The 69500-nt window shown below is 43.5% G+C and overlaps 4 protein-coding genes, 1 long non-coding RNA gene and 1 pseudogene across 5 annotated transcripts in view; 5 read left to right on the forward strand and 1 right to left on the reverse strand.

The window, feature by feature from the left end:
* The window catches only part of LOC118936283 (keratin, type I cytoskeletal 13-like), a 5891-nt gene extending 5848 nt beyond the window's left edge, over positions 1-43 (forward strand). The window contains exon 7 of the mRNA XM_021568006.2: positions 1-43. This exon is cut by the window's left edge and continues 621 nt beyond it. The gene's annotated coding sequence lies outside the window, so the exon portion shown is untranslated.
* Positions 44-4886: 4843 nt separating this feature from the next.
* LOC118936557 (keratin, type I cytoskeletal 13-like) lies at positions 4887-8663 on the forward strand. Its single transcript, XM_036949616.1, has 7 exons — positions 4887-5509; positions 6033-6115; positions 6437-6593; positions 6829-6990; positions 7130-7255; positions 7573-7793; positions 7976-8663. Exons 1-7 carry the CDS (start codon positions 4946-4948, stop codon positions 8187-8189), a joined length of 1527 nt encoding a protein of 508 aa, XP_036805511.1. The 5' UTR covers positions 4887-4945; the 3' UTR covers positions 8190-8663.
* A 9885-nt stretch (positions 8664-18548) lies between these two features.
* LOC118940390 lies at positions 18549-20250 on the forward strand. The gene is made up of 3 exons (XR_005036938.1): positions 18549-19186; positions 19325-19628; positions 19740-20250. It is a non-coding gene; the product is annotated as an uncharacterized LOC118940390 (long non-coding RNA).
* A 6223-nt stretch (positions 20251-26473) lies between these two features.
* LOC110495128 (keratin, type I cytoskeletal 13-like) lies at positions 26474-30134 on the forward strand. The gene is made up of 7 exons (XM_036949617.1): positions 26474-27101; positions 27499-27581; positions 27905-28061; positions 28297-28458; positions 28598-28723; positions 29027-29247; positions 29434-30134. The coding sequence occupies exons 1-7, from the start codon at positions 26538-26540 to the stop codon at positions 29681-29683; spliced, it is 1563 nt and encodes a 520-aa protein (XP_036805512.1). The 5' UTR covers positions 26474-26537; the 3' UTR covers positions 29684-30134.
* A 324-nt stretch (positions 30135-30458) lies between these two features.
* On the reverse strand, positions 30459-54959 carry LOC110495129 (annotated as a pseudogene).
* A 1780-nt stretch (positions 54960-56739) lies between these two features.
* On the forward strand, positions 56740-60621 carry s8 (type I keratin S8). Its single transcript, NM_001124354.1, is given in 8 exon segments — positions 56740-57294; positions 57777-57859; positions 58014-58170; positions 58336-58497; positions 58696-58821; positions 59787-60007; positions 60166-60179; positions 60279-60621. Coding segments are annotated over 8 exon segments (1326 nt in total). The 5' UTR covers positions 56740-56781; the 3' UTR covers positions 60329-60621.
* Positions 60622-69500: the final 8879 nt, after the last annotated feature.

A 69500-nucleotide genomic window follows, 5' to 3' on the forward strand; every position in this document is an offset into this window, starting at 1 on the left:
CCCATTGTGAATACAATAAAGAGGCTCTGACTTGCTGACTTCATCATCCTGTTTTCTGTGTCTTTCAACTTGATGTATCTGATCTGGCATTCTTCTGTACATCTGACTATCATATAGGTTGTCATCTTTTGCACATGAGGCCAATTCTATGGTCTTGAGAAAGCATATGTTTCAGTATGATCTCAAATATTTTTATGACATTCACTTGTACATTGATCTGATGGTGATCTTAGAAATGTTGAAAGTTGTCAGCAACATTATATAATTCTATCTCTTTAAGATAAATGAAGAGTTCTTAGATTCAGAGATATACAATGTGTAGAGAGTGTTTGTGGAGTCAACTCTAGTGCTGGACACCATGTTTTGGCGGAAAGATTTAGATTTGAAAACAATTCATTTGATATTAGATGACAGAATGTATCATCTAATACATCCATTCTCAAAGATTCATATTGTCAGTCTATGATAAAGAATGAATATCTCTATAACAAGTGAAACCACACAGCCCATTCTCATTCAACCACATAATCTTTATTGATGGTTCTGTTGACAAATTATTACTTGATCTCATCCACATTCACATCGAGGTTCTGGGTGGTCTCCATCAGAACTACCACGTAGGTTTATGGAAGTAGGTCTGGTGCACAAGCCTCCTATTTTTTATATTGAAGTCAATGTAGCCAGAGGAGGATGGAAAATAGCTGTCCTCCGGCTACACCAGGGTGCTACCATAGAGGGTCCTGTTTAGACTTCGGTAGACCTTCATTGCAAAAGTGTGTTTAGGTAATCAGGTATTTGGTGATGTGAGTATATGTAGCATAGTTATTTTTTTAAGTATCTCTTTTGAATGTTTTTATTTTTTTGTATTTTTCTGAAAATCACTGAGTAGGGTGGTCCCCCTATTCCTCTGAGGAGCCTCCACAGTTACACAACATCAGTAGTCATTGGAGTTAGATGATGGTACACAGTTCGCATTGACAGATATGACTGTGGGAGAATTGGGAAACTCTTGAAAAGTTGAGTGCTCTACTCAAAGTGGTGCACAGCCGTAAGTCAAGATGCGGACCACATAAACACTACATGGCCAAAAGTACGTGGACACCTGCTCGTCGAACACATCATTTCAAAATCATGGGTATTAATATGGAGCTGGTCCCCCTATGCTACTATAATAGCCTACACTATTCTGGGAAGGCTTTTCACTAGATGTTGGAACATTGCTGCAGGTCCTTTGTTCCATTCAGCCACAAGAGCATTAGTGAGGTTGGGCACTGATATTGGGTGATTAGGCCCGCAGCTGGCGTTCCAATTCGTCCCAAAGATGTTCAATAGAATGTCATTGTATGCTGTGGCATTAAGATATCCCTTCACTGGAACTAAGGGGCATATCCCAAACCATGAAAACCAGCCTCAGACCACCAACATGCCGGTAGCGTTTTCCTGGCATCTTCCAAACCCAGATTCGTCCCTCGGACTGCCTGTTGGTGAAACGTGATTCATCACTCCAGAGAACACTTTTCCACTTCTCCGTAGTCCAATGGCGATGAGCTTTACACCACTCTATCAGATGCTTGGCATTGCGCATGGTGGTTAGGCTATTGCGCTGCTGCTCGGCCGTGGAAACCTATTTCATAATGCTTCCGACAAACTGTTTTTGTGCTGACCTTGCCTCCAGAGACAGTTTGGAACTTAGTAGTGAGTGTTGCAACAGAGGACAGACTATTTTTACGTGCTTCAGCACTCGGCGGTCCGGTTCTGTGAACTTGTGTGGCCTACCACTTCGCGGCTGAGCCGTTGTTGCTCCTAGAGGTTTCGACTTCACAATAACAACACTTACAGTCGACTGGGGCAGCAATAGCAGGGAAAGGAGGCATCCTATGACGGTGCCACGTTGAAAGTCACTGAGCTCTTCATTAAGGCCGTTCTACTTCCAATGTTTGTTTATGGAGATTGCATAGCTGTGTGCTCAATTTTATGCACCTGTCAGCAATGGGTGTGGCTGAAATAGCCACATACTTTTTTTCCATGTAGTGTATGATAGATTATATAGTGATTTATTTATTCAGATCAATTTATCTAATCAAAAATTGAATGCATTCGCCTGGCACCTTGTTTGTGTGAACACGCCAATGTAAACTGACTGACAGCACCCTTCTGATTTACCATTGCTCAGAAAATACCATAATTTCACAAATTCTTTGTAATAAGACACAAATGATACACTTTGGATTTGAACCCATTTCAACTAGATTGTGGTCTAGAAATTACTGCTTCAGGATGTCTTCTTCTAGAAATACAGTTGAAGTCGGACGTTTACATATACCTTAGCCAAATACATTTAAACTCAGTTTTTCACAAATCCTGACATTTAATCCTAGTAAAAAATCCCTGTCTTAGGTCAGTTAGGATCACCACTTTATTTTAAGAATGTGAAATGTCAGAATAATAGTAGAGAGAATGATTTATTTCAGCCTTTATTTCTTTCATCACGTTCCCAGTGGGTCAGAAGTTTACATACACTCAATTAGTATTTGGTAGCATTGCCTTTAAATTGTTTTACTTGGGTCAAACATTTCGGGTAGCCTTCCACAAGCTTCCCACAATATGTTGGGTGAATTTTGGCCCATTCCTCCTGACAGAACTGAGTCAGGTTTGTAGGCCTCCTTGCTCGCACACGCTTTTTCAGTTCTGCCCACACATTTTCTATAGGATTTGGGTTCAGGGCATTGTGATGGCCACTCCAATACCTTGACTTTGTTGTCCTTGCCACAACTTTGGAAGTATGCTTGGGGTCATTGTCTGTTTGGAAGACCCATTTGCGACCAAGCTTTAACTTCCTGACTGATGTCTTGAAATGTTGCTTCAATATATTCACATCATATTCATGCCTCATGATGCCATCTATTTTGTGAAGTGCAGCAGTCCCTCCTGCAGCAAAGCACCCCCACAACATGATGCTGCCACCCCCGTGCGTCATGGTTGGGATGGTGTTCTGTGGCTTGCAAGCCTCTCCCTTTTTCCTCCAAACATAAAGATGGTCATCATGGCCAAACAGTTACATTTTTGTTTCATCAAACCAGAAGACATTTCTCCAAAATGTATGATCTTTGTCCCCATGTGCAGTTGCAAACCGTAGTCTGGCTTTTTTATGGTGGTTTTGGAGCAGTGGCTTCTTCCTTGCTGAGCGGCCTTTCAGGTTATGTCGATATAGGATTCGTTTCACTGTGGAAATAGATACTTTGTACATGTTTCCTCCAGCATCTTCACAAGGTCCTTTGATTTTGTTCTGGGATTGATTTGCACTTTTCGCACCAAGGTACGTTCATCTCTAGGAGACAGAATGCATCTCGTTCCTGAGCGGTATGACGGCTGCCTAGTCCCATGGTGTTTATACTTGCGTACTATTGTTTGTACAGATGAAAGTGGTACCTTCTGGCATTTGGAAATTGCTCCGAAGGATGAACCAGACTTGTGGAGGTCTATTTTCTGAAGTCTTGGCTGATTTCTTTAGATTTTCCCATGATGTCAAGCAAAGAGGCACTGATTTTCAAGGTAGGCCTTGATATACATCCACAGGTATGGCTCCAGTTGACTCAAATTATGTCAATTAGCCTGTCAGAAGCTTCTAAAACCAAACTCATTTTCTGGACTTTTTCAAGCTGTTTAAAGGCACAGTCAATTTAGTGTATGTAATCTTCTGACCCACTGGAATTGTGATACAGTGAATTATAGGTGAAATAATCTGTCTGTAAACAATTGTTGTAAAAATTACTTGTGTCATGCAAAAAGTAGAGTTTCTTAACAAAAAACTATAGTTTTTATAGAAACTATAGTTTCTTAACAAGAAATTTGTGCAGTGGTTGAAAAACAAGTTTTAATGACTCCAACCTAAGTGTATGTAAACTTCCGACTTCAACTGTATTTGTTCATGCGAAGGAGGTCTGTTTGTTCCTACGTTGGGGACATTGTGTGTCCGGAAGAACCAGTTACAGAATTCCAATGGACAGCGGTTGAGTTCTGGGTGAATCTAGTGACTGTCAGGGGCTCTATGTGCTCGGCTCAGCTCTCTGTGCCTGGGTTGTAAATACAGCCACATACAACCAGGAAATGAGTTATGAATAATTAAAAGGCAAAGTAAGGTGAGGAGGTATATTTTTGTTTTTACAATCTTTAGACAAGTCTTAGGGCAACATTTATCCATTGTTTTTGAACTGAGGCTGGACCACTCAGGATAACTCAACACCTCTTGGAAAGCCATCCTGGCGTGTCCTTGGCATTAAAATATGTGTAATTCTCCCGTTGTGAAATAAAAAGTTCAACCTGGGCTTTGCTCCTTTCATGTCTATTTTGGTCCTGACAAATTCCCCAGTCCCTGTCTTGTTACATAACAGGTAGAGGTAAATAGCCATTCAGTGTTTTAAAAAATATGCTCAGAAAACGTGGCAAAGTTCACCTGTCACAACATGTCAAAGTTATACTGTGTGTGTTGACTGATTGATTGACCTGGGGCTAATCGAAGCAGGTTTGTTTATGCTTTCAACCAAACGCTATAAACGGGAGAGGAACTCCAGCTATTTATACGTGTGCACTTTTATTTGTTTGTGCAGGCAGACGCCATATATAGAGTGAGATGGGGAGAGTGGAGTTGTACAACAATAGTATATTTTCAATATTTGCATATCCACACAGTACATAACTATCCTCTTCCATCTCCTTCTGCATCCTAGCATGTCAAAGTGTGGGGGAGGATCCCCTGCCCTATATGTGGTAAATCCTCCCTGTACTCCTCCTTTCTCTATTCCTCCCTTCTGCCTCTCCCGCCCATGTCCTCCTCCCACCCTCCCTCCTTCTGCCCTGTGCAGCATAAAAAGGGAACCGTGGCTGGGCCGTGCACCACATTCTCTCTCCTCTTCATCCCAGGCAGGCAGACTCGCTCTCAGCAGCCATGTCCTTCTCCAGATCTAGCATGTCCTACAGCAGCAGCGGTGGTGGAGGCGGTGGTGGCACCATGTCCATGAGGTCTGGAGGTGGAGGTGGAATGGGTATGGGCTCCTCCCGCTTCTCCTCGATGGGTGGTGGTGGAGGTGGAGGAGGCCGCGTCACTGCCATGAGGGCCGGCAGTGTGTATGGAGGAGCAGGAGGCTCTGGGGTGCGCATCTCTAGCTCCTCGTTCGGTTCCGGCGGTGGAGGTGGTGGTGGTGGCGGTGGCGGTTATGGTTTCAGAATGGGAGGGGGTGGTGGCGGCGGCGGCGGCGGCGGCTTTGCTTTCGGCATGGGAGGGGGTGGTGGTAGTGGCGGTGGAGCCGACATTAATGTGTCGGCCAACGAGAAGGCCACAATGCAGAACCTGAACGACCGCCTGTCCACCTACTTGGAGAAGGTGCGCATGCTAGAGGCGGCCAACGCCGAGCTGGAGCTGAAGATCCGTCAGTTCATGGAGAGCAAGACATCCCCCAGTGCTCGCGACTACTCTGGCTTCTACGCTACTATCGCCGACCTGCAGGACAAGGTACGTGACGTGTTTCCTAGATGGCAAGAGCACTCAATAATGACATCACGGCATGTCAGAACATGATAATGTCTGCATAGTGACAATGTTATACTTTGCTAGAGAGTACAGGCGACATCGGCTTGTTTTTCCAACAAGTTACTGAGAGTGATATATGAACATTGGAAAATGCAAAATTATATAATAATTGATTAAACCAAAATATTGCACCGAAGATAAATGACAAGACAGTATGCATATTTGCAGCTGAAGCATTGAAGATAAAGCGGATAATTGAAGCCAATCCTTCCTCTGAGCCCCTAGGCGATTGCAAAAGGTGCAATTAGTTTCTTTGTGTCATGCTTTACAATGTTCACAAAGATAACAGGTTCCCTGTAATGCTTCTGTGAGCTATAATTGACAGTGCAGCTGAAACTCAGAACTGAGTGATTACAGTGTGATTTAACAGTTTGTGTGTACTGTATTAGTGTGAAATTCCATGCATGCCCCATCCTGAAATGTTTTGCCGTCCTCCACCTCTCAGATCCAGGATGCCACCTGCTTGAACGGAAGCATCTATCTGAACATCGACAACGCAAAGCTCGCTGCAGACGACTTCAGAACGAAGTAAGTACATCCAACACCATCCACAGATACAGTACACTGCTGGTGCATTACATTAACCACATGGAATAAACCCACATCTGTAAAAACACTCACTGTTTTTTATTACATTTTGTATTGAATCTACAAAAATAGAAACCAAATGACATTACCCTTCACCTCCACCATAACCACACCCTCCCAACAGACATATCAGAAGCCTGGTGTTACTTTCTGTTATTTTCCCCAAACTTAATGGAATACTAGAATCTATAACTCCCCTGCTATTCTCACAGAGCAACACATTCAGGCAGTTCTTTGACCTAAGCTCTCTCCATCTCTCAGGTATGAGAACGAGCTGGCCATGCGTCAGTCAGTGGAGGCGGACATCGCCGGGCTGAAGAGGATGCTGGACGAGATGACCATGGCCAGATCTGACCTGGAGATGCAGATCGAGGGACTGAAGGAGGAGCTCATCTATCTCAAGAAGAACCATGAGGAGGTGGGTGTGGGCTACTGGGACATATCCATACAGTCCCTTAATGTATTACATCTATTGACCATGTCAACCTGCTATGGGTCTTCACTAGAACACCATTGCTGGCTTTCAAGCACATCTGTATCAAGCAATGGTGTTCAAATATATAATGAAGACAGGGCAGGTCAAGTTGTTACCATCAGGCAGAGGTTAGGCACTTCTTAATCCTTTACACTCACCACTATGTGTTTCTCCACAGGAGCTGCTGGCCATGAGGACGCAGATGACTGGACAGATCAACGTGGAGGTGGACGCAGCACCACAGGAGGACCTGTCCAGAGTCATGGCTGAGATTCGTGAGCAGTACGAGGCCGGTAGTGCCAAGAACCAGCGCGACCTGGAGGCCTGGTTCCAGACCAAGGTAGGACCTCTAGAACCCCTAAACTATGTTCATGGTGTAGATGTTCCTTTACTTCTAGTTGGTAACATTGTGACATTCTATCATGAGCTGAAATGTTGGTTTGTTTCTGTGATGATTGACCACTTATTGTGTTTTACAGACAGAGACGTTGAACAAGGAGGTGGCGTCCAGCACAGAGGTTCTCCAGACCTCCAAGTCAGAGATTTCGGAGATCCGTCGCACACTGCAGGGCCTGGAGATTGAACTGCAGTCACAGCTCAGCATGGTGAGCTGTAATTATTTACACAGACCACGGTTTATGGGACATTACTTACACAACTTTCTGCAACTTTTATGAATAATCAACATTTAACTCTTTCATCATTCTCTACCATCCCTCAAGTATCTCACTTTCACCTGGACTCTAACACTATCCCTCAAGTTGTTGTTGCCAGGCACCACTCCATTACTATAGCTAACATCTACCTGCCTTCACATTCAATTACTAGAGCTAACATTTTCAGTATGACAGTAAACATTCCAAATTCCAAACCTACTCCCACAGTTTTTGACCCATCATCTCAAATCTCTCCCGGCCAATAGAAAGGCTCCCTGGAGAACACGCTGGCGGAGACGGAGGGCCGTTACTCCATGCAGCTGGGACGCCTCCAGAGCCAAGTGACCAGCCTGGAGGAGCAGCTAATGTCTCTCCGCAGCGACATGGAACGCCAGGGCCAGGAGTACAAGATGCTGCTGGACATCAAGACACGCCTGGAGATGGAGATCGCTGAGTACAGGAGGCTGCTGGACGGAGAGGCTAGCGGGTAAGGCAGAATGGGATTGGATGTGTCCCTCAACATTTGATTTTAAAAACAATGTTCATTTGAAGTTGACCTTAGTTTGAGCCATGGTTACTTTTGACATGAATCTACAGCTGTGTGACCTTTAATATATATTATGATCATAGATGCTAACTATGCTAACCATTGGTTTCCCTTCCTAACAGCCTTGTTCACAGCTCCTCGAAATCTGGCCTCAGCTCCTCTGGCTCCCACATCAGCTCGTCTAGCTCCGGCCTCAACTCCTCCAGCTCCGGCCTCAGCTCCTCCAGCTCCGGCCCCAGCTCATCCACCTCCACCACACGCAAGGTGGTGATTGTCACAGAGGAAATGGTGGATGGCAAGGTTGTCTCCTCAAGTGAAACCAAACACACCTCTTAAGGTCCCACACACACAGCGAGCACTGCAGCAAGCAATGAGTTAACCACATAGAAATATAATTACTAGAATGGTTGTAGGAAATGTGAGGCCAGAACGTGGAATATTGCGTTTCCCCAGTCCTTTATTCATGCAACCTAAAATACAGCGTTACAACTTATAAAAAGTATTTGTCAGATAAAAAATCCCTATCCTTGTTATCAGTGTTATTTGTTTAGGCCAGCTCTGGTTTACTCTAGTTTAAGAAGTGCATAACGTCCTCCTATACTTTCTAGAATGGCTAAAGCCCCTCAGACACCCATCATGGAACAATGACTTGAATGGGGATTTAATAAAAAAAAAACATATTTTTCTGGTAATTCTATTTCTATGGTTAACACCTCCAGAACAACATATTCTACTACATCTGGATGGGACACCAACAACAGACCCCATTGTGAATACAATAAAGATGCTCTGACTTGCTGACACCATCAATCTGTTTTCTGTGTCTTTCAACTTGATGTATCAGATCTGGCATGCTCCTGTACATCTGACTATCATATAGGATGTCATCTTGTGCACGTGAGGCCAATTCTATGGTCTTGAGAAAGTATATGTGTCAGTATGATCTTGAATATATTTATGACATTTACTCGTACCGAATTTAATACTTGCCAATAGTTTTTTAGAAATGCTGATAGTAGAAATTTGAATGCAAGTTTGAATGCAAAATTATATCATTCTATCTCTATCAATCAAACTCTCAGTTATTCAAGCATTAGATTCAGAGTTATATACTGTATGAAGTGTTTGTGGAAAGATGTAAAAATTGAAATCAAGTCATATGAAGTGAGAGCACAAAATGTATCTGCTATGACATCCATACTCACAGATTCATATAGTCAGTCTATTATAAAGCATTCATATCTCTGAAACAAGTGAAACCACACAGAGGAGTGGGTTAGTGTTGACAGATATGACTGTGGGAGACTTGAGAAACTCGTACAAGGCTTGAAAAGTAGTGCTCTACTCACGGTGGTGCACAGCCATCAGTCAAGATGCAAACCACATGTAAGGGAAAGGGAAAGGGAGAAACCTAGTCAGTTGCACAACTAAATGCATTCTGCCTTCATCCAATATAGTAATTCATGCATTCAGATGAATTGCTTTTATCTAAACTGATTGCTTCGCCCTGGCTCCTTCTATGTGTGAACATGTCAATGCGGACTGACCGACTGACTGCACATTTCTGATTTAGCATTGCTTATAAAAGCCATAATATCACTTGATTGTGTTCTAGAGAATATTGCTATAGAATGTCTTCTTCATTACATATTTGTTCAGGCAAAGGGGGTCTGTTTGTTTCTACATTGTATGTCTGGAAGAACCAGTTACGTAATGCCAATGGACAGGGGTTGAGTTACAGGTGAATCTGGTGAGTGACAGCGGCTCTATGTTGCACTGCTGTGCTCTGCTCCGTGTGACATCCACAAACAACCAGATAATAAGTTATGAATTATAAAAGGTTGAGGCTAAAATGAAGCGGTAGTGTTTACACACAAACAAGCTATTGCATGCTCTATTTATATAAAGAATCAAACCAAAATCAAACTAAAACTGAACACTTCATGCCACTGGCTGAATGTCAGTGTAAAGTACATTTTAGTAGGGGGAATAATGATAAAAGTATTCCTTTACTTTGCAAAATCTTGTTCATCTGCTTTCAGTTTATATTGTTTTTAAGATTAAGATTAAGAACTTTATATTGGTCAATTGCACACAAGGTCCAATCCGAAATGACTTCCTCTTTTTACCCGACCCACACATGCATACAGATTTTCTGGAGAGGTGTGGGGTGCTGCCACACTGGATGCACGGGGAGCTTTTGTTGTGGGGGGTTAAGTGCCTTGCTCAAGGGCACAACAGCAGGCAATGACGTCTAAGACTTGATACCAGTAACCCTCCGGTTGCCAGCTCACTTCCCGACTGATTTTTCCCATCAGACCCGGGATTCAATCTTGCAACCCGGTTGCTGGCTCCCCTCTCTAACAGCTAGCCTACCTGCCACCCTTTATGGGTGATTACACAGTAGGAACAAGCTGCAATCCAAATTTAGAGGTGGGTGTACACCATTGCTTTATTTAACCCTTATTCTACCAGGTGACTGAGAAGAGAACTCATTGTTATTTATACCAACAACCTGGGAATAGCTGCAGGGGAGATGTGAGGGGGTGAAAAAGTCGATTAGAAAGCTTGGGATGATTAGATGGTCATCACGGTTGGAGGGACAGATTTGGGAATTTAGCTAGGACATAATCATGGCCCACTAGATTGTGCGGTCTGTCATCTTTTTGAAGGGGAGAGGACATGCAGAGGTCACTTTACATAGTTCATGCTTCATATATTTTCTCCTAGGGGGGTTTCTGCATGTTCATTCCTGTCAAACATGAACATTCTTTGCTTGTGTCTGATCAACAGAGTAGCAGCAGCGTATATGATGATTGTGTGTGAGTATGTGTGCATGTGTGTAGAGTCAGCATGAATGTGTGTGTGTGTGTGTGTGTGTGTGTGTGTGTGTGTGTGTGTGTGTGTGTGTGTGTGTGTGTGTGTGTGTGTGTGTGTGTGTGTGTGTGTGTGTGTGTGTCAAATCAAATCACATTTTATTTGTCACACACACATGGTTAGCAGATTGTGGGGACTGAATTGTATGTCCCCACACGGTTAGCTGTGCAAGACTGTGTGTGTGTGTGTGTGTGTGTGTGTGTTTGTTGGAGTATCAATGTAAGTGTGTAGAGTCCTGTGAGTGTGCATAAAGTAAGTGCAAAAATAAAGAAATCCATAAAAAGGGTCAGTACAGATAGACCGTGTCGTGATTTGGTTAGCTATTTAGTAATATCTCGTCGACAGATGTTCGTGGACTGATGAAACGGCGAGAATCTGTCAAGGCTCACATAGAATAATGTGATTACGAGCGGCAGTGGTTCCTGGTTTTCCGTTTTCATCATTGATTATTTGGATGAATCAGAATTGGGGCGAAGGCGGTGCGTAAACTGGTACAGTGCTTTTTAAGCCTAAGATGATAAGCGGTTTCCACTAGATTCCACAGCCACAAAGTCATGATAAATACTGGTGAAATTAGTTAAAGGGAGGACTTTAGCCGAGAGTTTCCATGTGGCGAATGAGGAAACTTTGCTTCCTTCCATTGCACAAAGGTAATCATAATTGTTAACGGCATTCCCTCCAAAAGTAAAACAGGAAATGGCAAACTTTACGATAAGTTTCTGGGTAACTGAGATGAGCTATTTAGCCATTTTATGGCTGGGGAAAGAAGATGTTCAGGAGCCCATTGGTGTCACGTACTGGTACCACTTGCCGTGAGAACAGTTTATGGCTTGGGTGGCTGGGCCTTCCTTTCACACCGCCTGATATAGAAGTCATGGATTGTAGGGAGCTTGGCCCCAGGGATGTACTGGGCTGTCCACCCCACCCTCTGTAGCAACATGCGATCGAGGCTGGTGCAGTTGCCATACCAAGCAGTGATGCAGCCAGTCATGACGCTCTCAATGGTGCAGCTGTATAACTTTTTGAGGACTTGAGGGCCCATGCCAAATCTTTTCAACCTCCTGAGGAGGAATACGCTCTGTCACGCCTTCTTCACGACTGTGTGTGTGGGCTATTTTAAGTCCTTAGTGATTTGGAAACTGAGGAACTTGAAACTCTCAACCCACTCCACTACATCCCCTTCGATGTGGATGGGGGAGTGCTCATCCCCCCTCTTTAATGTTGTCCACGATCAGCTCCTTGGTCTTACTGATGTTGAGGGATAGGTTTTTGTACTGGCACCACACTGTCAGATCACTGACCTCCTCCCTGTAAGCGGTCTCATAGTCACCGGTGATCAGCCCTACCACCGTCGTGTCGTCAGCAAACTTGATGGTGTTGGGGTCGTGCTTGGCCCAGCAGTCGTGGGTGAACAGGGAGAACAAGAAGGGACTAAGCACACACCCTTTTGGGGCCTCCATGTTGATGGTCAGTGTGGCGGCGGTTATGTTGCCTACCCTCACCACCTTGGGTCGGCCTATCGGGAAATTCAGGATCCAGTTGGAGAGGGAGGTGTCAATGAACAGCATTCTCACATGGGTATTCCTCTTCTCTGGGTGGGTGAGAGCAGTGTGGAGTGAAATTGAGTATGTGTCGATCTGTTGGGGCGGTATGCAAATTGGAGTGGGTCTAGGGTGTTTGGAATGATGGAGTTGATGTGTGCCATAACCAGCCTTTCAAAACAATTCATGAACAGATGTGAGTCCTACAGGAATGATGGGGGTCAGCTTGAGACGTGGGGATTAGAGACTGAGAGAAGGAGCGGTTGTAAATGGCTGTTCTGCGCAAGCACTGAGAACATGCCCTGGAATACTGAGTGTTTACCTGATTAGCGAGATCACCCAGGGCTCTGAAATGGCGGGTGTGCTCATGCACAGCTCGGTGTTGCTTTTGTTGAAGCGTGCATTAAATGCATTTTCTTCTAGTAGAGAGACATCATTAGGAAGATCATGGCTGGGCCTTCCTTTGTAATCCGTAATGGACTATAGCCCCTGCCACATGCAGCGGGTGTCGGAGTCCGTGTAATAGGATTCCAGCTTGTTCCTATATTGTCCTTGTGCTTGTTTGATGGCTGTCTGGAGATCGTGGCAGGACTTCTTGCACTTGTTAGTGTCCTCACCCATAGCCTTGGGGTTGAATGCGATATCCCTGTGTGAGCTAAGCCTGTCCTTTAGCTTAGCGCCAAACTCTGTGTTAAATCAGGGCTTTTGATTAATGAAGGCGTTGACGGAGGTGGTTAGCTTGTCGATGATATCGGCTGAGTAATGTAAAATATTCCAGTCAGCGCTTGCAAAGCAGTCTTGTAGCTTAGTCTCCGATTCGGGGGACCATTTCACTATGGAGCGGGTATTTCCTGTTTGACCCTGCAAATCATTAAAATGAGAACATAACTTCTGAAATGCTCATTGGCTTTAACCAAACGCAAATCAACTTTCCCACATACAGAAGATGGGACTCAAAGGGCAACATCTGGAGCATGCTCTGGTTGTATGGAAATATGCAAACAAGCAATAGCTTGTTCTTGCACGCTGCAGATGTCAAATTCCTTGCCAAGGTGTTAAGGCAAAAGAACAGTACGTTCTATCATTAATCACATCTGGGGTGATATTTCATGGGGTTCGATGCCTGGAGTAATGACTCATCCCATGGTGCTATGAAGTTGGAAAAGGAAGGAAAACTACTTTTGTTGGAGCTGCAGACAACTACAGTGGATGGAAAATGAATAAAGTTAAGTGAAACTTAATATAATGGTACCTGAGTCTTCACAAACACTATGAAGCAACAATGGGCTGTTAAGTTTAAGGGAAAGGACAGGCGGTGATGACTGGTTGCATCACCGCCTGGTATGGCAACTGCTCAGCATCTGACCGTAAGGCGCTACAGAGGGTAGTGTGTACAGCCCAATACATCACTGGGGCTAAGCTTCCTGACATCCAGGACCTACAGTATATACTAGGCTGTGTCAGAGGAAGGCCCCAAAAATGGTCAAGGACTCCAGAAACCGGTCATAGACTGTTCTCTCGGCAAGCGACACCGGAGCGCAAAGTCTTGGACCAAAAGGCTCCTTAACAGCTTCTACCCCCAAGCCATAAGACCGTCGAACAGTTAATCATATGGCAACCCGGACTATTTAAATTTACCCCCAACCCCCACTGCCTCCTACACCTTTGTTTTTATACTGCTGCTACTTTCTGTTTATTATCTATGCATAGTCACTTTACAAATGACCTCGACTAACCTGTGGTGGTGGCGGTTAAGTTTTTGGCATGGGAAAGGGTGGCAGCGGCGGTAGCGGTTATGGTTTCGGCATGGGAAAGGGTGGCAGCGGCGGTAGCGGTTATGGTTTCGGCATGGGAAGGGGTGGCAGCGGCGGTAGCGGTTATGGTTTCGGCATGGGAAAGGGTGGCAGCGGCGGTAGCGGTTATGGTTTCGGCATGGGAAAGGGTGGCAGCGGCGGTAGCGGTTATGGTTTCGGCATGGGAAGGGGTGGCAGCGGCGGTAGCGGTTATGGTTTCGGCATGGGAAGGGGTGGCAGCGGCGGTAGCGGTTATGGTTTCGGCATGGGAAGGGGTGGCAGCGGCGGTAGCGGTTATGGTTTCGGAATGGGAAGGGGTGGCAGCGGCGGTAGCGGTTATGGTTTCGGAATGGGAAGGGGTGGCAGCGGCGGTAGCGGTTATGGTTTCGGAATGGGAAGGGGTGGCAGCGGCGGTAGCGGTTATGGTTTCGGCATGGGAGGGGGTGGTGGTGGCTTTCAAGCACATCTGTGATAAGCAATGGTGTTCAAATTCATAATGAAGACAGAGGGCAGGTCAAGTTGTTACCATCAGGCAGTGGTCAGTCACGTCTTAATCCTTTAAACTCACCACTATGTGTTTCTCCACAGGAGCTGCTGGCCATGAGGACTCAGATGACTGGACAGATCAACGTGGAAGTGGACGCAGCACCACAGGAGGACCTGACAAGAGTCATGGCTGAGATCCTTGAGCAATACGAGACTGTTAGTGTCAAGAACCAGTGTGACCTGGAGTCCTGGTTCCAGACCAAGGTAGAACCTCTAGAACCCCTAAATGTTCATTTTGTAGATGTTCCTTTACTTCTAGTTGGTAACATTGTCACATTCTATCTTGAGTTGAAATGTTGGTTTGTTTCTGTGATGATTGACCACTTATTGTGTTTTACAGACAGAGACGTTGAACAAGGAGGTGGCGTCCAGCACAGAGGTTCTCCAGACCAGAATTAGTTGGTAACATAGGTAAGATGTTTTATATTCATCATATATTTGTAAGTTACTTCTCATCAGAATGTTTATACTGTGGCGGGGTTGCAGTATCTGGTCTCTGTCAAGACTAAGTTATTTGGGCCGGAGAGAGGGGAGAGGTCAAGCGTGTATCTCTTGGCTCCACAATGTCTGTGTGCCAGTCAATGTGTCTCTGTGATCTTATCAAGATAGGATGGATTTAATATATGCCTGTTGATATGGAGGATTTGTTTATGGTTCTGAGTTTGAGAAAAGAACATAGTTTAGGAGACAGAGCTGAATGATAAATTATGGCCAAGGCTGTCTGGCTATGTGTGTCTTTGCTATAAAGGATCTCAGTTGCAATGTGTAAGGGACTCTCAGAGAATTCATTTATAGACACTGAATTGATCTGAGAGTCACAGGGTTGTAATGGAGCTCATATAATTAAAGATGGACTTTGTGATAACTAACTCTGAATTGTGTGTGGTTTGCTCTCATGATTTGGTAAATACAGGAAATTTCCACGACAACCTCCAAGTCAGATATTTCGGAGATCCGTCACACATTGCAGGGCCTGGAAATTGAACTGCAGTCACAGCTCAGCATGGTGAGCCGTAATTATTTACACGGACCATCATTTAGGGGGCATTACTTACACAACTTCCTACAAATTTATTGGATGCTAACTATGCTAATCATTGGTTTCCCTTCCTCACAGCCTCTTTCTCAGCTCCTCGAAATCCGGCCACAGCTCCGGCCTCAGCTCCTGTCTCACCTTCGGCCTCAGCTCCTCCAGCTCTGGCCTCAGCTCCCGCCTCAGCTCCTGCAGCTCCGGCCCCAGCTCCTCCAGCTCCACCACACGCATGGTGGTGATCGTCACAGAGGAAATGGTGGATGGCAAGGGGCATGCAATGGGTTAACCCCATGGAATTATAATATCGGCTGAGTAATGTAAAATATTCCAGTCAGAGCTAGCAAAGCAGTCTTGTAGCTTAGTCTCCGATTCGGAGGACCATTTCTCTGTGGAGCATGTCACGGGCACTTCCTGTTTGACCTTGTATACAGGAAGTAGAAGTATAGGGTCATGATCTGATTTGCCAATGTGGGGACGAGGAAGGGCCTGGTATGCTTGCTTGTGGATAGAGTAACAGTGGTCTAGGACTTTATCGCCTCAACTGGAGAAGGAGACGTGTTGATGGAAGAAAACATCCCAGATACAGGTTTCTATGAATATATTAATTATCAATACCAATCATTAAAAACAACATACAGACAGAACATTTTATTTTTGAGGTTGCAAAGGCTAATGATGAAGACAAGGAAGTGTATAAAAGAAAAGGGTTATTATGGACCACATGAACCTCTTCCCCTCCCACCTCCCACAATCCCCGATCTCACGCCAGCACCAAGATGCCAGTTTCTGAGAGTTTGTAAAAGCCAGCAGAGTGCAGGTATGGCCATGAGAGTACATTGCACACTGCCATGTCATAGCACATGTTTTTCTATATAGTTGAGAGATGCACATATGCATGACACAAACCAGGAGAGTTTAGGAGATGTTATAGAGATAGAAATGTTTGACTAATGCAAACTTAAACTTTTGTGACCAGAGGCAAAAACACTCCTCGCATAATTTTAGTCCTCTGGGTTTGAGAGTAATGTGGGTACGAAAGACAGTGGGGAATGGAGGGATAAGAGTGGGATATGGCTGTGCAATTTACTCTAGACTACATTTGATCATAATTATTATCATGAAATAGCATACCATACAATAGATGTCATGCTAAACTAAGTAGAATTGCAGGAACTTAGCTTTAAAACAGAAATGCCAGGGCCACATTTCTGGTTCTAGTCCGCCCTTGCTTGCACCATGTACTTTTAATGCAAATTGCAATTCAGCTCATTTGGTTGTGCTATTAGACGAAGCACAGTGACAACACATTGAGTTGTACAAATACACAACATTTCTGTCATTGTTTTGCCATTTGAACCTTGTGCTAAACGGTTGAAAGTGCAGATATAACACATTTAGGTAACAACTAAACAAAAAATCTGACCATGTTTTTCCATTGTTTTTGGATGGTTTAAAGCATAGTGATAACACATTGGGAATTCAACAAACTGTTGTTTGTCTTTTTCAATGGGTGAATATAGGTTATAATCTCATTGATCAACATCTCAACCAAATATCACCCAATTGTCCATGTTGCAATTGTAACGTCTGCTTCCAACTCACACTCTCATACACGTACTGTAGATCCCCTGAATGCAGCTCACTTCCCAGGCCACTTTCCAGCTCACACTCTCAAACACATAGATCCCCTGCACACAGCTCACTCTCCAGATCCCAATCAACCTAATTCTGATCACCTATTCACACACCTGTATGTCGTTATCACACACTATTTAGTTCAGTTCTTTGCACCCAATCGTTGTGAAGTATTGTTTGTTTTTGACACACTTCTATTTGGAGCGCTGGTTTTCGCGTGACTTAATCCTCTTATGTCTGATAGTTTTTGCCTGCCTCGATAACGACGCCTTTTGCCTGTACTTTAGCCTATCAGATTTCCTGTTGTCTACCTATTTCCTGATCTCCCGGACTACGTTTACTAGCCTTTTCCCTGCCTGTACTGTTGACTTTTTGGACCACCTGTGTATGACCTGCTGCCTGCCCCTGGACCCAGCTACCTGCCTCCTGCTATGTTCCTTTACATTAAACATCTGCTGTGCCCTGCAGCTTGAAACCAGCTCTCTGTCTCCTTTGTGTTTGTCACATAAATGACTTGGTGAGCCCAGTGAGATATCACTGCAACTTGCATGTTAATAATGTCAGCTATGGTGACAATTTACCTACAAAGGTTAAATGTTACCTTTTTTGTTACATATTCTAGTTAGACCGTGTTGACTTAAAGGCAATAGCTGTACGTAGTGCAACATCTCCACCAATGTCACAATAATCCATTCTACTGCAAATCATTAACATGAGAACACAACTTCTGCAATGCTCATTGTCTTTAACCAAATGCAAATCAACTTTCCCACATACAGAACATGGGACTGAAATGGCAACATCTGGAGCATGCTCTGGTTGTATGGAAATATGCAAACAAGCAATAGCTTGTTCTTGCACGCTGCAGATGCCAAATTCCTTGCCAAGGTGTTAAGGGAAAAGAACAGCACGTTCTATCATTAATCACATCTGGGGTGATTTTTCATGGGGTACAATGCCTGGTGTAATGACTCCTCCCATGGTGCTATAAAGTTGGAAAAGGAAGGAAAACTACTTTTGTTGGAGCTGCAGACAACTACAGTGGATGGAAAATGAATAAAGTTAAGTGAAACTTAATATAATGGTACCTGAGTCTTTGCATAAAATCACAAACACTATGAAGCAACAATGGACTGTTAAGTTTAAGGAAAAGGACAGGCGGTGATGACTGGTTGCATCACCGCCTGGTATGGCAACTGCTCAGCATCTGACCGTAAGGCGCTACAGAGGGTAGTGCGTACAGCCCAGTACGTCACTGGGGCCAAGCTTCCTGACATCCAGGACCTACAGTATATACTAGGCTGTGTCAGAGGAAGGCCCCAAAAATGGTCAAAGAATCCAGAAACCGAAGTCATAGACTGTTCTCTCGGCAAGCGACACCGGAGCGCAAAGTCTTGGACCAAAAGGCTCCTTAACAGCTTCTACCCCCAAGCCATAAGACCGTCGAACAGTTAATCATATGGCAACCCGGACTATTTAAATTTACCCCCAACCCCCACTGCCTCCTACACCTTTGTTTTTATACTGCTGCTACTTTCTGTTTATTATCTATGCATAGTCACTTTACAAATGACCTCGACTAACCTGTGGTGGTGGCGGTTAAGGTTTTGGCATGGGAGGGGGTGGTGGTGGTGGCTTTCAAGCACATCTGTGATAAGCAATGGTGTTCAAATTCCTAATGAAGACAGGGCAGGTCACATTGTTACCATCAGGCAGTGGTCAGTCACGTCTTAATCCTTTAAACTCACCTCTATGTGTTTCTCCACAGGAGCTGCTGGCCATGAGGATGGAGATGACTGGACAGATCAACGTGGAGGTGGATGCAGCACCACAGGAGGACCTGTCCAGAGTCATGTCTGAGATCCAATACGAGTCCAGCGTGACCTGGAGTCCTGGTTCCAGACCACGGTAGAACTTCTAGAACCCCTAAACTGTGTTCCTGGTGTAGATATCCTTTACTTCTAGTTGGTAACGTTGTGACATTCTATCTTGAGTTGAAATGTTGGTTTGTTTCTGTGATGATTGACCACGTATTGTGTTTTACAGACAGAGACGTTGAACCAGGAGGTGGCGTCCAGCACAGAGGTTCTCCAGACCTCCAAGTCAGAGATCTCGGAGATCCGTCGCACACTGCAGGGCCTGGAGATTGAACTGCATTACAAAAATTACAAACATCTGACCAAGGACCACAGTTTAGGGCACATTACGTACACAACATTCTGCAACTTTTATCAATAATCAACATTTGACTCTTTCATCATTCTCTACCATCCCTCAAGTATCTCACTTTCACCTGGACTCTAACACTATCCCTCAAGCTGTTGTAGCCAGGCACCACTCCATCAGCATGGTGAGCCATAATCATTTACACAGACCACACATTAAGGGACATTACTTACACAACTTTCTACAACTTTCATAGATGCTAACTATGCTAATCATTGGTTTCCCTTCCTCACAGCCTCTGCCTCAGCTCCTGCAGCTCCGGCCCCAGCTTCTCCACCTCCACCACACGCAAGATGGTGATTGTCACAGAGGAAATGGGGGACGGCAAGGTGTAGGCAACGGGTTAACACCATTGAAATATAATTAGTAGAATGGGTATAGGAAATGAGAGGCCATCACATGGAATATTGCTGCTCCCCAGTGCTTTGTTCATGCAACCTAAAATACATTTCAACTTATACAAAGGGAATATTCACCTGAAACGACGATCTTCATTATCTTTGTTATTTGTTAAGGGCAGCTCTGTTTAACTCTAGTATGGGGTGTCCATACCATCCTCCTATTCTTTCTGGAATGGCTCAAGCCCCTCAGACACCAATCATGGAACATTGACTTCAATGGGTTTTCTTTTCTGGTAATTCTATTTCTATGGTTAACACCTCCAGAAAAACATATTCTACTACATCTGGATGGAACTCCAACAACAGACCCCATTGTGAATACAATAAAGAGGCTCTGACTTGCTGACACCAGCATTCTGTTTTCTGTATTTTTAATTTATTTTGGATTCCCCTTAGCTGCAGCCAAGGCAGCAGCTACTCTTCCTGTGGTCCAAACACATTTAAAGCACTTACATTACATAGGGAACGAAAGATGAAACAGTACATCATATAACATTATTACACCACTACATATTGACAGTACAAAATGTACGATACAAAATGCCATATACCACCGTACAAAACTATTACTATGTATGTGTGTGTCTCTTTACAATCCCCACTATTCCATAAGACGCATTTTTACTTGTTTTTAAAAATCTGATTCTACTGCTTGCATGTGGAATAGAGTTCCATGTAGTCATGGCTCTATGTAGTACTGTCCGCCTCCCATAGTCTGTTCTGGACTTGGGGATTGTGAAGAGACCTCTGGTGGCATGTCTTGAGGGGTGTCTGAGACGTGTGCTAGTAGTTTAAACAGACGGCTCGGTACATTCAGCTGGTCAACACTTCATACAAAAACAAGGTAGCGATGACGTCAACCCGTTTGCTGGCTCGCCTCTAACCGCTAGGCTACCTGCCACCCTTAGGCACATCATGCAATCTAAACTGAGAGGTGAGGGGTTTATTTAACTCTTGTTCTACCAGGTGAATTGACTGAGAAGAGAACACATTCTTATTTATTGCAACCACCTATGAAAAGTTGCAGTGGAGAGGTGAGGGGATGAAAGATAGTCATCCCGGTAGGAGGGACAGATTTGGGAATTTAGCTAGGACATAATCATGGCACACTAGATTGTGCGGTATGTCATCTTTTTGGAGGGGAGAGGACAGGCAGAGGTCACTTTACATAGTTCATGCTTCATATATTTTCTCCTGGGGGGGGGGTTCTGCATGTTCATTCCTGTCAAACATGAACATTCTTTGCTTGTGTCTGATCAACAGAGTAGCAGCAGCGTGTATGATGATTGTGTGTGTGTGAGTGTGTGTGTATGTGTGTAGAGTCAGCATGAATGTGTGTGTTCTGTGTGTGTGAGAAAATTAAGTTTGTGTGTGTCAAATCAAATCACATTTTATTTGTCACACATCTGGTTAGCAGATGTTCATGCGAGTGTAGTGAAATGCTTGTTCTTATAGTTCCGACAGTGCAGTAATATCTAACAAGTAATCTAACACATTTTAACTGTGTGTGTGTGTGTGTGTGTGTGTGTGTGTGTGTGTGTGTGTGTGTGTGTGTGTGTGTGTGTGTGTGTGTGTGTGTGTGTGTGTTTGTTGGAGTATCGATGTGAGTGTGTGTGAGTGAGTGTGTAGAGTTCTGTGAGTGTGCAGAGTCAGTGCAGAAAAAAAAAAGAATACATACAAAGGGTAATACAGATGATACAGATGATACAGATAATACAGTCTGTGTAGTGACTGTTAGCTTTTTAGTAAAATCTCATGGACAGATTTTCATGGACAGATGAAACGGTTGAGATTCTGTCAAGGCTCACATAGAATAATGTGATTACGAGTGGCAGTAGTTCCTGGTTTTCTGTTTTCATCATTGATTATTTGGATTAATCAGAATTGGGGCGAAGGCAGTGCGTAAACTGGTGCAGTGATTTTCAGGCCTGTGTGCAGATGATAAATGGTTTCCACTAGATTCCACAGCCACAAAGTCAAACTTGGCTATATCATTTTCTCCCCTTCTTTTTAGCCATGAGAGGGAGGGCTTTGGCCGAGAGTTTCCATTTGCAAGGGAGGAGACTTCGCTTTCTTCCTTGGCACGAAGGTAATCATAATCCCTCCAAAAGTAAAACAGGAAATGAAAACTTTCATGAGAAACCTCTGGGTAATTGAGATTAGTTATTTAGCAGTTTTATGGCTGAGGATAGAAGCTGTTCAGGAGCCTGTTGGTGTCACGTACTGGTATGGCTTGCCATGCAGAAGCAGAAAAAACTGTTTATGGCTTGGGTGGCTGGAGTCTTCAACAATTTTCCGAGCCTTCCTTTCACGCCACCTGATATAGATGTCATGGATGGTAGGGAGCACTGCCTCAGGGATGTACTGGGCTGTCCGCCCCACCCTCTGTAGCAACATGCGATCGAGGCTGGTGCAGTTGCCATACCAAGCAGTGATGCAGCCAGTCATGATGCTCTCAATGGTGCAGCTATATAACTTTTTGAGGATTTGAGGGCCCATGCCAAATCTTTTCATCCTCCTGAGGACGAAGATGCTCTGTCATGCCTTCTTCACGGCTGTGTTGGCCATTTTCAGTCCTTACTGATTTAGACACAGATCAACTTGAAGCTCTCGACCCACTCCACTACATCCCCGTAGATGTGGATGGGGGAGTGCTCACACCCCTGTTTCATGTAGTCCATGATCAGCTCCTTGGTCTTACTGATGTTGAGGGAGAGGTTGTTGTCCTGGCACCACACTGTCAGATCATTGACCTCCACCATGTAGGCGGTGTTATAGTCACCGGTGATCAGGCCTACCAAATCAAATCAAATCAAATGTATTTATATAGACCTTCTTACATCAGCTGATATCTCAAAGTGCTGTACAGAAATCCAGCCTAAAACCCCAAATAGCAAGCAATGCAGGTGTAGAAGCATGGTGGCTAGGAAAAACTCCCTAGAAAGTCCAAAACCTAGGAAGAAACCTAGAGAGGAAACAGGCTTTGAGGGGTGGCCAGTCCGCTTCTGCCACCATTGTGTCGTCAGCAAACTAGATGAGGGTGCCGGAGTCGTGCGTGGCCATGCAGTCGTGGGTGAACAGGAAGGACAAGAGGGGACTAAGCACACACCCCTGTGGGGCCCCCGTGTTGAGGATCAGTGTGGCGGAGGCCTACCCTGAACACCTTGGGTCGGCCTATCAGGAAATACAGGATCCAGTTGCAGAAGGAGGTGTTCAGTCACAGGTTCGTCTTGGGCTTGGAGGGGACTATGGTGTTGAACGCTGAGCTGTAGTCAATGAACAGCATTCTCACATAGGTATTACTCTTATCTAGGTGGGTGAAATCAATGTGGAGTGCAATTGAGATTGCGTCGTCTATGGATCTGTTGGGGCAGAATGCAAATTGGAGTGGGTCTAGGTTCTAGGGTGTCTGGAATGATAGAGTTGATGTGTGCCATAACCAGCCTTTCAAAACACTTCATGATTATAGATGTGAGTCCTACAGGGCGATAGTCATTGTGGCAGGTAGTCTTAGAGTTCTTGGGAACAGGAATGATGGTGGTCAGCTTGAGACATGTGGGGATTAGAGACTGAGACAAGGAGAGGTTGTAAATGGCTGTTCTGCGCAAGCTCTGAGAACGTGCCCTGGAATGCTGTCCAGCCTCACGGCCTTGTGAGTGTTTACCTGATTACTGAGATCCCCCAGTCCTCCGGATCTGGGGTGGCCCTGATTCACGGCTCTGTGTTGTTTTTGTAGAAGAGTGCATTAAATTAATTGAGTTCTTCTGGTAGAGAGGCATCATTGGGCTGGGCCTTCCTTTGTAATCCGTAATGGACTATTGCCCCTGCCACATGCGGTGGTCGGCGGAGTCTATGTAATAGGATTCCAGCTTGTTCCTATATTGTTCTTTTGCTTGTTTGATGGCTCGGTGGAGATCGTAGTGGGACTTTGTGTCCTCAGCCGTAGCCTCGGTGTTGGCTGCGATAGCCCTTTGTGCGGTAAACCTGTTCTTTAGTTTAGCACCAACCTCTGTGTTAATCCAGGGCTTTTGATTGGGGAAGTGAACCGTCACTGTGGGGACAACGTCGCTGATGTATTTCCTAATGAAGCCATTGATGGAGGTGGTTAGCTTGTCGATGCTATCAGCGGAGTACCGGAACATATTCCAGTCAGCTCTAGCAAAGCAGTCGTGTAGCATAGCCTCCGATTCGGAGGACCATTTCTCCATGGAGAGCATCACAGATACTTCCTGGTTAACCTTGTAGATAGGAAGCAGGAATATAGAGTCATTATCTGATTTTCCGAAGGGGGGACGTGAAAGTGCCTTGTATGCTTGCTTGCGGATAGAGTAACAGTGGTCTAGGACTTTATCGCCCCTAGTGGAGAAGGAGACGTGTTGATGGAACGAACCAACCCAGATACAGGTTTCTGGGATTATATTCGTTATTCATTCTCTCCCCTTCCCACCTCCCACAATCCCAAATCCCCAGCCAGCACCCAGATGCCGGTTTCTGAGGGTTTGTAAAAGTCTGCTTTAACGATCCTCTTCCTGTGAATGACTGGAACAAGGCGCAGCATGAGACGCGTTCATGATATTTTATTAAAATCAGAACACTAGAACAAAAAACAACAAAGAGGAAAACGAACAGTTCTGTAAGGAAACTAACAATACACAAAACAACTACCCACAAAACCCATGTGGGCAAGAGCTACCTAAGTTTGATTCCCAATCAGAGACAATGATAGACAGCTGTCCCTGATTGAGAACCATACCCGGCCAAAAACAAAGAAATACAAAAACATAGAAAAAAGAACATAGAATGCCCACCCTAGTCACACCCTGGCCTTACCAAAATAGAGAATAAAAGCCTCTCTACAGCTAGGGCGTGACATCTGCAGAGTGCAGGTATAGTCATGAGATGACATTGCACTTTGCCATGTCATATAACACATGGGGTATTCCAAATGGAAAATGACCCCAAGCATACTTCCAAAGTTGTGGCAAAATGGCTTAAGGACAACAAAGTCAAGGTATTGGAGTGGCCATCACAAAACCCTTACCTCAATCCTACCGAAAATGTGTGGGCAGAACTGAAAAAGCGTGTACGAGCAAGGAGGCCTACAAACCTGACTCAGTTACACCAGCTCTGTCAGGAGGAATGGGCCAAAATTCACCCAACTTATTGTGGGAAGCTTGTGGAAGGCTACCCGAAACATTTGACCCAAGTTAAACAATTTAAAGGCAATGCTTCCAAATACTAATTGAGTGTATGTAAACTTCTGATCCACTGGGAATGTGATGAAATAAATAAAAGCTGAAATAAATAATTCTCTCTACTATTATTCTGACATTTCACATTCTTAAAATAAAGCGGTGATCCTAACTAACTGATTAAATGTCAGGAGTTTTGAAAAACTGAGTTTAAATGTATTTGGCTATGGTGTATGTAAACTTCCGACTTCAACAGTACACTGTATATAGTGCAACATCTCCGCCAATGCCACTATAATCCATTCTACTGCAAATCATTAACAGGAGGACATAAATGCTGTAATGCTCTTTGGCATTAACCAAATGCAAATCATCTTTTCCACATACTAAATGTCAGACTCAAATGGAAACCTCTGGAGCATGATAAAAATACATCTGCAAGAAATGCTCTGGTTATATGGAAATATGCAAACAAGCGACAGCTTGTTCTTGCATGTTGCAGATGCCAAGTTCCCTTCCAAGGTGTTAAGGGAAAAGAACGGTGCTTTAATCCCATCTGAGGTTTCTTTTCCTGGGGTAAGATGCCTGGAGTAATGACTCATCCCATGGGGGCTATATAGTGGTACTTTTGTCGGTCCTGCAGACTCCTACTGTTGATGGAAAATGCATGAAGTTGAGTGAAACTTAATACAATGGTAAACTGAGTATGTGCATAAAAGGAACAATGGACTGTTGCTTTTAGGGAAAAGGACAGGAGATTTTCTTGCAAGACATCAGTGTGTGAGACAAAGACAGGTCTGTTCAGGGAGAATGTTGTCTGGGTGTCAAGCGATAGATCATATTCTACGAAGTGACGTTTCTTTGCAACTTGTTGTCTTAGTAACATAACAGGTACAGATAAATAGCCATTCTGTGTGTCAATCTATATTATCAGGAAACATGGAAAAGCTCACCTGTCAAAGTTAAACTGTGTGTGTTGACTGATTGACTGACCTACCTGGGGCTAATAGAAGCAGGTGTGTCTGTGCTTTCTACCAGACGCTATTTGTGGGAGAGGAATTCCATCTGTTTACAGGGTGTGAACTTCTATATGTTTGTGCAGGCAGACACCATATATAGAGCAAGATGGGGGAGGGTGGAGTTGCACAGCAATAGTATATTTTCAATATCCACACATAAAGCACATATCTATCTATCCTCCTCCATCTCCTGCATCCTAGCGTCTGCCCCCAGGGTGTCAAAGTGGGTGGAGGAGTCCTGCCCTGCCCTACATGAGGTAATGCTTACCTGTATTCCTCCCTTCTGCCTCTCCCACCCATGTCCACCTCCCACCCTCCCTCCCTCCCTCTGCCCTGTGCAGCATAAAAAGGGAACAGTGGCTGGGCCGTGCACCACATTCTCTCTCCTCATCCCAGGCAGGCAGACTCGCTCTCAGCAGCCATGTCCTTCTCCAGATCTAGCATGTCCTACAGCAGCAGCGGCGGTGGAGGCGGAGGTGGCACCATGTCCATGAGGTCTGGAGGTGGAGGTGGAATGGGTATGGGCTCCTCCCGCTTCTCCTCGATGGGTGGTGGTGGTGGAGGAGGAGGAGGAGGCCGCGTCACTGCCATGAGGGCCGGCAGTGTGTATGGAGGAGCAGGAGGCTCTGGGGTGCGCATCTCTAGCTCCTCGTTCGGTTCCGGTGGTGGAGGTGGTGGTGGTGGCGGTTATGGTTTCAGAATGGGAGGGGGCGGCGGCGGTGGCGGTTTTAGTTTTGGCATGGGTGGGGGTGGTGGGGGTGGTGGTGGTGGCGGTGGAGCCGACCTCCATGTGTCGGTCAATGAGAAGGCCACAATGCAGAACCTGAACGACCGCCTGTCCACCTACTTGGAGAAGGTGCGCCTGCTAGAGGCGGCCAACGCCGAGCTGGAGCTGAAGATCCGTCAGTTCCTTGAGAGCAAGACGTCCCCCAGCGCTCGCGACTACTCTGGCTTCTACGCTACTATCGCCGACCTTCAGGACAAGGTATGTGACGTGTCTCCTAGATGGCGAAAGCATTCAATGATGAATGTTATGACTATGAATGCAAAATTACATTTTTTTTTATTCAACCAAAATTGGTTCAACCAAGATATTGCACCAAAGATAGATGCAAAGACAGTATGCCTATTTTTAGCTGCAGCATTGAAAATAAAGCAGATAATTGACGCTATTCCTTCCTCTCTCTTAAGAGCCCCTAGGCGATTGCAAAGGGTGCCATGCTTTACGATCATAACGACCTGTAATGCTTCCATGAGCTCTAATTTACAGTGCAGCGGAAACTCAGAATTACAGTGTGGTATCACTGTTTGTGTGTACTGCATTTGTGTCAAATTCCATGCATGCCCCATCCTGAAATGTTTTGAAATCCTCCACCTCTCAGATCCAGGCTGCCACCTGCTTGAACGGAAGCATCTATCTCAGCATCGACAACTCAAAGCTCGCTGCAGACGACTTCAGAAACAAGTAAGTACATCCAACACCATCCACAGATATAGTACACTGCTGGTACATTACATTAACCACTTGGAATAACCCCAAATCTGTAAAAACTCGCATACTGTTTTTTATTACATTTTGTATTGAATCTACAAAAATAGAAACCAAATGACATTACCCTTCAGCTACACCATAACCACACCCTCCCAACAGACATATTAGAAGCCTGGTGTTACTTTCTGTTATTTTCCCCAAACTTAATGGAATAATAAAATCTATAACCCCCCTGCTATTCTCACAGAGGAACACATTCAGGCAGTTCTTTGACCTAAACTCTCTCCATCTCTCAGGTATGAGAACGAGCTGGCCATGCGTCAGTCAGTGGAGGCGGACATCGCCGGGCTGAAGAGGATGCTGGATGAGATGACCATGGCCAGATCTGACCTGGAGATGCAGATTGAGGGACTGAAGGAGGAGCTCATCTATCTCAAGAAGAACCATGAGGAGGTGGGTGTGGGCTAATGGGACATATCCATACAGTCCCTTAATGTATTACATCTATTGACCATGTCAACCTGCTATGGGTCTTCACTAGAACACCATTGCTGGCTTTCAAGCACATCTGTATCAAGCAATGGTGTTCAAATGTATAATGAAGACAGGGCAGGTCAAGTTGTTACCATCAGGCAGAGGTTAGGCACTTTTTAATTGTTTAAACTCACCCCTATGTTTTTCTCCAAAGGAGCTGCTGGCCATGAGGACTCAGATGACTGGACAGATCAACGTGGAGGTGGACGCAGCACCACAGGAGGACCTGTCCAGAGTCATGGCTGAGATTCGTGAGCAGTACGAGGCCGGTAGTGCCAAGAACCAGCGCGACCTGGAGGCCTGGTTCCAGACCAAGGTAGAACCTTTAGAACCCCTAAACTATGTTCGTGGTGTAGATGTTCCTTTACTTCTTGTTGGTAACGTTGTCACATTCTATCATGAGCTGAAATGTTGGTTTGTTTCTGTGATGATTGACCACTTATTGTGTTTTACAGACAGAGACGTTGAACAAGGAGGTGGCGTCCAGCACAGAGGTTCTCCAGACCTCCAAGTCAGAGATTTCGGAGATCCGTCGCACACTGCAGGGCCTGGAGATTGAACTGCAGTCACAGCTCAGCATGGTGAGCTGTAATTATTTACACAGACCACAGTTTAGGGCACATTACTTACACAACTTTCTTAAATAATCAGCATTTGACTCTTTCATCATTCTGTTTACCAAATCTCAAGTATCTCACTTTCACCTGGACTCTTCCACTATCCCTCAAGATGTTATAGCCAAGCACCTCTACATTACTATAGCCAACCTGACTACACATTCAATTACTAGAGATAACTTTTTCAGTATGACAGTAAACATTCCAAATTCCAAACCTACTCCCACAGTTTTTCACCCATCATCTCAAATCTCTCCCGGCCAATAGAAAGGCTCCCTGGAGAACACGCTGGCGGAGACTGAAGGCCGTTACTCCATGCAGCTGGGACGCCTCCAGAACCAAGTGACCAGTCTGGAGGAGCAGCTAGTTTCTCTCCGCAGCGACATGGAACGCCAGGGCCAGGAGTACAAGATGCTGCTGGATATCAAGACACGCCTGGAGATGGAGATCGCTGAGTACAGGAGGCTGCTGGACGGAGAGGCTAGCGGGTAAGGCAGGATGGAATTGGATGTCTCCCTCAACATTTCACTTTAAAAACAATGTTCATTTGAAATTTACCTTAGTATCGGCCATGGTTACTTTTGACATGAATCATCAGCTATGTGATCTTTAATAGATACTTATTATGATCATAGATGCTAACTATGCTCACCATTGTCCTCTCTTCCTCACAGCCTTGGCCTCAGCTCCTCGAAATCTGGCCACAGCTCCTCCAGCTCCCACATCAGCTCGTCTAGCTCCGGCGTCAGCTCCGGCCTAAGCTCCGGCCTCAGCTCCTCCAGCTCTGGCCTCAGCTCCGGCCTCAGCTCCTCCAGCTCCGGCCCCAGCTCATCCACCTCCACCACACGCAAGGTGGTGATCGTCACAGAGGAAATGGTGGATGGCAAGGTTGTCTCCTCAAGTGAAACCAAACACACCACTTAAGGTCCCACACACACAGCGAGCACTGCAGTAAGCAACAGGTTAACCCCATACAAATATAATTGCTAGACTGGGTATAGGAAATGAGAGGCCATCACATGGAATATTGCTGCTCCCCAGTGCTTTGTTCATGCAACCTAAAATTCAACGTTTCAACTTATACAGTGTCTTCATAAGATGAAAAATCCCTCTTCCTTATCTGTATTATTTGTTTAGGCCAGCTTGGGTTAACTGTAGTAAAAGATGTGCATATCGTCCTCCTATTCTTTCTAGAATGGCTAAAGCCCCTCAGACACCCATCATGGTACATTGACTTGAATGGGGATTTATTTTCTGGCAATTCTATTTCTATGGTTAACACCTCCAGAACAACATATTCTGCTACATCTGGATATAACTTCAATAGACCCCATTGTGAATACAATAAAGATGCTCTGACTTGCTGACACCATCATTCTGTCTTCTGTGTCTTTCAACTTGATGTATCTGATCTGGCATGCTCCTGTACATCTGACTATCATATAGGGTGTCATCTTGTGCACGTGAGGCAAATTCTATGGTCTTGAGAAATCATATGTGTCAGAATGATCTTGAATAGTGTAATTTATGACATTCCCTTCTGCTGAGTTTAATTTAATAGTTGGCAATATAGAAATGTGAATAGAAGAAGTCTGATTGCTAGTGTCACGAACCGGCTCGTAACCAGTTACAAAGAGGGTGTTGCGTTTACGCACTGAAGGTAGGTGAGGAGTCAAACGCAGGAGAGCAGAGATGTCAGTGTAGAGTATATTTTAATCAGGGCAAGTCCAAAAACACAGTACAGTACAATACCCCAAAACAATGGGAAGTAACAGTATTCTCGTAAGGCGCAAAAACACAACGCACCTTACTATAATAACCACACGCGAAATACACTGAGGAAAGCCTCCACAAGCAAGAAGAAAAATTATCCCGCACAAACCTAAGCGGGGAAACAGGGGTAAATATACACACATAAATTAAAGCAAATGAAAACCAGGTGTGAATGAACCAAAGACAAAACAAATGGAAAAGGAAACATGGATCGGTTATGGCTAGTAGGCCGGTGACGCCGACCCCCGAGCACCAACAGAACAGGGAGAGGAACCACCTTCGGTGGAAGTCATGAGGGAGACAACGTGGAGATAAGGAAAAACAAAAATATATTTCTTAACTAAATATTTCTTAACTAAAACTATATACAAGTAACAACGGGGTGTGTAGTCAGTATTCAGTAGTGTAAGTGAGTGGTTGCATGCATAGATGGTGAAAATGAGGGGTGTTGAGAGGTGCCAAAACAAACAAACCACAAAATGCCACAACCAAAAATAACAGTGTGTCTGCGTGGAGAGAGTCTCCTCAATGAACGGGGAAAGGTGTACTTATCCCCGGGACACACCCGAGCCCAGGTGCGTCCCACCTCGCTGACGACCCTCCCGGCTCCGCCCCCTGACATCCTACCAAGGAAAACGAGCAAAGAGAAAGAATTCGGCAGACAGAGTGGCAGGGCCGCCACACTGGCTGTCGGCAAAATTACATCATTCTATCTCTATTAATCAAACAGTCAGTTTTTCAAGCATTAGATTCAGAGTTATATACTGTATGGAGAGTGTTTGTGGAGTCAACTCTAGTGCTGGACACCATGTTTTGGTGGAAAGATGTCGAATTGAAATCAAGTCATATGAAATGAGAACACAAAATGTATCTGCTATGACATCCATACTCACAGATTCATATAGTCAGTCTATTAGAAAGCATTCATATCTCTGAAACAAGTGAAACCACACAGCCCATTCTCATTCAACCACATAATCTTTATTGATGGTTCTGTTAACAGAACCATCACCTTTCCATCCACAATGGTCTGGGTCACGGTGATCATCTTGGTAACCCCTGTGGAGTCAAAAATGGACATGGAGTAAATCTCATTGCAACACTCATACTGAGCACTTTAAAGCATAATTTTAGAATCATTTTTGTTTCTTCATATCTTCTCCATTAGTCCACTTTTGATACAGTCCAAAATAATTGTCAACTTCCAAGTTTTGAAGATACAGTATTTTGCTTTCAGCTTAAAATCAAGCAAGACCAAGTCTCATCAGTCTCATGATGATGCATTTGGCAAGAAGTCTACAAAGGCTTATTGCCCGCTGTATGCAATGGCTTACCTTGGGTGGAGCTGTCGTCCTCTCCGTCCAGCAGCCTCCTGTTCTCTGCAATCTCCAGCCGGGTCTTGAGGTTCAAACATGTCGTACTCCTGCTTGTTGTGGGCGATGTTGGCGTGGAGCTGGGAGAGCTGGAGCTCCAGGCTAGTCACCATGCTCTGGAGCCCTGCCAGCTGAGCAGAGTAGCGTTTCTGGGTGTCTGCCAGCGTGGCCTCCAGGGAGGATTTCTATCAGGGGAGGAGGGAGTGGAAGGGATGAGTGGGTGAAGAGTGAAGTAGCACCAAGACACTGATCTTGGGTTAGTTTTGCATTTCTCCCCAGTAATGGTTACGTTTAGGATTGGGGGAGGGGAAGCTGATCCTAGATCTTTACTTAGGGAAAACTTCCCCCTGGAGCGGACTAGTTAGTATACTGGTGCCTTGTCCAATGATATGCTACCACAGTATGTTAAACCGTTGCACAAGTTTTGAGGTGGGAATGTTGCCAAGTTCAAAATGTCAGTAAGGTATTTATGGGTGTCAGAATAACGACATGCAGAGAGACCTGGCATACATGCTATCACCCATGCCTGGGTTTTTATGGCAAGCGCTTATGTGTGTGTGTGTGTATGTGTCCTTCGGACTCTGTGAGGCGGCTCACCAGCTGCTCATTGTTTGTCATGACTTCAAGCTCCACTGTGGCCAGCTATACAGGTTAAAATAAATAGCATTAGTCAGCATGGTTTACCTCAGAGCCAACTCATTCAGTCTCTAAATTGATTTCCATGCATCAATAGATCATTGACCTCATCCTATACAGAGAATAAACTTTCTTCATGCTTTAAACATGTTTTTTAATTGACACTTCAAATGTTTTAGGGCAGCTGAATTGCATTATTCTTATGAAGAAAAAAAAAACCTTTAGAGAATAACTCTTTTAGATAAATGACTTCATATAGTAAAGATATCTTGGTCATTCAGCTCACCTTGCCCTGGTACCAGGCTTCCAGCTCTTTGCGGTTCTTGATGGCCACAGACTTGTATTGCTTCCTAATCTCGGTCATCGCTGCGTTCAGGTCCTGGGATGGGGCAGCATCCACTGATACATTCACCTGGCTGCCCACGTGGGTCTTCACCGGGGCAATCTCCTGTAGGTCAAAGGTCAGAGGGCGTAACCTCAGGTAGTAACCATAACAACCAACAGTAGCTTGACAGCGATTAAACAGGTCTCAATGTTTTAGATCTGAGTATTTGCTATTACAGTGCAGCACCACACGTGTGATTACATGTTTTTCAACCAGAGGACTTTTAACCTAATGGACTAAGCTATTGTCAACTAATCTAATGTCTCCTACTGGTCAATATATTACCCATTATTCACCATACATGAACTGTGTGAATTTGTGCATGTAAAAGTCACACAAAGGGTAATAGTGAGTTAATGGAAGAAAGTAAGAATACTAGGAAGTGTGAGGAGGGGGAGAGGAACTGTGTTGTAAAAAAAAACACCCATCCATCTGTGTAAAGGAAATCCTGGTGTGATATCAGCAGTGGTTAGGTAGATGTCATATTTGTGTACTGAACATTAACTGCTCCAATAACACCCCATACAAAACAGGGCTAAGTACTCCTTAGTGGCCAATGATATCCTTCCGCCTAGCAACTGTCATGTGGATGCCGGCTGAAGTGAGTTTTTTGCTGCTGTAAGTGGAATGAAATACATGTAGGGTCCATTGTATATCGTCACTGAACACTAAGCAAATAAACAATATATTGGTCTAGTACTGTTTGCACTATTAGGTCAGTATTAACAAGTAAACATATGCATGTCATTCCTATTCAGATTCACTAGCACAAATATATCTGTTATACTGTAGGTGTGGCTGTGAGGAGGAAGGTGAAAACGTGTTGGCGTTGGTGGACATCAAAGATAAGAAGGTTATGGCATTTTGTTAGATGGGTGTTGCTAACGCTTTGTGGTTTTGAATGGGTGTACTGTGAAAAACAGCTCCCCTGTGCTATACAGTGTGGTTGTACTGTGAATAACTGTTGGCCCGGAACAATCTGTTACCACCTACCTGGTGGCTCCTCTTGAGCATGATGAGCTCGTCCTTCAGACCCTCGTAATGCATCTACAGGTCAGAGCGGCCCAGGTTCATGTCATCCAGGACCCTCCTCAGACCACTGATGTCTGCCTCCACTGCCATCCTCATGGGCTGCTCTTTCGCATACCTGAGCAGGTCAAAGGTCATGCTAAGGTCACACAGGCTACCAATATGTTTTAAGATTGTAGTCTTTTGCTTTGTCTATGAAGTAGGGATGGCTTGACACTGGCAGTGTCTGAACACCCATACTAGCGTACTAAATAGTGTGCAAAAAAATAAATTACATTTGAAAATAGTAATCCAAATGCATCATCTAATGCGCGAATGCATTGACACCCACCACTCGTTCATTTTGGTACAGCGTGTCAATTAATCTGTTGTCAAACACGTGAGTCGGGAAAAGACAAGTGAATTCTACTACAGGTAGATCAAACGCCAAAATTAGTATGCAGTTTAAGTATGTCATAAGCTAGCTAGTGTGGGTAATCGGACACAACCATTGATCAGTTTTGCCTTTTCCTCACGAATAGTTATGGATAGGATTTAGCTTGGCTAGGCTGATTCTGGTTCTGTATCGAAAAGAGTAACTTCGACTCAGAGTGTGTTGTTTAAAGCCTTGAGTGAAAGACAAATGTTTTATGTGAATAGTGTGTCATGATTCATAGTCGTTAGTAGCCCCTTACTTCATCTTGAAGTCCTCAGAAGCAAGCTTGGCATTGTCAATCTCCAGCACAGTCTTGGTATTGGACCTGGATGCCAAATGGATCTGGATGACTGTGACCTGCAGCAGGAATTCCAAAAATGAGACTTGGGCTGTGTCCCTTTTCCCTATATAGTGCATTACTTGTGACCAGGACCCATAGGGCTCTGGTCAAAATTAGGGCACCTTTTAGGTAATATCATGCCATTTGCGACTCAGATTTGGTTGTATGAAGTTGTTATTTTAGTACGTAACCTGCATTGGCCTTCAAGGAACAGAACAAAAACGTCTTCTGCCAGAATTCCTTTTGGCCGAAACACCACCATCCCATCTCACACACATTTCCCTCCTTACCCCCATAGAGAGGAACAGATGCAATAACTAACTGCCTATACACAGAGGAGCCAGCAAATAAATCAACAGAGATGATGGAGTAGGTGCTAATGGGAATAAGTTAACATTGTCAGCTGTCAAACACCCCTAATTCTAACACACATGGAGTCACAAATGTAACACGTGGAGTCACAAATGTAATCCGTGGAGTCACAAATGTAATCCGCGGAGTCCCAAATGTAATCCGCGGAGTCCCAAATGTAATCCGGGAAGTCCCAAATGTAATCTGTGGAGTCAGAAATGTAATCCATGGTGTCACAAGTGTTGTCACATTCATAAAAACATATTTTACCACTGTTGTGTTTGCAAAGCAAGAAATATGTTTGTAATATGTTCTGTGTTAACCAGAAAAAACCTGTCTTGCAGGTGGTGCTATTTTAAATGAATCATAAAACAACCAAATAGTTGTTGCTGTTTGTAATGATATAATGATGTAATGATGTAATTATGTTATATAATTATCAGGAAGCCTAATTAGCCTGTTATTCAACCACCACTTAAATCTAGATGTAATACTTATTTCCGTAGCCTAATTATTATTACAATATCCTATTTCTAAACAGGTTGAACTACGCCCAGAGGGGTTTTGGTATATGGCCAAAATGCCACGGCTAAGGGATGTTCTTACACACGACGCAAACCGGAGTGCCTGGATACAGCCCTTAGCCGCTGGTCATACAGTTGAAGTCAGAAGTTTTCATACACCTTAGCCAAATACGTTTTTAAACTCAGTGTTTCACAATTCCTGACGTTTAATCCTAGTAAAAATTCCCTGTCTTAGGCCAGGTAGGATCACCTCTTTATTTTAAGAATGTGAAATGTCAGAACAACAGTAGAGAGAATGATTTATTTCAGCTTTTATTTCACATTCCCAGTCGGTCAGAAGTTTACATACACTCAATTAGTATTTGGTATCATTGCCTTTAAAGTGTTAAACTTGGGTCAAATGTTTCGGGTAGCCTTCAACAAGCATCCCACAATAAGTTGGGTGAATTTTGGCCCATTCCTCCCGACAGAGCTGGTGTAACTGAGTCAGGTTTGTAGGCCTCCTTGCTCGCACATGCTTTTTCAGTTCTGCCCACAAATCTTCTATGGGATTGAGGTCAGGGCTTTGTGATGGCCACTCCAATACCTTGACTTTGTTGTCCTTAAGCCCTTTTGCCACAACTTTGGAAGTATGCTTGGGGTCATTGTCCATTTGGAAGACTTCATTTGCGACCAAGCTTTAACTTCCTGACTGATGTCTTGAGATGTTGCTTCAATATATCCACATCATTTTCCTCCTCATGATGCCATCTATTTTGTGAAGTGCACCAGTCCCTCCTGCAGCACTCCCACAACATGATGCTGCCACCCCCGTGCTTCACGGTTGGGATGGTGTTCTTCGGCTTGCAAACCTCCCATGGTGTTTATACTTGCGTACTATTGTTTGTACAGATGACTGTGGTACCTTCAGGCATTTGGAAATTGCTCCCATGGATAAACCAGACTTGTGGAGGTCTACAAATAAAATGCTGAGGTCTTGGCTATTTTCTTTTGATTTTCCCATGATGTCAAGCAAAGAGGCACTGAGTTTGAAGGTAGGCCTTGAAATACATCCACAAGGACATCTCCAATTGACTCAAATGATGTCAATTAGCCTGTCAGAAGCTTCTAAAGCCATTACATAATTTTCTGGAATTGTCTAAGCTTTTTAAAGGCACAGTCAACTTAGTGTATGTTAACTTCTGACCCACTGGAATTGTGATACAGTGACTTATAAGTGAAACAATCTGTCTGTAAACAATTGTTGGAAAAATTACTTGTGTCATGCACAAAGTATATGTCCTAACCGACTTGCCAAAACTATAGTTTGTTAACAAGAAATTTGTGGAGTGGTTGAAAAACAAGTTTTAATGACTCCAACCTAAGTGTATGTAAATTTCCTACTTCAACTGTATACCACCAGTGGCGATTTCAACATGTAAATCTTGGTGGGGCAAACTCAAAACAAATGTTGTAGATGCATGCCAGCAAAGCCACTACACAACACAACACAGCACTAAACAATACATTAACTGCACTATAACGGTGCCCACAAACCTACATACAGTGCCTTGCGAAAGTATTCGGCCCCCTTGAACTTTGCGACCTTTTGCCACATTTCAGGCTTCAAACATAAAGATATAAAACTGTATTTTTTTGTGAAGAATCAACAACAAGTGGGACACAATCATGAAGTGGAACGACATTTATTGGATATTTCAAACTTTTTTAACAAATCAAAAACTGAAAAATTGGGCGTGCAAAATTATTCAGAAGTTCAGTGAGGATCTCTGAATGATCCAATGTTGACCTAAATGATTATGATGATAAATACAATCCACCTGTGTGTAATCAAGTCTCCGTATAAATGCACCTGCACTGTGATAGTCTCAGAGGTACGTCAAAAGCGCAGAGAGCATCATGAAGAACAAGGAACACACCAGGCAGGTCCGAGATACTGTTGTGAAGAAGTTTAAAGCCGGATTTGGATACAAAAAGATTTCCCAAGCTTTAAACATCCCAAGGAGCACTGTGCAAGCGATGATATTGAAATGGAAGGAGTATCAGACCACTGCAAATCTACCAAGACCTGGCCGTCCCTCTAAACTTTCAGCTCATACAAGGAGAAGACTGATCAGAGATGCAGCCAAGAGGCCCATGATCACTCTGGATGAACTGCAGAGATCTACAGCTGAGGTGGGAGAGTCTGTCCATAGGGCAACAATCAGTCGTATATTGCACAAATCTGGCCTTTATGGAAGAGTGGCAAGAAGAAAGCCATTTCTTAAAGATATCCATAAAAAGTGTTGTTTAAAGTTTGCCACAAGCCACCTGGGAGACACACCAAACATGTGGAAGAAGGTGCTCTGGTCAGATGAAACCAAAATTGAACTTTTTGGCAACAATGCAAAATGTTATGTTTGGCGTAAAAGCAACACAGCTGAACACACCATCCCCACTGTCAAACATGGTGGTGGCAGCATCATGGTTTGGGCCTGCTTTTCTTCAGCAGGGACAGGGAAGATGGTTAAAATTGATGGGAAGATGGATGGAGCCAAATACAGGACCATTCTGGAAGAAAACCTGATGGAGTCTGCAAAAGACCTGAGACTGGGGCGGAGATTTGTCTTCCAACAAGACAATGATCCAAAACATAAAGCAAAATCTACGATGTAATGGTTCAAAAATAAACATATCCTGGTGTTAGAATGGCCAAGTCAAAGTCCAGACCTGAATCCAATCGAGAATCTGTGGAAAGAACTGAAAACTGCTGTTCACAAATGCTCTCCATCCAACATCACTGAGCTCGAGCTGTTTTGCAAGGAGGAATGGGAAAAAAATTCAGTCTCTCGATGTGCAAAACTGATAGAGACATACCCCAAGCGACTTACAGCTGTAATCGCAGCAAAAGGTGGCGCTACAAAGTATTAACTTAAGGGGGCTGAATAATTTTGCACGCCCAATTTTTCAGTTTTTGATTTGTTAAAAAAGTTTGAAATATCCAATAAATGTCGTTCCACTTCATGATTGTGTCCAACTTGTTGTTGATTCTTCACAAAAAAATACAGTTTTATATCTTTATGTTTGAAGCCTGAAATGTGACAAAAGGTCGCAAAGTTCAAGGGGGCCGAATACTTTCGCAAGGCACTGTAAAGCTGTCCCAACAGCAGAGCTTTCTTTTCAGCACCATGGAGTGAATCCTGACCACTGCTACACCTGGCTATCAGCAGAGCCTTGTCTGGCAGCAAAACAGTTCATTCAGCCTCATTTACTGCCTTTAAAAACATAGTTGATATGGATGACTTGCTTAAACAAATGTGGTTTCTCCTGACAATTGATATGTACAAGCTATGGCATAAGGGGAAGACGAGCAGATAAGAGGCAATCTGTAATTTTGAATAAGACATTAATGAGCGAGCTAGGATGGACGTAGTCAATATAACTATTTGCACTATGGGCTATTCTTACAGTATTCTCCCTGTACACTAAGTCAGAACCGTATGATAAATAAAGGGAGCATATAAGCAGACAATGAAAGTGCTTACAATATTCAATGTTCACATTTCTCGAAAAGCTATAGGCTACATGTGCACCACCAAGTAAGAACAGTAGGCTAAATTATGAGGGAAAAGTGGACCAACTTATTAGGGTAGTAACAGCTTACAACACAACATACACGTAGTATTACTTTCTTAACTACAGTATACATATCTCCCTGGCATTATACATAGTTTATGCAGCAGCATACAGTAAATTTGACTCTGTGCTCACTGTGCTCTGTACTCAAGTGCTGTGATCACTTGAACAGGAAGGTAGTGCGGAAGGTCCTTCTTGTGGGGATATTTTGTCATCAAATTCTGTCATTCTCTGGATTTATGGTGCTTTCAAGACAACTGGGAACTTGAAAAAAAAGAAGGTTGAATCATGATGTCAGTGATCTTCAGGTCGGAGATCTAGAAAGAGGCCAGATTTCCCGACTTGGAATTCCGAGTTGGATGACCATTCAAAACATATTTTTCCAGTCTGAGCTCATTTTCATTGCAATGCTTGCAGTTAGCCACTGATTCTTTCCAAACCACTCATTGTTGAATTTGCAAATTCCAACTTGTTGTGTAATGTTGATGTCAAATGACCAATGAGCACTCATACGTTTTATCTATAATTTCTATTCATATGACACGGATTGAAAAGAAAAGGATTTGCTGGTAGATTGTCGACCTGATTCATGATGATGACTAGCTTAATAGCTAAGATTTATTTTGAAAGTATGATGTTGACACGACCAGTCCAATCAAAGCCACGGTAGATATTTAATTGTTATTTTTTAGTTTATTTATTTAACCTTTATTTAACTATGCAAGTCAGTTAAGAATAACTTCTTATTTACAATGACGGCCTACCGGGGAACAGTGGGTTAAAGACAGATTTTTACCTTGTCAGCTCAGAGATTCGATCCCGCAACCTTTTGGTAACTGGCTCAACTCTCTAACCACTAGGCTACCTGCCGCCCCACCGAGCCACTGCCTGTCCACCCCGCTATCATCCAGAAGGTGAGGTCAGTACAGGTGCATCAAAGCTGGGACCGAGAGACTGAAAAACAGCTTCTATCTCAAGGCCATCAGACTGTTAAATAGCCATCACTAGCATATTAGAGGCTGCTGCCCTATATACATAGACTTGAAATCACTGGCCTCTTTAATAATTGGAACACTAGTCACTTTAATAATGTTTACATATTTTGCATTACTCATCTCACATGTATATACTGTATTCTGTCCTATTCTACTGTATCTTAGTCTATGCCGCTCTGACATTGCTCGTCCAAATATTTATATATTCTTAATTGCATTCATTTACTTTACTGTATTGTTAGATATTACTGCACTGTTGGAGCTAGAAACACAAGCATTTCGCTACACCCGCAACAACATCTGTTAAACACGTGTACGTGACAAATACAATTTGATTTGATTTGATTTGTAACGTGATTTGACATCATTTTATCTGTGGCCAATGACCTTGAGCCTTCTTAGATGGGCACTTCTCATGTAACTCTATGGCAGCACACAAGGCAGCGGCGGATTTAGGTATGGGCGACACGGGCAACCGCCCAGGGCGGCATCTTGGCGGGGGCGGTACGGGGCGCCCGCACCCAAAAAATTGTAATGGTGACATTTGCGCGACCGGTTTTCTGTCGCTCATTTGCACGTCACGTCAATGATATCATGTCATCATGTTGGACTGTGGGTCAATTAACCTTGTCGGAGTGGGCGCCCTGATTCTAGTTTGTGAGCTAGTCAGGCTACTGCCTGGGAAGGTCTACCACTCAGAAGTGCATGATGGGGAGGGGGGCGGGGGTAGTTTGACCTCAGGTCTTCCCACTGGAAACCCGAGATAGGGGGAGCAGGAGAATCTATCAAATAGGGCACCTCTAACTTTGTACAGTACTAATGCAATTAGTCAAATCAGTCACACTACGAAATGCTACCAAACAAACCACAATTCATTCATAATACTGTGAATATGTAGTGTCACAAACATATTGTTGCATTTTTTCTGGTTTGTGCGAAATCCTTAAGAATAGTATAAAACCAGTCTGCACACCACCAAGGTGAATTGGTTTACTCTTGACTCTTGGTTGACAGTGTTGGGGGATGGGTAATGTAGTCTTGACTCTTGGTTGACAGTGTTGGGGGATGGGTAATGTATTGATGCCAAATCAACACAAATGGATAAGAAAAGGTCTAAGCCATCACGTTCCCCGTTTAGGAAAAAGAGGAAAGAAGAAGAGGTGAAACAAGCAAAAGATAAAGGTACGCAGCTATGTCATGTCTTTATGAGTATAATATTATGCATGTCATGAAATAGGCTAGTATAACACATGTTTGTAAGCCTATGTTACTATGTTGCTTGCTATGCTATTACACATAGGGCGACAACATTCAATTTTCTGTCCAACTAGCTTACACAACATTGGATATAATTTCACACAGTTTCATCATGATAATGTGTGTAACCTGCAGCAAACGATTACAGCCTAACTAGCACATTATTGATTGTGTGCCAGAGCTGTGTGCCAGTAGTTTAGAAAGACAGCTCAGTGCATTCAACATGTCAATACCTCTCAGAAATACAAGTAGTGATGAAGTCAATCTCTCCTCCACTTTCAGCCAGGAGAGATTGACATGCACATTATTAATATTAGCTCTCTTTGTACATCCATGGGCCAGTCGTGCTGCCCTGTTCTGAGCCAATTGCAAATTTCCTTTTTTGTAGCTACTACTGCATCAATATGATTTGACCATGACAGTTTACAATATAGTGTTTACTACAAGCAGTTTAGTCGTCTCAACTTGCTCAATTTCCACATTGTTTAGTACAAGATTTAGTTGAGGTTTAGGGTTTAGTGAGTGTTTTGTTCCGAATACAATTATTTTCGTTTTAGAAATATTTAGGGCTAGCATATTCCTTGCCACCCACTCTGAAACTAACGGCATCTTTATGTTGAGTGTTGCAGTCATTTCAGTCGCTGTAGTAGCTGACGTGTATAGTGTTGAGTCATCCGCATACATAGAAACTCTGGCTTTACTCAAAGTAAGTGGCATGTCATTAGTAAAAAAAAAAATAAAGGGCCTAAACAGCTACCCTAGGGAATTCCTGATTGTAACTTGATTATATTTGATAGGCTTCCATTAAAGAACACCCTCTGGGTTCTGTTAGACAAGTAACTCTTTATCCACATTATAGCAGGTGGTATAAAATCATAACACATACGTTTTTCCAGCAGCAGACTATGATCGATAATGTCAAAAGCTGCACTGAAGTCTAACAAGACAGCCCCCACAATAATTTTATCATCAATTTCTCTCAGCCAATCATCAGTCATTTGTGTAAGTGCTGTGCTTGTTGAGTGTCCTTCCCTATAAGCATGCTGAAACTCTGTTGTTATTTTGTTTACTGTAAAATAGCATTGTATCTGGTTGAAACACATTTTTTTCCAGAAGTTTACTAAGTGTTGGTAACAGGCTGATTGGTCGGCTATTTGAGCCAGTAAAGGGGGCTTTACTATTCTTGGGTAGTGGAATGACTTTAGCTTCCCTCCAGGCCCCAGGGCACATGCTCTCTAGTAGGCTTAAATTGAAGATGTGGCAAATAGGAGTGGCAATATTGTCTGCTATTATCCTCAGTAATTTTCCATCTAGATTGTCAGACCCTGGTGGCTTGTCATTGTTGATAGACAACAATCATTTTTTCACCTCTTCCACACTGACTTTACGGAATTCAAAAGTACAGTTCTTGTCTTTCATAATTTGGTCCGATATTCTTGGATGTGTAGTGTCAGCGTTTGTTGCTGGCATGTCATCCCTAAGTTTGCTTATCTTGCCAATGAAAAAGTAATGAAGTAGTTGCAATATCAGTGGGCTTTGTGATGAATGAGCCATCTGATTCAATAAATGGAACCGAGATGGCTTTTTTCCCCAAAAATGTCATTTAAGGTGCCCCAAATCTTTTCATTATCATTCTTTATATAATTTATCTTTGTTTCATAGTGTAGTTTATTTGTATTTTTATTTAGTTTAGTCACATGATTTCTTAATTTGCAGTACGTTTTCCAATCCGTTGGGCTGCCAGACTTAATTGACATACCATTGACATACCTTTTTTCCTCATGCCTCTCAACCTTACAATTTTTAAATTCCTCATCAATCCATGGGATTTAACCGTTTTTAACAGTCATTTTCTTAATGGGTGCGTGCTTATTAATAACTGGAATAAGTAGTTTCAACAATGGGTCAAGTGCAGTGTCTGGTTGCTCCTCATTACACACCACAGACCAGCAAATATTCTTTACATCATCAACATATGAATCACTACAAAATGTATTGTACACTGTATTAGGCGCAGCCTTTGGAACTTTGGTTTTCCTAGATATGGTTATTATATTGTGATCACTACATCCTATGGATATTTTTACTGCTTTAAAGCAATCTGTAGCGTTAGTAAAAATGTGATCAATACATGTTGATGATTTCCTTCCTGTGCTGTTTGTAACTACCCTGGTAGGTTGTTTCCTGAGTGGTCAGCTTGATGATAGCCAGTCAATATTTAAATCACCCAGAAAATATATTTCTCTGTTGATATCGCAACCATTATCAAGCATTTCACACATATTATCCAGATATTGACAGTTAGCGCTTGGTGGTCTATAGCAGCTTCCCACAAGAATGGGCTTTAGGTGAGGCAGAGGAATCTGTAGCCATATTACTTCAACAGTATTTAACATTAGATTGTCTCTAAGCTTTACAGGAATGTGGTTCTGAATATAGACCGCAACACCGCCTCCGTTTCCTTCTTTTCGGTAGATGTTATAACCACATATTGCTACAACTGTATTATCAAATGTATTATCTAAGTGAGTTTCAGAGAATATGAATGTGAATGTCATCTGTTACAAGCAAGTTATTGACTTCATGGACCTTGTTTCTTTGGCTACACATGTTAATATGGGCTATTTTTAGCACTTTTCTGGGTTGCTTGATTGTTTTTAATGCTTTACTGGGAAGCTTATCAGAGGTAGACTTACTCATGTTATTTACATTGGAGCTAATGGTGCAGGGTGAGCTGCATAAAGTGGTCTTCCTACTATTGCACATCGCATCAGTGCTAACAGTGTAACTCTGATTTATAGGCTCATGATTACTGCTTACAATAGCTGTAGGATAAACAGATGTACTCGGTGCAATTAGGGGTAGATACATTTAATTACTTACATTGTGTTTGCCAATGCCCCTAAGATCATGTACATTTGACAGCAGCATTATGATGACTCATTGTCACAAAGGTAGGGATTAACTGAGCTGGTCTTGGCTCATTTACCAGTCATTGTTTCAATGCAGCCTTGAAACGGAGCCAAGATGATTTGGATGGACTCCGTCATTCCTGTAGAGTATCTTCTGTTTAAATAACCTCACACTCAACGTCAACAAAACTAAGGAGATGATTGTGGACTTCAGGAAACAGCAGAGGGAACACCCCCCTATCCACATCGATGGAACAGTAGTGGAGAGGGTAGTAAGTTTTAAGTTCCTCGGCGTACACATCACAGACAAACTGAATTGGTCCACCCACACAGACAGCATCGTGAAGAAGGCGCAGCAGCGCCTCTTCAACCTCAGGAGGCTGAAGAAATTTGGCTTGTCACCAAAAGCACTCACAAACTTCTACAGATGCACAATAGAGAGCATCCTGTCGGGCTGTATCAACGCCTGGTACGGCAACTGCTCCGCCCACAACCGTAAGGCTCTCCAGAGGGTAGTGAGGTCTGCACAACGCACCACCGGGGGGGGGGCAAACTACCTGCCCTCCAGGACACCTACACCACCCAATGTCACAGGAAGGCCATAAAGATCATCAAGGACAACAACCACCTGAGCCACTGCCTGTTCACCCCGCTATCATCCAGAAGGCGAGATCAGTACAGGTGCATCAAAGCTGGGACCGAGAGACTGAAAAACAGCTTCTATCTCAAGGCTGAGACTGGCTCAGACTGTTAAACAGCCACCACTAACATTGAGTGGCTGCTGCCAACACACTGACTCAACTCCAGCCACTTTAATAATGGGAATTGATGGGAATTGATGTAAAATATATCACTAGCCACTTTAAACAATGCTACTTAATATAATGTTTACATACCCTACATTATTTATCTCATATGTATACGTATATACTGTACTCTATATCATCTACTGCATCTTTATGTAATACATGTATCACTAGCCACTTTAAACTATGCCACTTTGTTTACATACTCATCTCATATGTATATACTGCACTCAATACCATCTACTGTATCTTGCCTATGCCGCTCTGTACCATCACTCATTCATATATCTTTATGTACATATTCTTTATCCCTTTACACTTGTGTGTATAAGGTAGTAGTTTTGGAATTGTTAGCTAGATTACTCGTTGGTTATTACTGCATTGTCGGAACTAGAAGCACAAGCATTTCGCTACACTCGCATTAACATCTGCTAACCATGTGTATGTGACAAAAGACAATTTGATTTGATTTGATTTGATTTTGATTTGTTTCCAGAAGGTGTCAAAGTTATCAATAAAAGTGACTCCAGCAGAGCTACAGTAGTATTTTAGCCAGATGTGTAATGCCAGCAATCTGCTGAATCTTTCACACCTGCGGCCCAACGATGGTACTGGACCTGAAATTATTGGCCGTTTTTTTTAGTCTTTTAATGCTAAAATAAGTTATATAAAATTCTTTTTCAAATGTTCTGAGCTAGCCCTCCTGATGTCGCTTGACCTCACATGGACAACGACAGTGTCAGCTCCCGGCATCTGTGGTAGAACAGTCGGAAGCAGCCTTCCTGTATGCGTGCTCCTCGGTAGCACAGGGTTTTTGCCTTGGGGACCGAGATGTTTCTCACCATAGAGCTGCCTATGATGATAGCTGGTCATGTTGAATGGGCCGGTCTCTCTGGCAGCCTCATGGTCTGAACCCAGGTAGAAGCCACCGGAGAGGGAGACAGAGCCGTGGACGAAGACGCAGGTATCTCCGGATCCAATCTTGATTGGGAAGCCACCACGGACGAAGGCCCGTAGAAAATAGTAAAAAATTAAGAAAAACCCTTGAATGAGTAGCTGTGTACAAACTTTTGACTGGTACTGTATATATACGTATATATTTTTTTGCTAAACAGGTGGGGCTCAAATCAAGTGGGGCTCTGAATGAAGGATCGCCACAGTGTACCACAAACCCCTGAGGTGACTTTTTGCTATTATCAACAGGTTCCCAGCATAATTAGACCAGTAAACAATAAGTTTTTCCTCATACCCATAGTATATTGTCTCATATACCACAGCTTTCAGACAATCAGCATCCAGGTGCCAAACTACCTGGTTTATACCCTGTTGGTATTGTATTGTTGATCCAGGTACCAAAACAATCATGATCAAGGATCATATCCTATTTGGCTAAATAAAAAAAGGATGTGCCTTGGATTATAGACTTTACTTCTGGCAATGATTACGCAACAGTTGTGATATGATCTGGAAGGTTCAGTGGTTTTGATGTCTCTCTCTGCTACCACTAGAGTGCGCACTATAACCACAGGTATTATGTCCACCAATCAGGTTGACTTGCAGTAGGGTGTGGCCATAGTGATTTATTGTACGGGTGTGGATAGGTGACGAAGGATGGCCAGACAAAACAGGCACTCTGTCTCTGTTGATACGTGCAATGAAAAGAACAGATCACATTTTAATTAAACAACTCTTTATGCTTTGCGGCAATGTACTGTCTGTACTGTCTGTAGCCCTGGGATAACATTTTAGACATAGATATGTACACCCACATGATCATATTATTCTACCATTATCACAGAGTAGCATATGTTCTGCTATGAAAAACATTGGCTGTATATTTTGTCTGCTTGCTCATAATCATACAAAAATATGTTATCATCATGTCTAATTAACATTGAAAGATTTAGAAACTTAAGTTTGATAAAGATGAGGACCAGCCTTTTCAACATCATGTTTGAATGCATTTTTACATCCAAAACTACTATGATGTAGTGTAGGCTTATATACCAATGAAATCGGCTTACAATAACCTTGTTTTTAATTGCAGGGGTTTACTCACAGGAGGCACAACACAATGTCGAATTTTGGGTATCTAAAGATGATGGTATGTGACTTCAAATTAAGCTCATAAAAGACACAATATAATGAATGAATGCACGTTGAATTCATGCTTAGCATTCATGACTATTAATGACAAGCACCTCAAGGAGGAGTAATTCAAATATTTCAATTATACACTTATACAGTGCACTGAGTCTCACATAAAGTAAACTGTATACTGTATTTCTGCTAGTTCCCAACACATATGATTGCCATACTCACACCATTGTACTCTTCAACCATTGTTGTTTACCATATTCACAGGTGATAAACAGCTGCATTAAAGACATAAACAACTACTTTGCTGTCTTTAGTTTTTTTTTATGCATCTCAGTTGTTTTTATGTTTTATGTTACAGTCCAATCACAAGCTACGTGAACGTTTATGTATGTGACAATAGACGCGCCATTGGGTTTCAATGCTGCAGCCCAAACATATTTAACAACTTCACCTGTCACTCAGAAATTGTCATGTGTCATTGGTTATTGTGATTGATGACAACAACACTGTGACACTGTATCCGTCTGTACTCATGACAGGAATCCAGACGATCCAGACTTTAACAATAGACAAGGAGACATTCAAGAATGAGTAAGGAAAACACTCACACCCGATGATGATATATTCACCTTCTGGTACTATGTGATCAGGTGCAATCGCCATGGCAGCCATGTTGTAAATAAATAGTAACCAGGGCCCATATTCACAAAGCATCTCATATACAGTAATCATATAATCCTATCCATTATGATCTAAAAGGAAAAAAATGGTCCTAGATCAGCGTTCCTAATCCTACTACTCCTACTCCTAGTCTATGTTTTTTGAATACAGTACATACTAGAGATAGATGGGTAGAAGTGATATACAGAACAGTAAACTGTTTTATTTCCAGAAAAACAGTGGGTACCCTTCCAAAAAGTTATTTGTTGTGGCAAACGTCCTGCACATTTTTGGTAAATTTGCTGCAAACTAAAGTGTGCAAAAAAAATGCTGCCAGAAAGTTTTCAAATATTTGCCACCAGTGGTGAATATGCGACAAACCTTTGGCAACAACAATAATTTTTTGCCACTAGTGGCAAACAGTTCACCAGAGGATTTTTTCTAGAAAATAATTATCTCAAGATTCCACATATTTGAACCTGTTGCTAACACGTGGCAAGAATATGTATTGCCACTAGTGGCAAACAGTTTACCAGAAGCCGTTTCTGGTGAAGACATGAGTTCCAAGATGAGTAACTGTTGACGACCAGTCAGTGGGAGAAGAAAATCCAGTTGGAAAATGGAAACCAAGCAATAGCACAGATAGAACAATAAGACAGATGTGAAGTGTGTGTGTGCAATAACACATTTTGCCCTTGCATTCCTTCTAAACAACGCAATTTTTGGAAACTTTGGCAAAGGGTAAATAAAGTCATCCAGTGGATTTATAAATGTGACGCGTCCGGTCGGCGTTTCCACACACTACCAAATGGTGATGAGAGGAAGCCCAGTGGCTGGCAGTGGGAGAAGATGGAGTGAGGTGGATTTTGGCCAACATTCTGCTAATCCTCTCATCGATGAAACATTTGACCTCCACACAGTTTTCTGTTTCCAAAAGTAGAATCTGTATCAAAGAGTGGACTGCTTTTTGTAGACTTTATTTACCCTTTGCCAAAGTTTCAAAAAATTGCGTTGTTTAGAAGGAATGCAAGGGCAAAATGTGTTATTGCACACGTACACTTCACAGAGCAGGCATTCCCTAACGGAAATATGCAAGTAAATGCATATTTGCCCATCATGATTAATTTCCTCCCATTGGAAACAATAGGCTCTGGTCTATCTTGGGTTAGTTCTAAAAGTCTTTGGCTATAGTCCCAGTCGGTATTAGATGGAAAGACGCAGCCCTGCCCACCTGTGGGAAAAACAACCTGTGGTTACCCACAATACCCCATCAAATTTTCTTGTTGTCTGTTTGTTTTAGTGAATTACAAAACGACATTTAAGAAAAGTACAGCATGTTTTAAGATTCCTTTTCTACATTGCCTTCTCCCGGGCGTTGTCACTACTTAGAAAAACGTAATATTGTAGGGCTTCCACCATGCCCCTTTTCATGATCTTGCTACTAGCCATGTGAGTGCTAGCTAGCTACCGACCAGAACATTAAGCTAGACCAAAAAACACAAAGTCAGAATCGGCCGTCTGGGCCACCTTAGGCAGTATTACTTATGGCTAGGATGCAGGGATTGAGCTCGGGCCGATTCCGGTTTGAGTTATCTGGCCCAAATGTATGACTTTAGCCTCGGACCGATTCTGGTGAGAGTTATCTGTTCCAAATGTATTACTTGGGGCTCGGGCCAATTCCAGTGTGAGTTATCTGGCCCAAATGTATTACTTGGGTCTCGGGCCAATTAGGGCTACTCTCTGGCAGTTGATTACACGGGCTGCTTTATAGAATTGACATTTCATTATTTAAAAAAAAATGTTTTAACATATTTTCTCATTGTTTCTGTGATCAAAAAATACAGTTAATGTTTAAATTAAATTATTTACGAGTCCTGTTTAAGTTGCATTGTTGTATTTTGATACTTTGTGCAAGGCAATTGATAAGCATTAAAAACTTTGCGGCTGGAGCCTCCCGAGTGGCGCAGCGGTCTAAGACACTACATCGCAGCGCAAACTGCGTTGCTACAGATGCTAGTTCGATACACGTGCCGGCTGCGACCGGGAGACCCAAGAGGCGACGCACAATTGACCCAGCATCGTCCGAGTTAGGGGAGGGTTTGGCCGCCTGGGATGGTCTTGTCCCATTGCGCTGTAGTGACTCCTGAGGTGGGCCAGGCGGACACAATCACCAGATGTATGGTGTTTCCTCCAACATAATTATTTTGGAGGTGGATCTGTTTAATTTATATACATAAAATCCACAATTAGTATTTAAAATTACTAAATCTGGTAATTTTGTATACATTTATTTAAATTTGCATCAGGCCACTTCTTAGGGGATTCTGGTAAGATGCCGGCAAAGTCAACTGAATTCCGGTAGATGGAAACGGCCCAAAGTCAGACACCGGATTCCAGCCAGATTCAATCAGGTCCGGTCCCCTGGAAGAGGGCCGCTTCTGGGCCGATTCCTCATTGCTAGCTGGGAAGTAGTGAGTGGAGTTACAAACAAACTATACTAAACAAGTTCAATGTCTTATCTGTGATTCAATGTTTTCAAAACACATAGCGATGTGTAGCCTACTTGGACACAGGGTCCCCACATTTCCCAATCTCTGACATCAAATAGCATGAAGCCACAGGGCTCTTCTCGCAGGCTCTATTTCCATACGTGGGAGCATTGCGAACCATAGGTTGGGATTTTTGACCTGGTTACATTTTTGGGTATGTTTTGTTATTTCTGCATAACAAAAAAATCAATGACAAAGTTGGCACTTTTACACTGGGTGGTCATTGGAAAGGCATGTTTGTTTCCCCCAATTTGTGGGCTTGGTCGAGGGGAATTCCTTATTATTATGTGAATATCAACCCGAAGTTATCCGATTAGTGCCTAACTCATTAAATAAACTTCCTACTAAACTTGTGTTAGCTAATTGATGCCTGGTTAGAAATGTCATGCTTTATGGGATCGGGTGAAACACATGTGGTTGCAATATCAGTTTCAATCTGTCACTGACTGGCTAGCTAGCTAACGTTAGTAGTGGCTCAGCTCTTAGCTAGCTAGTTAGCTAACATTAGCTATCATATTTTGCACAATTGATGTGATAGCCCTGTATATAGCCTAACTACTGTTAATACATTTATTTTTTATACATATATTATTTTTACTTCAGTTCATTTTAGTAAATACTTTCTTAAAATGTTTTGTTGTTGTTGGTTAAGGGCTTGTAAGTAAGCATTTCACCTGTTTTACACGGCACGTGTGACAAATACAGATAGCTATCGAATCAAATCAAATATTATTTGTGCCGAATACAACTAGAGTAGACTTTACAGTGAAATGCTCGCTTACAAGCCCTTCCCAACAATGCAGAGTTAAAAAATAAAATAGTAACATGAGGAATAAAACAAAATGCACAGGGAGTACCAGATCAATGTGCAGAGGTATGACGTATTTGAGGTAGGGAAAGGGGGATACCTAGTCTGAAATGTGTCTTCCACATTCTTTGAATCTAAGAGGTGCGGGGGGCTGCCATAATCAACATCCACTGCTGGTTAACTGCCTTCCTCAGGGGCAGAATGACAGATTTTTTACCTTGTCAGCTCGGGGATTCAATCCAGCAACCTTTCGGTTACTTGCCCAACGCTCCAACCACTAGGCTACCAGCCGTAGATATGTACATGAAGGCAGGGTAAAGTGACTAGGCATCAGGATAGATAACAATACGAGTAAAATAAAGAACAAGAGTAGGAGCATAAAAGTGTGTGTGTGTGTGTGTGTCAAATCAAATCACATTTTATTTGTCACACACACATGATTAGCAGATGTTGGGGGGGGGGGGGGGCGTATGTAGTGTATGTGAATGTGTGTGGGGTTTTTAGTGTGTATGAGTATATATGGTTTGCATATATAATCTAGTGAGTGTGCGTAGGGTCAGTGCAGGATAGTTCAGGTACCATTAATTGACTATTTAACAGTCTGGCTATTTAGCAGCCTAATGGTTTGGGGGTAGAAGCTGTCTCAGAGCCTGTTGGTCAGAGAGCGAATGCTCCGGTACCATTTGCTGGACGGTAGCAGAGTGAACAGTCTATTGTTTTGGGAGGCTGGAGTCTTTCGCAATTTTTTGGGCCTTCCTCTGACACAGCCTGATATAGAGGTCCTGTATGGCAGGGAGCTCGACCCCAGTGATGTGCTGGGCTGTCTGCACCACCCTCTGTTGCGCTTGCGGTCAATTTGCGGTGCATTTGCCATACCAAGAGGTGATGCAGCCAGTGAAGATGCTCTCGATGGTGCAGCTGTAGAACCTTTTGAGGATCTGAGAGCCCATGCCAAAACATTTCAGCCAACTGAGGGGGAAGAGACGCTGCTGTGACCTCTTCACGACTGTGCGGGTGTGTGGACCATGTTAGGTCCTTAGTGATGTGGACGCCAAGGAACTTGAAGCTCTCGACACGCTCCACAACAGCCCCATCGATGTGGATGGGGGCGTGCTCTTCCATCTTTCTCATACAGTCCACGATCAGCTCTTTGGTCTTAATGACGTTGAGGGAGAGGTTGTTGTCCTTGCACCACACTGCCAGGTCTCTGACTTATTCCGTGTAGGCTGACTCATTGCCGTAGGTGATCAGACCTACCACTGTCGTGTCTTCAGCCAACTTGATGATGGTGTTGGAGTTGTGCGTGGCTATGCAGTTGTGGGTGAACAGGGAGTACAGGAGGGGACTAAGTACACACCAGTACAGGAGGGGACTAAGTACACACCACTGAGGGGCCGTCGTGTTGAGGGTCAGCATGGCAGAGGTGTTGTTGCCTACCTTCATCAGCTGGGGCCAGCCCGTCCGGATGTCTGATGAGTTCAAGTTGTGCTGGATTTATTTTTATCTGTTAAGAAATTGAATACATGTTGTTTAGTATATTAGTACATTTTGTAGGGTTAGTTTAGTTTTCTCTGTGAGAAGCAAGTTCATTGAAAGTTATATGTGATTTGGTTTATGTAGATACGACATTTCAAAATGGTTATTAATCCTTGCATATTCTTAATGAGTTTGCAGCAAATTTGCAGCAAATTGGCCAAAATATTTTGCACAACTGTTTCCCAGAAGCCTGTTTTTTCCATAAAGGTAATTATGGGCTGTTCCGGAGAATAACTAACTTCGACCAGCTTTTTGTTGTTCAAACTAGCGAAGGTAATATTTCACATCATAGATGAGGTATTCAACAGTAACCACATCCCTACTTACAAAAAAGGGACGAGAGCTGGTGGACGACATGCAGCCACCTGTTCTTGTTCAGTTTCTGTATAGACCAAAGCCAATCCCCCTTCCAACTCTCCATCATTTTTCAACCATGGCCTCTTCTATAATCTGATTTAGGATATTTATAAATCAGTGAGGTATCCTTGATAATGGTTATTGAAGTACAAGGAAAGTGTCTCATACCAACATTTACATTTTGATTCACTATAAATGCATTTCTCAGATTCCATGGACCCCATTGAGGGTAATTGAGGTAATTTGAATCAGTTTTTATATGTTTTTTTTTTTTTACCAACTAGTAAAACCTATTGATCTTTAGACCGTAACACTACTAACAAGTGTAAACCATGAAAAAAGCTCAAGACAATCTGCCTTGTATTTGTTGTCATGCCAACAGTAAGTTTCTTGGCCCAAATTCATTCCCTCAGAAAACACCCATGCCAAAGGTAGTCCATTTCTCAAGAGTTCTTATCTTCCCTTTCTATCCCTGTGTTTAACTAAGCTGAAGGGCTGGGGAGAGAGAGGGGGATGGGGGGAAAGAAAGAGAGTGCATGGGTGGAGTAGTGTTTCTACAGTGACTCATTCTTAGCTACGGCTTAAACTCATTTGATTTAAACCCCTTTCAGACAAAGCCAGACTTGAGTGCACCTTAGACAAACGTCAAGAGCTTAGTTCTAGACAAGGCAAGTTGAGTCAATTCAGTCTAGGTGGAGGGCTCTATTCAATCTGCATCGCAGCAATTCAGCTTTACTGCGCGATTCTAATTGAAAGGAAATGTTCATGCTTTTTAGCCGAGACTGCATTCACAGTAAACACTGCATATGTCGGCTCAATCTGAAATGACCTTTACATTTCTATTGCTCAATCTGTAAAGCTTCAGCAATACAGACGGAATAGAGCCCTGAGTCTTTTGCATAAAGCATCATAAACATACACTCTTAGAAAAAAGATTTTGAAAGGGGTTCTTAGGCTTTCCCCATAGGATAACCCTTTTTGGTTCCATGTAGAACCTTTTTTGGTTCCAGGTAGAACTCTTTTGGGTTCTACATGGAACTCAAAAAGGCTTCTACGTAGATTTGTTTTATTAAGAGTATAGTGATAGCGGAGTTATACGCGGTTACAGGCTTCAGTTAAGTTATAGATGTTACAGCAGTGAAGATATGAGAGTTGGATTGAGGTCATTTTTTAAAAAATACAGTGAAATTATTGCTCACCCTACAGCTTGTTATCAATACGTGCAAGGATAGGATATCTCCAGTTTTTAGCTGCACTGAAACACACAGAAACGGCACAGGGTTTCAATGCATTGTGAAATAAATGGACCCTCATTCAGTTTTATGCCCGATACCTAAGGATTTCTTTGGGGTTGTTATTCCATTCGTAGTAGCACCATAGCTACAGTAGCTGCCATATACTTCAAAGAGAGAGTCGCATTGTAGAGTTCAGATAGGTCAGCCACACCTTTTGCGACTGTTATATCACCTGCTTTTCATCAGCAAATATCCCCTTATTGTCTTGTCAATTTAGGATTGAGATATATTCATAACAATCTCTACAGTATCTTTACGGCAGGCAAACACACAATCTACACAGTAGAGAAAGTTTTCCGTTCACCTCTGTAAAGGTGAATTATTATTTCGGTGCAAGTGAAAACAGGCACCCAGACGTGAGCCTAAGTCACGTTGTTGATTTTTACAGGTTGCAAGCTCCGACGTGACACGGTACAATGGGTTGGTTGTTGAAGTGTCTGTGTGAGTCAGTGACCGCATCCTTCTGCTGCTCCAGACGACTCATCGGCCCGGTATCTGCCCGCTATGCCCACTTCTCACCACCTGTGCCAAGGCCAGGTACTTTCATCCACCGGGTTGTGCAAGAGTAGAAAACTTCCATGAACCGGAGAGACTTCTAGAACCAGGGTTCTATATTCTGTATTTGTTTTTAATCCAATGAATACAGAAGATTCACGGCAATTCAAGGAATGAATTAATACACAATTACATTGGAGATGTTTTGAATACAAAATTACATTGGAGATGTTTCAATTTCTACTGTAGATTAAAACTAATCGTACACTTCACAGCTTGCACAGCCTTCACAATGTCTAAAGTGGGTATACTGCTGTATGGATTGTTGGATTATTCTGCAACAAAGTTTTGCGTGCAATTCTTCTTCGTTTGCATTCAGGGAGTTGTTTCCCCTCAAATTTACTAACATCTCTCACATGTATGAAGAAAAATTGAAGGCGTTCCCCTCCCCCTCCAACTCAGGCACAACCCTATCAGAGATTGTATGAGGTATGAGGCCCCATTCCCCTCCTTGCTCCCTGTTTCTCAGCAGCTGATACCAGATGTGAGTGGGAGCAGGCCAGTGTCCAAGACTGATCTCACACACAGTCACAACACCCCCTGAGGCTCTCTCTCCCTCATCATCCTTCATCCCTCATACACTCTACCTCAACCCGACCAAAAACAACATACTTCATCCACACTGGGATTCTCAGTTCACTAACACAGAACACACACACACACACACACACACACACACACACACACACACACACACACACACACACACACACACACACACACACACACACTATACTCTAACAGACACACATAAACAATAACACACTACAGTCTAACACACACACACCAGCACAATACACACTAACACACACTAGCACACTGCACGTTAACACACAAAGACACAGGACACGGCCCATGGGGCTGAAGGGGATGTTTGGAGTAGAAGGAGAACAATGGGCTGTGTCCATGGGCGTATGTATGGAAAACAACAGAGGTCTGGGGGTCTTCATACAGTCATGTTTTCTACTATATAAATGATGTTTCAATCAAGAAAGTGCTCAATAGTAATTGACTGCATGGCAACACTTTCTGGGTAGATTCATTGCTTCTTTATAAAATCCACATTTTTGATATACAGTATGTTCACACCTCTGAGATGCATTTCATCACTCGTTGACGAATAAACAAAATGGTCTTCAGCTGATTACATTGCAATATCTACGCAGTTCATGTACCAGTATAGGTAACTTGGAATAACCATTTAACGGTTTCACTACATTTCATTTCTTTAATGAAAGACACCCACAGTTTTAATGATATATATAGTATGCTTAGCACTTATCCTGTAATAAGATGTTTACTTTAGGTGTGGCAGGTAACACTTTACTTTAGCTTGGAAAAAAGGCATACTTCAACCATGTATACCTAACGACTGGCAAATAACACACACTCACCCCCTCTCGCACACACACACCACACACACACACACACACTCCCTCCCCCACACACACACAGGCATTCCATTTCAGTTTCCTCACAGGGGTGGAAACTGAACGCTGGTCCTTAAAGGCAAACAGACTGTGGCGGTGCCAAGGCTGTTGGAGAGTGTTGTAAAGTCACCCTCTCCTCCCCCTGACCGTTCCCAGTTTTGTCCTCCTGTCCCACCTCCACGAGGCCCGCCCCAGGGCTCAGACTATATCAGGAGCCAGCCTCCCTCTGTCCAACTCCACACTCCTGGAGGCTCCAGCTCTACAACGGTCCTCTCTCCTCTCGTCGCCACTCCACTGACCTACAGCAGCCAGCAAGTCAGCATGTCTTACTACTCATACAAGAGCTCCAGCGGCGGCGGCGGCCCCATGAACTTCTCTGGGGGCTCCAACATCATGTCAAGCCGGGTCGGCTACGTGTCCAGCGCCCCCAAGGCCTTCAGCGTGTACGGAGGTGGTTCCGGCGGTGGCACCCGGATCTCCTCTTCCTCCGTCCGCTCAGTCTCCTCTGGGTATGGCGGCGGGGCCGGCTTCGGTGGCGGCTATGGATCCGGTGGTGGAGGCTATGGATCCGGTGGTGGAGGCTATGGATCCGGCGGTGGTGGCGGCTTCAACCTGTCCAGCGCCCTGGACGGAGGCGCCATCCACCTGAACGAGAAGGCCACCATGCAGAACCTGAACGACCGCCTGTCCACCTACCTGGATAAGGTGCGCTCGCTGGAGGAGGCCAACTCCAAGTTGGAGATTCAGATCAGAGAGTATTATGAGAAGAAAGGGCCTGCCGCTGAGAGGGACTACAGCAAATACTGGGCCATCATCAACGACCTGAAGGACAAGGTAGTGTGCTGACCTCGTCTACTATGGCCTGTTCAAATCCATCATTTCGTACCTTGCAGTGTTAAGTATGCAGTGTTGACAGGCTACCATGGAAACTACAATCAGCTTACAGTATGTAGGAATAAGAAACACAAAATTCATAAAGTATACTTCAGGAATGACTTATAGTTTTTAATCAGAGTTCAGAGGGTTATACAGAAAATGAGCTGTCACTGACTTTTATAGATGATGTCTATTAATTAAACAAATGAAGCAAATTAATTACATCTCAAGCATGAAGGTGACAAGGTCATTCCAGGAGCTGATACAGATGGCTTTTTCTGCTAGATTCATGTTTAGGTTTCATGCTATAACTCCTGGAATGTGTATTCAACAAGCTTTGGGACAGACGCAACAGCGTATTAAAATACTATCAGCTTCCAAGTTGACTAACTGCGACTCAACCATGGTGAACACTGAAAGTCTTTCATGTTTTCTTTTAGATCAACGGTGCCACATGCAACAACGCCAACATCCTGCTGCAGATTGACAACTCTAAACTGGCTGCTGATGACTTCCAGACCAAGTAAGGGCCCTTCCTCAATCAGCTCCATAGTATCAGCTTTTACAACACTAGGTTATTAGAGGCAAACAAGCAAATCATCACTCAATAGGTCTTATCTACAGGTTTGGATTCAAATGTCTCATGATAACTTCCTCACTTTCTCCCGACCAATCAGGTTCGAGCATGAGCTGATGATGCGCCAGTCGGTGGAGGCTGACATCGCCAACCTGCGTCGCCTACTGGACCAGACCACTCTGACCAAGGCCGACCTGGAGATGCAGATCGAGGGGCTGCAGGATGAGCTGGCCTACCTCAAGAAGAACCACATAGAGGTGGGGGGGCAATTCCCTTTTTTCCATTGCAGTAATGAGATGTTATTCAATATGAACACACCCCAGTGACAATAGAGAGGAGAAAGTTAGTGCTGGGGATTATTTGTAAAATTTGGACAGAAAGTAAGAGGGATGAGAGTGACTCCGTCTCCCATGATTCCACAGGAGCTGGCAGCCATGCGTGCTCAACTCACCGGCACAGTGAACGTGGAGGTGGACGCAGCGCCCCAGCAGGACATGGCCAGGACGATGGAGGAGATCCGCACCCAGTACGAGGGCATCATCGACAAACACCGTCGCGACCAGGAGGCATGGTTCAATGACAAGGTAACCGTTGCCATGGCACACCTCACTAAAATTCCCCAACTGTCTACCACACTAATCTTTTGAAATTAAATCTTCAAAACCCAAATATGTAACTGGCCGTCATTAACTGTAATCATTTAGAAGATGGTGGTTTCAATTCTTCAGGAGAGTGAGCTACAGTGGGATTAAAATGGCGGCCCTGGTTTGTTTGTGTTTCAGTCAGCCAACCTGTCCAAGGAGGTGGCCACCAGCACAGAGATCATCCAGACGACCAAAACGGAGATCAACGACCTGAGACGCACCATGCAGGGCCTGGAGATCGAGCTGCAGTCACAGCTCAGCATGGTGAGCCAGAATCACTAACGTCTAGCAACGGACCACAGTTTATGGGCCATAATTTACACAACTTTATGCCACTTTTGGCAACAGTCAACATTTGACTCTCTTTCACCATTTTCTTTATCAATCCTCTGGAGTTTAGTTTCTCTCTTTCAGCAGAGGGAAAGAGCGAGACAGACATGGTTGAAAGGGACTGACGAGATAAAAGGGAGGGAGGAAAGGGGAGGGCTTGGAGAGGGATGGAGTAGGAGAGGGGGAATGGGAAAGCAGTGGGAAAAGGGGTGGGATTAGTGGACAAGGGGATGTTAGGGTTATGAAGAGGTTTTTTGCTTTTTGCGGGCATCTGCACCCTCTCTGGAAGACAGCAAAGAGTATGAGTGTGCCCAGAGGAATGCAGAGGTGACAGAGCCAGAGCCTAACTCCCATGGAAACTTAGCTGGGGCTTATCAAACTCAGTAAAGCTATCTCAATCCATCCCGCTGCAGTAACAAGGCAACATTCCATGTCGGTCTAAAGCACAGGAGGCTGGTGGCACCTTAATTGGGGAGGATGGGCTCGTGGTAATGGCTGGAGCGGAATCAGTGGAGTGGTATGAAACACATGGTTTCGATGTGTTTGAAGCCATTCCGTTAGCTCCGTTCCAGTCGTTATTATGAGCCGTCATCCTCCACTAAAGGCCATTAAAAAGAAAATGAACATCTGCTGCCATTCCTTTTTTATTTTTTTGGGAATACATAGAATTCAGTATCTCATTTAAAATAAGCACCTCAAGAAGTGACCTTGCTGTGCTTGGTGGAGCCGGCATATTTGTTTCACTCAACATAGTCTTGGTTTGGTTTATTAGAAGACGTTGGATGACATTTGCTTATCAAAGTTGATTAAGTGCAATAACTATGGCTGGTTTGAGTTGTATTTTCATAATTTTCATAATTTCCTGTTACTGACCCTGTATCACCTCTGTCGCCACACAGAAAGCAGCTCTTGAGAACACACTGAGAGAGACAGACGGCCGCTACAGCGCCATGCTCTCGGGGTACCAGAACCAGATCGACATGCTGGAACAGGAGCTAAACAGGGTGCGCCAGAGCATCGAGACGCAGGGCCACGATTACAAGATGCTGCTGGACATCAAGTCCCGTCTGGAGCAGGAGATCGCCACCTACAGGGGCCTCCTGGAAGGGGAGGAGTCCAGGTAAACCCTGAAAATCTATTGGAAATGCCCATAAACGTCCATACACTTAACACGGCCCAAATAATCATATTACTCATAGTTATTATTATTAGTCATTCAGACAGATACAAAATGGCTACCGACTCCAACTAATTTTTTTTCACCATCCGTCTTTTCAGAACTGTTGGCTCAGGTAAATATCATCTATTTTATATAATGGCTTTATAATGATAATATATGATGGTTGTAATAGTAGGTTATCAGCATGTTGTAACTCATTTTCTTTCTGCAGGGGGATCGAAAACCACAGTTACAACCTCCACAGTGCGCTCTTCCAGCTAGGTGTCCATCTCTACTGGCAGTGCATAATATTATCAGAAACACACCAACACCCACAAACACCACACATTGTTACAACTAAGAGAGGTCAAATAAAATACCTGAGAAGTACCGTTAAAACTGCAATGCCTCTCATCCTGATAGGTCAATAATATACCTGTCTTTAAGATATCTGCCAATCATAGGAAGCCTTACTGGAGTTCCAGGATGAGAAAGTAGGAATAATGAACCATTTTTGCTATCAAAGTGTGTGTGACCATCCTGTTTCTGAAAATAAATGTTCTGGTGAATATGAATCGCTATTGTGTGGCTGAAATTATTCCAATAAGGTAGACAGCTTTTGGAAAAGTTGACTATCATAAGCCTGTATTGTCCTCCCCCCCCACCCCATCTGTTGCCTGTATTTATTGAAAAGCATGACAACCAAATAATACTCTCTGGGCTCTGTGTTAGATATAACAATGGGGTTGTCAGGAGGTTGTCAGGATGTCGTGGACAATGGCTGAAAACTCAACTGTGGAAAACAGAACATGTGAGAGAGAGACATTGAAGGTTACTGAAGGTATTGTGTGCCTTGCAGCTTATGTACTCAAACACCACTGAATGGAGAAAGGAGCAGGGAGCAGGATCCGTGACCACGGAACGGAGTATATGACCCTGGGTGTGGTAAAATGACTCCTCAAAATTGAGTCGGGACACACCCAACTGGACAACTAATCTATGCCCTCAGACATACTTTAGCATTTCGACACAGTGTCACAACATGCCGAGTTTCCTACTCACCAAGCGGCATTGTTGCCTAGAGACAAGTGGAAAAACATTGACTGAGGAGGCAAATGCTGACCGGCTGAACAAAGAAAGTCTTTGTTGACAGGGTTGGTATCTGTGTTGCACTTTGCTCTCGGTGGAACTCTGATTGAGTAGAGAGGAACTAATCAGAGGTGTCGGGTACAGAAGTGAGGGGGGGGGGGGGGGGCACACAAGGGGTGTGTACTTGCATGTGTCTGTTTCTGTGTGAACACACTTTTTATGTTTATGCTTGACAGGTGTATCTGTCTATGCTATGCATAAATGAGAATTGCGAAAGTTCTCCAGTGGAATACTGAGATGACTAATGTTGATATTGGAGCAGAATCAAAAGGACATTTAGAAACTGCAGTTCCTGCAAGGGGACCATGTTTGAAATACGCAATCACTCACAGACACACGCATACACACATCCTTGCGCAAAACACACCAAATATGCGCGCGCACACACACAATACATGAATAAAAAATGCATAGTCAGGCCGGGTTCTAAATAATGTCCTTTAAAATGGCTGTTCTTATTATTGCTATTGCTGTTATGTTGGTGAGTCTGCTGTTGTCGTCTCCCCCGACACACACACACACACTGCTCTTGCTTGTAGAATAGGGGTGAGTTCATAGAAGAGATGGATAACCACCTAGCTTACATTGTGGTCAAATGAAATGTTTAACTGCTCTCACCATATGTCATATTTTCCTGTTGTATACACAGACTGTTAAAACACTGTAATTGCTGCCTTGGTTACAGAAACCAAGGCTTGAGTCTTGTGGGGGAGTGACAGCAACTTTTGGTGACATTGTTTACAGCTGTAAAGTTGCAACCACAATTGGTTTCTTTTGATCACCTGGCAGATGCCTGGAACTGATGTGGTTGGTATTTTCTATTGACAATTGAATGTTTATCAGTTCCGGACCATTTCCTTGTCAATCCACACAATACAGTTGAAGTCGGAAGTTTACATACACCTTAGCCAAATACATTTTAAACTCAGTTTTTCACAATTCCTGACATTTAATCCTAGTGAAAATTCCCTGTCTTAGGTCAAATAGGATCACCACTTTATTTTAAGAATGTGAAATATCAGAATAATAATAGAGAGAATGATTTATGTCAGATTTGAATTATTTCATCACATTCCTAGTGGGTCAAAAGTTTACATACACTCAATTAGTATTTGGTAGAATTGCCTTTAAATTGTTTAACTTGGGTATAAAAAAAAATGCTAGCCTTACACAAGCTTCCCACAATAGGTTGGGTGAATTTTGGCCCATTCCTCCTGACAGGGCTGGTGTAACTGAGTCAGGTTTGTAGGCCTCCTTGCTCGCACGTGCTTTTTCAGTTCTGCCCACACATTTTCTATGGGATTGAGGTCAGGGCTTTGTGATGGCCACTCCAATACCTTGACTTTGTTGTCGTTAAGCCATTTTGCCACAATTTTGGAAGTATTGTCCATTTGGAAGACCCATTTGTAACCAAGCTTTAACTTCCTGACTGATGTCTTGAGATGTTGCTTCAATATATCCACATAATTTTCCTCCTCATGATGCCATTTATTTTGTGAAGTGCACCAGTCCCTCCTGCAGCAAAGCAACCCCACAACACAATGCTGCCACCCCCGTGCTACACGGTTGGGATGGTGTTCTTCGGCTTGCAAACCTCCCCCTTTTTCCTCCAAACATAACGATGGTCATTATGGCCAAACAGTTCAATTTTTGTTTCATCAGACCAGAGGACATTTCTCCAAAAAGTATGATCTTTGTCCCCATGTGCAGTTGCAAACTGTTGTCTGGCTTTTTTATAGCGGTTTTGGAGCTTTGGCTTCTTCTTGGCTGATTTATTTAGATTTTCCATGATGTCAAGCAAAGAGGCACTGAGTTTGAAGGTAGGCCTTGAAATACATCCACAGGTACACCTCAAATTGACTGAAATTATGTCATTAGCCTATCAGAAGCTTCTAAAGCCATAACATCATTTTCTGGAATTTTCAAACCTGTTTAAAGGCACAGTCAACTTAGTGTATGTAAACTTCTGTCCCACTGGAATTGCGATACAGTGAATTATAAGTGAAACAATCTGTCTGTAAACAATTGTTTGTAAAATTACTTGTGTCATGAACAAAGTAGATGTCCTAACCGACTTGCCAAAACTATAGTTTATTAACAAGAAATTTATGGAGTGGTTGGAAAACGTGTTTTAATGACTCCAACCTAAGTGTATGTAAACTTCCGACTTCAACTGTACATCTTATACATGGCTTGGACTGTAATAACATCTCATCTAATTGAATTTGAAGGAATAATTACCAGCTCCCTTACATCACATCCCACTGTGCACAGACGTCAGTTCAAAATCCAATTTTGATTAACATTTGTTTGTCAACATACAGTACATGAATTCAAGCAGTTTTTGCGCAGTGGAATTTCTGCTCATGATACTTTGATCATAAATATGAGAGCGATCATGAAACACACTTGTTTGAAACATCCCTGGAAGAAATTGTGCTTTCTTGTTACAGTACCGTACAAAGTTCAGATTAGTATCAAAAGTAAGTTGAACACATTCTCCTCCTCATCCCAAAAAGTCTGTAGAAATGTATCTGGCTTGGGACTTGTGTGAGGTGAGAGAAGGAACATTTCTCATAGGTGACGAATTCTACTCATAGCCCTCATGTTAGCGTATTCTAGACAAGGAGAGGAGAAAACCCTTGACCTCTGCCCAGAGTTTCAGACACAGCATGGCATGATTGGCATCAATAACTATCTGTGAAAGTCAAAACAACGACTGGAATGCAGGTCTCAGTGGAACTGGGGCATCTCCAAGGGCAATGCAAGATAGCCAAGCACTAGCTGGATGTGAATTTCAACAGCGCGGCTCTGACTTGGGTCTGCACACAGTGCCATGGGATCAAACACTATCATAAATGTGCCAGTGCTAGCATCCCTGTTGTGTCATTGAGATAGACGGCCACTGACATCACACCACATCTCTCTCCTCGTTTATCATAGCGTGATTCATCATACGACCATAAAAAATGTGCCGCAATAACTGTCATGACAAGGGAGCAGTTTGTTTCACAACTATTATGAAGGGGTGTTGTTGCAGTGGAGAAAGTTGACAACACATCAGGAATGGAGGCTGGTAAGGGGCCAGCCAGTTGACTTAGGCAACAGTCAGACTGGTTCTCAGTGTCAACCACAGCCTGTTCTTATCAGCTATATGCTACTGACAGTAGCTACTACACTGCTGTGAGATATACGTGGGGTCAAGAAAGACAAAACAATCACAGCTTACCTTCATTTAGCTAACCGCCGTGATTATACACAGCTGCTGTACAAATAGTGGAAGGAAGACACATTATGACATTCTTAATAAAATCAGATAATGTATCTCTCTTGGTGGCGAGATAATCAAAAAGCAAAGCCATCCAGGATGTTTAGTCTTCATTCTGTTGTTGCATTAACATGTAATGTTCCCTTGACCAAGGAACTTAACCCCCTAAACTGCTCATTGGGCACTGCACTGTGGATGCCCTCTGCTCCAGGCTCTCCAACCTAATGTGTGTTTGTGTGTGTGTGTGTGTGTGTGTGTGTGTGTGTGTGTGTATATGTGTGTGTGTGTGTGTGTGTGTGTGTGTGTGTGTGTGCCGGAGGGGATGGGGAAGAAGCAGAAGACAAATGTCCATCCCATCTGGACTAATACAGTAAATCGTAAACAGGTGTGACATATAGATAAGCGTGTAACAAAGTGGAAGATGATAAGTATACAGTAGTCTTGATTTGTTCTTCATTAATATGTCTGTTATAGTTAGTGGAAAGTCATTTGCCTTCATATGCCCATAAACAGGCATTCCCCACAGGGAACCGCACGGTGTACACAATGCAACATACTTGTCACACCTTAAACATTGATATTTGTTTGGTTCAACCAAATGTGGTACAAATAATGGTAGGCCTATATAGCAAGTTACCTAACAGTGATGTAGCGAGAGTATTGAATAACACTGCTACAGTAACTGTCAGAAAGGAATGTGAGCTGTGAGGCACATTTTCCAATCAAGTTGGCACTGCAAGTGAAGGTACGACTCAATTCAAACTTTGAATGCTTTTGTAAAAGTCTAGTGCACTTACCTGACCAGTGGGACTTTGACAAACTAGCTACTTTTCTATAGTGTGCTTTCATTCTTGCATGTTTACAATTCCAAAAATCACTGGTGTTGGTCTTAGTGACTAACACATTCACTGATTCAGATAAGGATTTTAGTGTACCACGGTGTTACCACACTGACATCCAGTGTTTGATTCTCTCCATTACAATGAGCGTGAGACAGAGAGCGAAAGAGAACACACGCCCTATCTTTGTGGAAAGTGCGCCCTCTATCCATCTCTATGCCTCACACCAATGGCATTGAGTTCAAGGTGGTTTTCCAAAGTGGATGGTGTCCTCTAGTGGAAGAACACTAGAATAAAGGCTCTCCTAGTTGAAATGACCACATGCCAATATGTTTGCACCTCTGTGAACTTCGTACTCCAATCCAGGGATGGAAGGTATCGCTGTACTCCTAAATATCCCACAACAATTTACGGCAAATCCAGAGGCTATAAATACTACTACTTTTTATTAAAACTGCCGTTTTGGTTCTCATGCTTGGAAGCTGATAGATCATTCTTGAATTTGGGTGGCATTTGGGCATGGCATTTTAGGCAAGGTTGCCATTCCACCATGCTGAATTCTCTGAATCTGCAGAGAGAAATAAACATTCTATATCTCACTATTTCTAAGCACAACTCAAATATGAATGAATACGATTGTAGACTGAATGAATGACGGAATCATGTAGATTGTGGCCGAAAGGCTGCTGTCTAACTTTACGGCATACTGGGAGGTCCATAGTAAAAGCACTGATGGGAGTCTGACCACTACCAGCAAATAGGGAGTCAACATGGTGGGACCTTTCCTTAGCTCACCAGCCTATCAAGCATGTAGAAGAATAGCAAGAACAACTTATAACCAATACTGACCATCAGGTGGGACTTCCATCGGTGCCATCCGACCATACATGTCTGTCATGAACAGCTGTGGTCCGGGTTTGCCACTCTGGCTGAGGGCCTCAGTTATGTTCCCATCCGGGTTCATCTGGGGGTTAGGGTCACCCCACAGACCTGCTGTAAGTAGGGGGAAAACTTAGACACCAGACATCTACCATTGATTGGCTGAAGCAGTATGAGAAGTTAAGTCTCATGTAGGCACCTGCTAGAATATTTATACCCTTGGGAAGACTGCCAGAGTCCCCCAGATAGCCTGTGTTCCCCATTGGTGGAGGGGGGTACATCCCAATTGGTGAGGGACGTGGTAGAGGTTTTCTCTGTAAAAAGATATATCAATACAATTGAAAAACAATTAGTAAAAGCAATTTAATAACACACAGTTCATTCAATTGCTTTGCTCTGATTTAAAATGTCAGTTGAAAGTTTATACCTCCTCCTGTGGTACGCTCACATCCAACCACCTGTTGAGCATAGGATTCCAGACAATATGACAGAGAGAATTATAGGAATGAGAATCAATCTTTAGCCATCTACCATTTTCTATCTTTAACTATCCCTCGATAAACATTTTCCATCTACAAACTCAGTGTGCAAAATATACAAAGATTCTGTGTATTAGTCCACTACTGTTTCAGGACAGGCTATGAAGAGCAGGTTTCTTACAGATTTGAGGAATCCTCTGGCAGGAGTGCCTCCTTCTTCTGGCAAAAGCCAAGCCAGCCCTCTCCGCTGGTCTTGGCCCTCACAATGAGAGGCTCAGCAGCAGGTCCGCTCTGGACCACAGGTCGTTGAGCGGGGCAGTTGGGGACCGCAGGACATTTAGTCACGGGCTGTTCTTCCATTCCTGGCTCAGGACATCCACGTATCTGCTCTGTGGGTCTGTGACAAGTAGGACAGACGGACACAACCTCAACCCTCTGTAGGCAGTACAGGGCACCAGCATGATTAAAGGCAGGTTGACATTTATTGGGATGATTCATGTACTGAAGGCAGCTCTTCAGGGTGGTCACAAGCTGGCACAATCACAAAGTCATAAAATCACATTCAAACATACCCCTAACCTTAACCACACTGCTAACCTTATGCCTAACCCCAACCTTAAATGAAGACCAAAATGCACATTTTGTTTCCATACATTTTTTATGATATAGCCAATTTTGACATTGCGGCTGGCCAATCTAGCAGAAACCACTCAGCGCTGCCTCCAGGACAAGATTCATCCCAATAAACGTTGAAGCCTCAGTCTCCATAAATGACACTATTCCTGTTAGTTACAGGCACACTTACTCAAAGTCATACATGGGAATCCTCTATGTTCACTGCTGTTAAAAAAAAGATTGTCTTTACTCACCTCTTCCATGTGCGCAGGTTGTTGGAACAGGTTGAGGACCACAGGGATCCCCTGGCCATCCGGGCCTCATGGAGGGTGGTGGTGGAGGAAGATAGGTCTGTAATAAACATCAACCAAACAACCAAAATATGACACTTCTTATCATTAACATGACACTGCATATCAATGATATGACACCTCGCTGTTTCAAAAAAGAGTGAGGTGAGTGACTTGAATATACATCTTGAAGTATAAGCTACATATTGCCTGCTTCATGGGAAATAAATAAGTTGTACTGTACACCGATGGATAGAGCACTGGGTGAGATCTGTCATTTTCGTTGCATTTACCTTTGGGAGCCTCCTCACTGAGTACATTGGCACTGACGGTGCTGCTACTGGAGCCTCTGTAGAGAGCTTGGGTTCTGCCTGGGCCCTCGCTGCTGGGAGGCACACCAAGCCACCTCTCCCCTGATGACTCAGCTGCTCCCTCTGTTTCAGGGAGACCTCTACCTTGGGTGGCTCCAGGCCCAACTCCAGGCCCATCACCTCATTGCATTGAGGAATCTCAGCCACAACTGGGGGGACGGCCTGATGCTGATTTCCCCTCAGTAAAACTTCCTGGCACAGCTGTGTTAGAGGACCAACTGGATCCCCTGGATATCCTGGGCTCATGGTGGGAGGTGGGGGTGGAGGTAGAGGATAGTTCTGTAATAAACATCAACAAGGCATCCATAATATGACTGTCGGCTGCCTATGATGGCAGATTGACGAGGGCAGCATTTTCTAAGCTAAACTGACCAAGATACACCTCCAACAACAACACATAGAACCTCATGTAATTCTGCTCAAAAACAATGACAATTTCTCTCAACCAGTGGAAAATGGGCTTTTTAGGTGAGCGCTGATTCCGCCCTGTGATAAGCAGTGCCCACTTTGTCAAAGGCAAGGGCGCAAAATATTTTGCTTGTCCGTTCCCCAGGGTGCTGTTGAAGAGATGCATCTCTGAAGCGCTCCACCAACGTTTCATCAACAACAACAACAAAAAAGCATGTGGCCTTTTCTGCAGCCTGCAGGCTGGAGATAAAATGTATGACAATGTGATGAGATGGGACACTTGTTACGTTTTCTCCGATTTCTCCGATTAAGTAGCCTAACCTAAATGGCACTCATTAACAAACAACATATGCTAAAAATAGGACAGTATGGAATGGACAATTACAACTGTGGTCCAGGAGTTTCACCCCATTGTCATGATCAGTGGTTTCAAGTTTGTGTCCTGATCATAGAGAGAGAAAAAAAATACTCCTGCATTTTCCGCATTGTAAACACATTGCAAATAGGCTCGCGATAACTCTTGATAAAGTTGGGTAGCAAATATTCAGAGCTTAAATAGACACATTGATTAGTCACAGGAATCAGGACTATTAAAGCCAATGCAATGGCCTGTTTTACAAACGGTAGGCCTACCACATAGATGGGCATTCATAAAATCCAATTTCAGGCAACACTGTAGGCTACACCTCAGTAAGCATGGATCGAAGCTGATGCCGGTCCGGACCAAATCTGAACCAATCATAGACGTCTATGTTTGGTTCAGATTTGGTGCGGTCCAGACCAGCCTTGATTTGGCCCAAACATAGACATCTATAAATGACTTATTTTCAACTTTTATTCAGAACCCAAAATTTGCCTGATTTCAACATGTGGAAAATACATGTTTTCAACATCAGGAAAATAGGTTTTTTCACCTTTCATTCAGAACCTAAATTGAACCTAACTTCCCCGTCTGGAAAATATATATTTTAGACATCTTTTCAATGTCATTTTGCTTACTGTGACTAAAATAGTTTTACGGAGGTCAGCATTTTTTGGTCTTGCTTATGGCGGCAGAACCGCAAGGACCGGCCCTGGACTCTGATATTAGGCATTTGATAATTTTCCATAGTTCATTGGCCCTTAAGACTCTCACAAACTTTTATAGAAGCACAAT

This window comes from Oncorhynchus mykiss, chromosome 17, assembly GCF_013265735.2.
Source record: "Oncorhynchus mykiss isolate Arlee chromosome 17, USDA_OmykA_1.1, whole genome shotgun sequence".
Taxonomy (NCBI): Eukaryota; Metazoa; Chordata; class Actinopteri; order Salmoniformes; family Salmonidae; genus Oncorhynchus; species Oncorhynchus mykiss.

Excerpts from the sequence above, each read along its gene's own strand:
- LOC110495128 (XM_036949617.1), top strand. The coding sequence starts at position 26,538 with ATGTCCTTCTCCAGATCTAGCATGTCCTACAGCAGCAGCGGCGGTGGA. Across the intron at positions 27,102-27,498 it reads TCGCCGACCTTCAGGACAAG|ATCCAGGCTGCCACCTGCTT; the intron begins GTATGTGACGTG and ends TCCACCTCTCAG. Across the intron at positions 28,062-28,296 it reads TCAAGAAGAACCATGAGGAG|GAGCTGCTGGCCATGAGGAC; the intron begins GTGGGTGTGGGC and ends TTTTCTCCAAAG.
- LOC118936557 (XM_036949616.1), top strand. The coding sequence starts at position 4,946 with ATGTCCTTCTCCAGATCTAGCATGTCCTACAGCAGCAGCGGTGGTGGA. Across the intron at positions 6,594-6,828 it reads TCAAGAAGAACCATGAGGAG|GAGCTGCTGGCCATGAGGAC; the intron begins GTGGGTGTGGGC and ends GTTTCTCCACAG. Across the intron at positions 7,256-7,572 it reads TGCAGTCACAGCTCAGCATG|AAAGGCTCCCTGGAGAACAC; the intron begins GTGAGCTGTAAT and ends CCCGGCCAATAG.